The sequence below is a fragment of the Eleutherodactylus coqui genome, chromosome 3 (assembly GCF_035609145.1).
Source record: "Eleutherodactylus coqui strain aEleCoq1 chromosome 3, aEleCoq1.hap1, whole genome shotgun sequence".
Lineage (NCBI taxonomy): Eukaryota > Metazoa > Chordata > Amphibia > Anura > Eleutherodactylidae > Eleutherodactylus > Eleutherodactylus coqui.
The window spans coordinates 128,873,009-128,945,097 of record NC_089839.1 but is presented as its reverse complement, the minus strand read 5'-3'; the positions used below and the strand labels follow the sequence as shown (position 1 = coordinate 128,945,097).

At 46.3% G+C, this 72,089-nt stretch overlaps 1 protein-coding gene across 1 annotated transcript; it reads right to left on the bottom strand.

Moving 5' to 3' along the window:
- Positions 1-20,407: 20,407 nt before the first annotated feature.
- LOC136620168 (uncharacterized) lies at positions 20,408-53,752 on the bottom strand. Its single transcript, XM_066594877.1, has 4 exons — positions 53,604-53,752; positions 49,973-49,986; positions 21,642-24,352; positions 20,408-21,511 (listed from the first exon to the last, which is right to left on the bottom strand). The coding sequence occupies exons 1-4, from the start codon at positions 53,750-53,752 to the stop codon at positions 20,408-20,410; spliced, it is 3,978 nt and encodes a 1,325-aa protein (XP_066450974.1).
- Positions 53,753-72,089: the final 18,337 nt, after the last annotated feature.

Genomic DNA, 72,089 nt, shown 5'->3' with positions numbered 1-72,089 from the left:
TGTTTTTCTACTAAAACCCCTGCTGTTTGTTAAATTTCCTATTGGAATACCTTCCCCTTTTTAGAGGGGATCCCCGATCGTGCCTGTCAGGTCAGGCTGACTTAGTTCTCGCTTAGTTACTGAGTACTGCGTTGCTACACCTGGACGCAGTCCGTCCTCCATTTTTCTGAGTTTTTTTTTTTTTCTTTAAATCTTTTGATTCATATCTATGAGAGGCAACTCCTGTTGTGCTCTCAGTAAGCACCTAGGGGTGCTCCACACCTTACCCATAAGCCTTCCGTCCCCCGTCTTTCCCCCCCTCTTCCTTGTCCATACCCCCTTTTTCCCTGCTCTGGTAACTGTGTAAGCAAGGTAACGTCTATTACATTTTGTACTTATTCTTGTCTTATCTCTCGCTTCAAGTAGATACGATGAACGAGTTGAAGGTTACGTCATTCAACGTCCGGGGCCTCAACACGCCAGTCAAACGCCACAACACTGCTTGTATGATCAAGAAATACAGGACGAAAATTTTACTCCTACAAGAAACCCACTTCAAGGGGATCAGATGCTTCATGCTGCCTGGTAAGCAATTCCCACAACACTTCGACAGCACACACGCGATCTCCGCCTCCAGGGGAGTCTCAACTCTCTTCCACCATTCCGTTAATTTTATATGCGATTCGCAGTACACGGATGGTGAGGGAAGAGTTTTGCTCCTGAAGGGGAAGCTAGACAACACGCAGATCACCATCGCCAACTTGTATGCACCTAACACAGACCAGGTCCCATGGTTGGTAGCTCAATTGGACATATTAAAAAATTTCGCGGTAGGCCAAATTATGCTTGGGGGTGATCTGAATCTAACTCTTAATCCCCTGTTAGACTCCTCCACCGGACGCTCCCATATACCTCAATCGAAACTAAGAAAATTGAACATAAGCTTGCAGGAGCTGGGCCTGGTTGATGTATGGCGCCTCTTATTCCCTGTAGACAGGGACTATACGTTCCTTTCACAGGTCCATCTAACACATCAAAGACTAGATTACATTTTCGTCTCCCCGGGGCTGTTAAAAGCTCTTCAAGGGGCGCACATAGATGTGGTGACTGTCTCCGACCATGCGCCGGTACACGCAACGTTCCTTCCCTTCAGACAGCCGCCTAGAGAGTGGCGTTGGAGATTGAATGCCTCATTGCTAGACTCGCTGGAAAATGTCTCCGCCATATCCGCTCAATTGGAGGAATTCTTCCAGTTAAACTCTGAGGGAGGGGTGAGTGTGCCGACTGTGTGGGAAACCCACAAGGCATATGTTAGGGGCCTGTTGATTGCTATGGGCTCCAGGGCCAAGAAGATATCACAAAAATAAATAGACGAAAAATTAACCCAAATTGCCACCCTTGAACAAAAAGTAAAACTCTCCCAAGTGAAAACTGAGCTGGGAAAACTGACGGAATTAAGGAAAGATCTCCAACTCTGTCTTAACGCCAAATTCAATAAAAAACACCTGTTCTGGAAACATATAATCTATATACAGGGCAACAAAGGAAGTAAATTCACGTCCTCACTAATCAAAAAAGCAAAGGCCAAAAACACAATTAACGCCATTAAAACACACACTGGAAAAATATCTATGGACACTAACGAAATAGCTAAAGAGTTCCAACACTATTATTCAGGCCTCTATAATCTGAGTAAACAAACCTCCCCGGAAGAAGCTCTGTTAGCAAAAAATAGGATTGAATCTTTCCTCCGTCAGATTCCTATACCGAGATTGAGCGAAGTGGATGCTAATTCCTTGTTAACTCCGGTCACACAATCCGAGGTTAGGGAGTTATTAGCCTCCTCTCCTCCTAACAAAAGCCCTGGCCCGGACGGGCTTTCTTTGCCGTATTATAAGGCCTTCCAGGATACCCTGGTGTCCAAGCTGACGGATTTGTTCAACTCCTTGCTCGGTGGGGCCCCTCTTCCTAGACAGGCTCAAGAAGCCCACATTACGTTAATTCCCAAAGAGAAAAAAGATCCTGCTCTTTGTAGCAACTATAGACCTATTTCTCTTATTAACTTAGATGTCAAGCTTTGGGCCAAGCTGTTGGCCAAGAGACTCGACAAATTTATCCCCGACCTTATCAACGAGGAACAAGCGGGCTTCGTTAAAAGAAGGGAGGGCAAGGACAATTGTAGGAGACTCCTACATGCATTCCGATATGCGCAGTCACAGAACATTGCCCTGGTATTTGTTGGAACCGACGCTGAGAAAGCCTTTGACCGGGTCAATTGGCAGTATATGAAAACTACTCTACTAAATTACAACATCCCGGTCAGTTTTGTGGCAGCTATCTTTTCTCTGTACGCCGCTCCTCATGCCAGAATTAAGGTTAACGACACTCTGTCCCCCCCTTTCGAAATTAACAATAGCACGCGTCAAGGGTGCCCACTGTCGCCCTCTCTATTCATCTTGGCTCTGGAGCCCCTCTTAGTACAGATCAGACAGGATCCCAATATAGAAGGTCTAACTGTTGGAAACTCCCGTTTGTCCTCCGCGGCTTTTGCGGACGACATCGTCTTTATTATCACTAATCCCGAGGAGGGTCTCCGCAGACTGGTCGAAACGCTGAATGCCTATGGGGAATTATCAAATGTTAAAATGAACTTCGACAAGTCTACGGTCCTGAATGTCTCGGTCCCACACGCAGTCGGCAAAAACCTAGCTAGCTCCTCACCGTTTGTGTGGTCGGAGACAGTCATGGACTATTTGGGAGTCAAAATCCCACAAAAAATAGAGGATATCTATGCAACCAATTTCGTCCCACTGCTAGACCAAGTTAGAAAGCTTGTAAAAGACTACGATCTTCCCTGCATATCTTGGTTTGGTAGACGTAATATCCTTAAATCCTATATCCTTCCGATTATCCTTTACAAGATTAGAATGTTACCGATCTATTTGCCTCCCAGCTTTTTAAAAACAATTCGCACGGTCTTTGCTGCCTACGTGTGGAGGCGAAGGAGACCCAGGTTAGCATATAGCCTAATGATCAAAAGGAAGTCGGAGGGGGGTATAGGTCTCCCAAATATTCTGGACTATTATCGTGCAGCCCAGTTGAATTACTGGATGGACCTGACGTGCCCGGCAGGAGACAAGATTCTCCCTAGCCTGGCATTGGCCCACACCTACAGTGGTTCTCAGAGGGACCTATGGTTTCCAGAGAGGAAAAGATACCTTGCAAAGGGGTTCTCTCCTCTTCTGAAAGGCCCGTGTGAAGTGTGGAATAAATTGAAGGAGACGCTGACACCAGAGCCCTCCCCGGTGGCCCCACTAAATTTAATACACAATTACCTGAAGTTACCAGAGGATCCCGCCACCACCTCGGTCTGGAAAAAAATTATCCACCTTACGGTAGGGGACCTTCAGGCGCTGGCTCACCTGCCGGCCGTAGATATTCTACAAACACTCCAGTCGGATTGGTCCCCCTCCTTTTTGGTGAAAGCCACGGTAACAAAGGTTATGGAGGACTTTCTTGAGACCTATACATCTACCAGGCCCAAAACCCCGTTTGAACGCGCCTTAATTGATCCCAACCCCAGGGCAAGAAGAATCTCGCAGCTCTGCTGCCACTTTATCGTCCCCCACGCTATAGCCAAACCAGCATTTCTTACTTCATGGGAAAGGGAACTGGGCATTTCGTTGTCGCCATCTGACATCAAAATAATTTTGTCCACCTCCTGCGGCCTTTCTCCATGTATCCTTGCCCAAGAATCCCATTATAAATTACTCATACGCTGGTACAAAACACCACAGTGGTTGGCTGCATACAAGTTGGCACCACATAGCAGATGTTGGAGGTGTGACGCCGAAGTGGGGTCCTACCTGCACTTATGGTGGTCCTGCAAGGGACTTGAGACCTTCTGGAGGGGAGTGAGCGAGGTGTTGTGCAAAATTAAACAAAACTTTGTCCTAACGCCGGAGATGGTCTTCTTGTGGAAACCCTCCCAGGCGTTTCATCCGCGGAGAGACAGACTGGTGGCCCATCTGATAGATGCGGCCAAAGCCTTGATCCCGCTGTCTTGGAAGGCTAAAGCATCCCCCCTGCTTTCACACTGGAAAGAGAAGGTAGATTGGATCTACAATCTTGAAGAACTGGCGAGCTGGCAGAACAACACACATGACAAATTCATTATAACGTGGCATCCCTGGCGTGAGTTGAGGCTCCTGGACGTTTTCTCCCAATATTAGGTGCAGTTACCACAAACCCCCCCCCCCCTCTTCTCCCCTTCCCCGCCTTCCCGCCCCCGTTTCCCGCTAAGTGTTGTAAAACAGGTTCATGTGGTCCTCCGGTCCCCGGGGGCCCATATGGACCACTCGGGTAGTGGGAGCGCATTGTTCTCTAGTTCCCTGAACTCTCGTTATTGTCTGTATTTAATGCTGTCATTTCAGAGCCAGGGTTACTGGGGTAAAAAGACTGCTGTATTATCTTCATCCCATCTGTGTTGATGCATTCCCATACCTTGTATGTTCAAAAAAAGCTAATAAAAATTGATTTAACAAAAAAAGGAATAGCAGACAGTTTTATTTGTATGTAACCTTGTTTATTGAAAAACTAATAAAAATTGATTTGAAAAAAAAAAATATTTGAGAATTCTATGAAACTTTTTTTTTTACGTTTCCTTTTAGTCTTACTAAAGGACTTTTAATTCTAATGCTGCAATGCTTCTGTACGGTCTCTGTCAATGTCATTGTAATGATCTGGTTCAGGGTTGGAGTCTCTTGTTGCAACTGGGGTGGATCGGTAGCTTGGTCAGGCAAATCCAGAGGTCAGTACATAAGTAGGTATCAGTTTGCGGTACAGAGTAGCAGGCATGTAACGTAGTCAGGGAAGCCAGGGGCTGGTATATAGCTAGGTATCAATTTTCGGTACAGAGGAGTGACAGGTGAAAAAGCTTGACGATTGGCTGGGAGCACAATAATCTTGCAAGGAACTGGTGGAAGGGCCAGGCTTTTTATCGGAAATCCCATTAAGGATTAGTAGTAGCTCGTACTTGTAATGTTGATTCAACAATGTTGAATGACTGTTGTGAGTGAATCCTGTGTGTGTGCCCCTTTAACTGCGTGAGTGATGTGGTTGTAAATCTTGGGTAGATAGGGGGTGGAGGTTAGGAGAGAGGAAGATAAAAAGAGAGTTGAGAGAATGTAGTCGGAGAAGGTGGGCGTCCCAGCGTGAGGCTGAGGCGCAGAGTAACGGTTTTCCTGCTACCCTAAAAAGAAGAGTAATTTAAGGGGCCTGAGAAAAGAGAAGCTTGATTGAATACTTTTACTGTATCAGGAGTTCAAAGCTCCCGGATGGTCTATCAGATAACTGGGACTGAGGACATCTGGAGTACAGAGGGAAGAGTGTGTCTCCTAGAAAGCGTGTGAAACTGGAAAGTGCGAAAAAAGAAGGCAATCTTGTAAAGAAAATGTTAGACCTGAAGTGTACTATGCAAGTGATTTGTTAGAGAATCAAAGCTGGAAAAATGTGAGTTAAGTACAGCCATGCACCTCTGGTTGTTTTCTTAAAACTTCACTATTGGACTGCTGACTCTTTATTTCACACCGTGTGAATAGCAGCCTAGAAGAAGTGTTGGCGTCACGTGACATTTATGTTAGAAGCCAGTAACATCGTAAGTTTTGATGTCTCTGTGCACGTGACTGAGCTACGCCATGCTGACACCGCTGTCGAGAGAGATCATAGAGCCACCAGTGACCGCCATCATAGTTTGTGGTCTCCCCTGTGATGGTGGGCCTCCCACTCGGGCCACCACAGAGCCAAATCAGGAATCAGGAGTAGGAGCTAGGGTTAAGAACAAGGTTATGCCGGGGAGTACACCTAGAATATAGGAGCTCCTGAGTTCAAGTCCTGACAGTCATCATATGGCAGGACTTAATAGAAGTACTTAGATGGCAGACCTGAAGCCCTGGCTGTCTTGACAACCCATCAACATTGTGTAATTACGTCATGGGGGAATGGTTGGTATTGGAGCGGGCCCCCTCTCTCTGTCTAACCATGTTTGGTAATGATATGCTATTGATATGGAGCAGGTTCAGCTCTTGATCCTGTTTCATACACTCTACACAGTTATAGACACATTAAAATAATGATATTTATTAGGATCTACCACATCCAATGGATATCCTCTATCTAGGAATCTCCTCATCAACTTAATGCTTTCCTGCTGAAAAGTGGACTCCTCGGAACAATTTCGTCTTAGACTGAGAAATTGTCCCTTGAGAATACCTTCCTTAAGGGACTTAGGATGGTGGCTTTTCCAGTTTAATAGGCTGTTGGTAGCTGTGGATTTGCGGAATAGCGTTGAAGATAAAGAGCCATCAAGGTTTTTTTTTATGATCGTGATGACCAGGAAGTCTAGAGATTCTGTACTCATAGTAGATTTAAATCGGAGGTTCATAGAATTTGTGTTTAATTTATCCACGAAGGAGAGAAGAGATGTTTGATCTTCATTCCACAAAATGAGGATATCATCTATGAACCTTAACCATAGCAGAATCTTGTCAGACTAATCATGAAGCTCTTCAGAGAATACCACGCTTTCCTCCCACCAGCCCATCTACAGATTGGCATACAATGGGGCACATGGTATCCCCATTGCAGTCCCCCTGAGCTAGTGGAAGTACTTGGTGTCAAAAATGAAATAATTGTGATGTAAGACATACCTGAGAAGTTCAAGAACAAACTCATTGTGTGTGGCAAAATAGGCCATTTTCTGTTGGAGAAAGAACTTCACTATCTCTATGCCACCGGTATGTGGGATTGAGCTATATAAAGCCTCAACGTCAAATGAGGCGAACAGAGTGTCAGAGTTAATTGTGATCCCTACGAGCAAGCGTAACACATCCATCGTGTCACGAACATAAGATCTTAAAGATGTAACAAAGGATATCAGAATCTCATCTACATAAAGGCTCAAGTTTTGGGTCAGATTGTTCACACCCGAAACTATAGGTCACCCTTTAATGTTTTTTTAAGCCCCTTGTGTATTTTCAGCAAAGAATAAAATGTAGCCACAGTGGGGGTAGATGGGTACAAAAATTTAAACTCAGAATCACTCAGGAGCCTCAAATCTAGAGCCCTTAATAACAACTCTTTCAATGCCTTAAAAAACCCACAGTTGGATCACCACTCAGGACGACATATGATTCTTTGTCCCCGAGGAGTCCCATGCACATATTCACATATTGGGATCTATTCATGATAACTATGTTGCCCCCTTTATCTGCTGGTTTAATAACCAGTTAATCATTGGAATCAAGAGATTGTAATGATTTCCATTCAGTTTTAGAGAGATTAGAGCGTCTGTGGGTAAAGGAGTCAATGGTTTTGAGTTTTTTGATGACCATTTTTTCAAATATGTCCAATTCCGGACAACATGGTGTTACGAGACTTGAAGTTGGTAAAGGACCCAACTCAAGGGGGCTGGGCAGATTCTACCTCAAGATGCTCAAGATCACGAAGAGCGGGTGCATAATACATTACATAAGATATGTATAATCATATTGCGGTCGGCATTAACTTTATTTTCCCCTGAATGTATTCTTGTGGTATCTGAATTCTCCTGAACCTCGGGAGGTTCTCATATTTCCTCCTGTTGTAGTCTTTCATTGCTTGATTAGCCTAGTGAATATGTATCTTTATCACAAAGATTCATAGGCATTTCATTTCTATTTTTGGATCGTCATCAGGCTTTACCATGTGACCTGTCATGTGCTATGGCACATGACCAGTGCTTTAGCCTCATAATTGAGCCCGCAGCAAACATCCTCCAGCTGGCAATCCAGCTATAGTAAACAGCACGCCCATGTGACCTGTCATGTGCTATGACACATGACCTGTGCTTTAGCCATGCCCTCCCCTGCCTTTTAATTCATGGTATTGCTCTGTATGCTTTTTGCGCATGTTCGCTGTTATGTCAGCAGTGCATGCGTCATACTCCACCCTGGAATGGTTTCTGGGCTCTTAGTGATTTGAACCAGAAGTTGTTTAGGAGTTGAACTTAGAGATAGGGCCTTTCTAACATTCAGCATAGATGCTGGTTGCAGAACATCTCTATTTCTGCTAGAACAGAGGGTCTCTATTGTACCCTATAGTAGAACAGCAAGTCTCCTCCAAAATCATTTTTTAATTTATCATGGCTCTATTGTGACATTTTGGTACCTAGTCTGCATAATACAGCTAGGGCTTTTCATGAGGGTGCATGCTAAACCAGCTCTGTAGGTGCTAGTTATATATCACAATGTCAATTAGGAAACATTATAGTATAAGGTTCCTGATAAAACGTTGATATTTAACGTAGAAACGCGTCAAACCTTCCGAACCTCTTTTAAATTGCCACTTTATTTTTCAGGGGACTGTGCTTCTATTGTGTCATAGTACTCTGACCTTATTCAGTCATTAAGTGTTGCTCAATAATTGTACTTGCACGCATGATCTAGTAACACAGATAGTGTCAGCTAGTCCTCTTTCAGTCCAGTAGTAGAAATTGGACACTGCCATTTATGCATCTGAGCTATATGAATCACTAGCTGATATACCCGGATTTGCCCGAGTTAATTTGGTACTGGTGTTTATCTAGTGTTCACATGGAAAATCTTATGAACTAGTTGTTACTTTTGAGATACCGAGGAAAAACATATGTTAACCATTTTGCATAGTTCTCTGCGTTACCCAGGAAACACCACGTGGAGGTAACCATGCAACGTTTCCTTTATATAAAATGACATCGGGAAGTGAGAGAATTAGATTCCGTACGTAAAATTTGGACGCTAATTCTTTTGCACTTAGAATTGAATAATCAAGTTGGGACCCATTAACTTTTCCTATTTATGACATAATCAATGCCCGTGCCAAATTTCAAGTTTCTATGACATCGGGAAGTGAGAAAATTAGATTTTGTACGTAAAATGTGGACGCTAATTCTTTTGCGCATAGAATTGAATAATCGAGTCGGGACCCACTAACTTTTCCTATTTATGACATAATCAATGCCCGTTCCAAATTTCATGTTTCTATGACACCAAGAAGTGAGAGAATTAGATTCCGTACGTAAAATTTTGACGCTAGTCCTTTTGCGCTAGAATTGAATAATTGAGTTGGGACCCATTAATTTTTCCTATGTATGACATATTTAATGCTTATGGCAAATTTCATGTTTCTATGACATTGGGAAGTGAGAAATTTAGATTATGTACGTAAAATTTGGACACTAATTCTTTTGTGCATAGAATTGAACAATCGAGTTGGGACCCATTTGCTTTTCCTATTTATGACATAATCAATGCTCCTGCCAAATTTCACGTTTCTATGCCACCGGAAAGTGAGAAAGGAAGTGAGAGAATTAGATTCCGTACGTAAAATTTTGACGCTACTCCTTTTGCGCTAGAATTGAATAATTGAGTTGGGACCCATTAATTTTTCCTATTTATGACATATTTAATGCTTATGGCAAATTTCATGTTTCTATGACATTGGGAAGTGAGAGATTTAGATTATGTACGTAAAATTTGGACGCTAATTCTTTTGCGCATAGAATTGAATAATCGAGTTGGGACCCATTAGCTTTTCCTATTTATGACATAATCAATGCTCGTGCCAAATTTCACGTTTCTATGACACCGGAAAGTGAGAAAATTACATTCCATACGTAAAATTTGGACGTTAATTCTTTTGCACATAGAATTGAATAATCAAGTTGGGACCCATTAGCTTTTCCTATTTATGACATAACCAATGCTCGTGCCAAATTTCACGTTTCTATGACACCGGAAAGAGAGAAAAATACATTGCGTACGTAAAATTTGGATGCTAATTCTTTTGCGCATAGAATTGAATTATCACGTTGGGACCCATTAGCTTTTCCTATTTATGACATAATCAATGCTCCTGCCAAATTTCACGTTTCTATGACACTGGAAAGTGAGAAAAATACATTTCGTACGTAAAATTTGAACGCTAATTCTTTTGCGCATAGAATTGAATAATCGAGTTGAGACCCATTAACTTTTCCCATTTATGACATAGTCAATGCTCCTGCTAAATTTCACGTTTCTATGACACTGGAAAGTGAGAAAAATACATTCCGCACGTAAAATTTGGACGCTAATTCTTTTGCGCATAGAATTGAATAATCGAGTTGGGACCCATTAGCTTTTCCTATTTATGACATAATCAATGCTCCTGCCAAATTTCACGGTTCTATGACACTGGAAAGTGAGAAAGGAAGTGAGAGAATTAGATTCCGTACGTAAAATTTGGACGCTAATTCTTTTGCGCATAGAATTGAATAATCAAGTTGGGACCTATTAACTTTTCCTATTTATGACATATTCAATGCGCGTGCCAAATTTTAAGTTTCTATGACATTGGGAAGTGAGAAATTTAGATTATGTACGTTAAATTTCGATGCTAATTCTTTTGTGCTAGAATTGAATAATCGAGTTATGACCCAATTACTTTACCTATTTTGGAGATAATCCATGCTTGTGCCAAAATTCATGTTTCTACGACATCGGGAAGTTGGAGAACTTTTGGCAAGTCAGTCAGTCAGTGAGTCAGTCAGTCAGTGAATCAGTCAGTGAGTCAGTGAGGGCTTTCGTCTTTATTAGAAACTAGCTGATATACCCGGCTTCGCCCGAGTTAATTTGGCACTGGTGTTTATCTGGTGTTCACACGGAAAATCTTATAAAGTCGTGGTTACTTTAGAGATACTGAGGAAAAACATATGTTCACCATTTTGCATAGTTCTCTGCGTTACCCAGGAAACACCACGTGGAGGCAACCATGCAACGTTTCCTTTATATAAAACTAGCTGATATACCCGGCTTCGCCCGAGTTAATTTGGTACTGGTGTTTATCTGGTGTTCACATGGAAAATCTTATGAAGTCGTGGTTACTTTAGAGATACTGAGGAAAAAGATATGTTCACCATTTTGCATAGTTCTCTGCGTTACCCAGAAAACACCACGTGGAGATAACCATGCGACGCTTCCTTTATATAAAATGACATCAGGAAGTGAGAGAATTAGATTACATACATAAAATTTGGACGCTAATTCTTTTGCGCATAGAATTGAATAATCGAGTTGGGACCCATTAGCTTTTCCTATTTATGACATAATCAATGCTCCTGCCAAATTTCACGTTTCTATGACACCGGAAAGTGAAGAAATTACATTCCGCACGTAAAATTTGGACGCTAATTCTTTTGCGCATAGAATTGAATAATCGAGTTGGGACCCATTAGGTTTTCCTATTTATGACATAATCAATGCTCGTGCCAAATTTCACGTTTCTATGACACCGGAAAGTGAGAAAATTACATTGCGCACGTAAAATTTGGACGCTAATTCTTTTGCGCATAGAATTGAATAATGGAGTTGGGACCCATTAGCTTTTCCTATTTATGACATAATCAATGCTCGTGGCAACTTTACCGTTTCTATGACACCGGAAAGTGAAGAAATTACATTCCGCGCGTAAAATTTGGACGCTAATTCTTTTGCGCATAAAATTGAATAATGGAGTTGCGACCCATTAGCTTTTCCTATTTATGACAATCAATGCTCGTGGCAACTTTCCCATTTCTATGACACCGGAAAGTGAAAGAATTACATTCCGCACGTAAAATTTTGACGCCAATTCTTTTGCGCTAGAATTGAATAATCGAGTTGGGACTTATAAACTTTTCCTATTTATTACATAATCAATGCTCGTGCCAAATTTCACGTTTCTATGACACCGGAAAGAGATAAAAATACATTCCGTACGTAAAATTTGGACGCTAATTCTTTTGCGCATAGAATTGAATAATCGAGTTGGGACCTATTAACTTTTCCTATGTATGACATATTCAATGCGCGTGCCAAATTTGAAGTTTTTATGACATTGGGAACTGAGAGATTTAGATTATGTACGTTAAATTTCGACACCAATTCTTTTGCGCTAGAATTGAATAATCGAGTTGGGACCCAATTACTTTTCCTATTTTGGAGATAATCTATGCTTGCGCCAAAATTCATGTTTGTACGACATCGGGAAGTTGGAGAACTTTTGGCGAGTCAGTCAGTCAGTCAGTCAGTCAGTGAGGGCTTTCAGCTTTATATATATAGACTAGCTGATATACCCGGCTTCGCCCGAGTTAATTTGGTACTGGTGTTTATCTGGTGTTCACACGGAAAATCTTATGAAGTCGTCGTTACTTTAGAGATACCGAGGAAAAAATTATGTTCACCATTTTGCATGGTTCTTTGCGTTACCCAGGAAACACCACGTGGAGGTAACCATGCAACGTTTCCTTTATATAAAATAAAAAATAAAACTAAAAAGATTTGTGAATAACAAATAAAACAATTGAATTTAAAAAGGATATAATAATTCCTCGTTAAAACTAAAAAGGTAGTTTTTTGCTGTAAATAACAAATATGAATGTAAAATACTAAACTTAGGAATCTAACTCTCAACATAAGTAAGGTTAAAACTTTGCTTAAAAGAAACATTTAAAACTTCAGATTTTTCATAAATTTTACAAATAGAAAACAAATAATGGTATTAAGTAGAGATGAGTGAGCACCAAAATGCTCGGGTGCTCGTTACTCGAGACGAATTTTTCGCGATGCTCGAGGGTTCGTTTCGAGTAACGAACCCCATTGAAGTCAATGGGCGACTCGAGCACTTTTGTATATCGCCGATGCTCGCTAAGGTTTTCATTTGTGAAAATCGGGGCAATTCAAGAAAGTGATGGGAACGACACAGCAACGGATAGGGCAGGCGAGGGGCTACATGTTGGGCTGCATCTCAAGTTCCCAGGTCCCACTATTAAGCCACAATAGCAGCAAGAGTGCCCCCCCCCTCCCAACAACTTTTACATCTGAAAAGCCCTCATTAGCAATGCATACCTTAGCTAAGCACCACACTACCTCCAACAAAGCACAATCACTGCCTGCATGACACTCTGCTGCCACTTCTCCTGGGTTACATGCTGCCAAACCCCGCCTCCCCCACAACCCAGTGTCCACAGCGCACACCAAACTGTCCCTGCCCAGCCTTCAGCTGCCCTCATGCCACGCCACCCTCATGTCTATTTATAAGTGCGTCTGCCACAGGAAAAGCAGGCATACACTGCAGAGGGTTGGCACGGCTAGGCAGCGACCCTCTTTAAAAGGGGCGGGGCGATAGCCCACAATGCTGTACAGAAGCAATGAGAAATCCAATCCTGTGCCACCTCCATCTTGAGCTGCACACGTGGGCATAGCAATGGGGAACCTATGTGCCACACACTATTCATTCTATCAAGGTGTCTGCATGCCCCAGTCAGACTGCGTTTTTTTATATATAGTCACAGGCAGGTACAACTCCGCAATGGGAATTCCGTGTGCACCCACAGCATGGGTGGCTCCCTGGAACCCACCGGCGGTACATAAATATATCCCATTGCAGTGCCCATCACAGCTGATGTAATGTCGTGCTTAATGCAGGTGGGCTTCGGCCCACACTGCATGCCCCAGTCAGACTGGGGTTCTTTAGTAGTGGAAACAGATGCATTTACAACTCCCTGTGGACCCACAGCATGGGTGGGTGCCAGGAAGCCACCTGCAGTACATAAATATATCCCATTGCATTGCCCAACACAGCTGAGGTAGTAATGTCATGTTTAATGCAGGTGGGCTTCGGCCCACACTGCATGCCCCAGTCAGACTGGGGTTCTTTAGAAGTGGAAACAGATGCATTTACAACTCCCTGTGGACCCACAGCATGGGTGGGTGCCAGGAAGCCACCGGCGGTACATAAATATATCCCATTGCATTGCCCATCACAGCTGATGTTATGTCAGCTGTAATGCAGGTGGGCCAAAAATTTATTGGATTACACAGTAGGCGAGGGCCCACAAAAATTGGTGTACCAACAGTACTAATGTACCTGAGAAACATTGCCCATGCCCAACCGAGAGGGCAGGTGAAACCCATTAATGACTTTGGTTAATGTGGCTTAATTGGTAACTAGGCCTGGAGGCAGCCCAGTTAAAATAAAAATTGGTTGAGGTGAAAGTTTCAACGCTTTAATGAGCATTGAAACGTATAAAAATTGTTTACAAAAATTATATGACTGAGCCTTGTGGGCCTAAGAAAAATTGCACGTTCGGCGTGATTACGTGAGGTTTCAGGAGGAGGAGCAGGAGGAGGAGGATGAATATTATACACAGATTGATGAAGCAAAAAGGTCCCCGTTTTGGATGGTGATAGAGAACGATGCTTCCATCCGTGGGTGCAGCCTACGTATTGCTTAGGTATCGCTGCTGTCCGCTGGTGGAGAAGAGAAGTCTGGTGAAATCCAGGCTTTGTTCATCTTGATGAGTGTAAGCCTGTCGGCACTGTCGGTTGACAGGTGGGTACGCTTATCCGTGATGATTCCCCCAGCCACACTAAACACACTCTCTGACAAGATGCTAGCCGCAGGACAAGCAAGCACCTCCAGGGCATACAGCGCGAGTTCAGGCCACGTGTCCAGCTTCAACACCCAGTAGTTGTAGGGGGCAGAGGCGTCACCGAGGACGGTGCTGCAATCGGCTACGTACTCCCTCACCATCCTTTTACAGTGCTCCCGCCAACTCAGCCTTGACTGGGGACCGGTGACACAGTCTTGCTGGGGAGCCATAAAGCTGTCAAAGGCCTTAGAGAGTGTTCCCCTGCCTGCGCTGTACATGCTGCCTGATCTCTGCGCCTCCCCTGCTACCTGGGCCGCGGAACTGCGCCTTCGGCCACTAGGGCTGTCGGATGGGAAGTTTACCATCAGTTTGTCCACCAGCGCCCTGTGGTATAGCATCATTCTCGAACCCCTTTCCTCTTCGGGAATGAGAGTGCAAAGGCTCTCCTTATACCGTGGATCGAGCAGTGTGTACACCGAGTAATCCGTAGTGGCCAGAATGCGTGTAACGCGAGGGTCACGAGAAAAGGCATCCTAACATGAAGTCAGCCATGTGTGCCAGGGTACCTGTACGCAACACATGGCTGTCCTCACTCGGAAGATCACTTTCAGGATCCTCCTCCTCCTCCTCTGGCCATACACGCTGAAAGGATGACAGGCAAGCTGCATCTGTACCCTCAGCAGTGGGCCAAGCTGTCTCTTCCCCCTCCTCCTCATGCTCCTCCCCCTCCTCCTCCTCCTCCTCTGGCCATAGACGCTGAAAGGATGACAGGCAAGCAGCATCTGTCCCCTCAGCAGTGGGCCAAGCTGTCTCTTCCCCCTCCTCCTCATGTTCCTCCCCCTCCTCCTCAACGCGCTGAGATATAGACATGAGGTTGCTCTGACTATCCAGCGACATACTGTCTTCCCCCGCCTCCGTTTCTGATTCCAAAGCGTCTGCCTTTATGCTTTGCAGGGAACTTCTCAAGATGCATAGCAGAGGAATGGTGAAGCTAATCATTGCAGCATCCCCGCTCACCATCTGGGTAGACTCCTCAAATTTTCCATGGACCTGGCAGATGGCTGCCAACCAGGCCCACTCTTCTGTAAATAATTGAGGAGGCTGACTCCCACTGCGCCGCGCAAGTTGGAGTTGGTATTCCACTATAGCTCTACGCTGCTCATAGAGTCTGGCCAACATGTGGAGCGTAGAGTTCCACTGTGTGGGCACGTCGCACAGCAGTCGGTGCACTGGCAGATTAAACCGATGTTGCAGGGTCCGCAGGGTGGCAGCGTGCGTGTGGGATTTGCGGAAATGTGCGCAGAGCTGGCGCACCTTTCCGAGCAGGTATGACAAGTGGGGGTAGCTTTTCAGAAAGCGCTGAACCACCAAATTAAAGACATGGGCCAGGCATGGCACGTGCGTGAGGCTGCCGAGCTGCAGAGCCGCCACCAGGTTACGGCCGTTGTCACACACGACCATGCCCGGTTGGAGGCTCAGCGGCGAAAGCCAGCGGTCGGTCTGCTCTGTCAGACCCTGCAGCAGTTCGTGGGCCATGTGCCTCTTATCTCCTAAGCTGAGTAGTTTCAGCACGGCCTGCTGACGCTTGCCCACCGCTGTGCTGCCACGCCGCGTGACACCGACTGCTGGCGACGTGCTGCTGACACATCTTGATTGCGAGACAGAGGTTGCGTAGGAGGAGGAGGAGGGTGGTTTAGTGGAGGAAGCATATACCCCCGCAGATACCACCACCGAGCTGGGGCACGCAATTCGGGGGGTGGGTAGGACGTGAGCGGTCCCAGGCTCTGACTCTGTCCCAGCCTCCACTAAATTCACCCAATGTGCCGTCAGGGAGATATAGTGGCCCTGCCCGCCTGTGCTTGTCCACGTGTCTGTTGTTAAGTGGACCTTGGCAGTAACCGCGTTGGTGAGGGCGCGTACAATGTTGCGGGAGATGTGGTCGTACAGGCCTGGGACGGCACATCGGGAAAAGTAGTGGCGACTGGGAACCGAGTAGCGCGGGGCCGCCGCCGCCATCATGCTTTTGAAAGCCTCCGTTTCCACAAGCCTATACGGCAGCATCTCTAGGCTGATCAATTTTGCAATGTGCACGTTTAACGCTTGAGCGTGCGGGTGCGTGGCGTCGTACTTGCGCTTGCGCTCAAACTGTGGCGCTAGCGACGTCTGGACGCTACGCTGAGAGACATTGCTGGATGGGGCCGAGGACAGCGGAGGTGAGGGTGTGGGTGCAGGCCAGGAGACGGTACTGCCTGTGTCCTCAGAGGGGGGTTGGATCTCAGTGGCAGGTTGGGGCACAGGGGGAGAGGCAGTGGTGCAAACCGGAGGCGGTGAACGGGCATCGTCCCACCTTGTGGGGTGCTTGGCCATCATATGCCTGCGCATGCTGGTGGTGGTGCCTCCCCAGCTGATCTTGGCGCGACAAAGGTTGCACACCACTGTTCGTCGGTCGTCAGTCGTCTCTGTGAAAAACTGCCACACCGTAGAGCACCTTGACCTCTGCAGGGTGGCATGGCGCGAGGGGGCGCTTTGGGAAACAGTTGGTGGATTATTCGGTCTGGCCCTGCCTCTACCCCTGGCCACTGCACTGGCTCGGCCTGTGCCCACACCCTGACTTGGGCCTCCGCGTCCTCGCCCGCGTCCACGTCCTATAGGCCTACCCCTACCCCTCAGCATGGTGTATTAGCAGTAGTGCAGAAACAGAACGCTGTAATTAAATGTGCCGCTTATTGGCCTGTGGTTGGAGGCTGACTTCGTTTACGGAACCCCAGGAAATAATTTGGCGCAAGCCTGCTGTAACACTTAGCTGGCTGCGTATTTATTTGGAGAACTACTACCCCCAGCAGACACGGACCCAGAACACTGAGCACAGTGACAGGCAGGCCAGATAGATTTTTTTCCAATATTTTTTTCAAAAGGACCACTGCGTATATTCAATCTATAATATATGTCTTCTGGCCCTGCCTACACAATTCTGTCCCTGATGTGTGTGTCACGGAACTGCAGTGTTGCAGTGTTATTAACTACAACAGACCGGTGATTTCAGAGCCAGGAAATAATTTGGCGCAAGCCTGCTGTAAGACTTAGCTGGCTGCGTATTTATTTGGAGAAATACTACCCCCAGCAGACACGGACCCAGAACACTGAGCACAGTGACAGGCAGGCCAAATAGATTTTTTTCCAATATTTTTTTCAAAAGGACCACTGCGTATATTCAATCTATAATATATGTCTTCTGGCCCTGCCTACACAATTCTGTCCCTGATGTGTGTGTCACGGAACTCCAGTGTTGCAGTGTTATTAACTGCAACAGACCGGTGATTTCAGAGCCAGGAAATAATTTGGCGCAAGCCTGCTGTAACACTTAGCTGGCTGCGTATTTATTTGGAGAAATACTACCCCCAGCAGACACGGACCCAGAACACTGAGCACAGTGACAGGCAGGCCAAATAGATTTTTTTTCAATATTTTTTTGAAAAGGACCACTGCGTATATTCAATCTATAATATATGTCTTCTGGCCCTGCCTACACAATTCTGTCCCTGATGTGTGTGTCACGGAACTGCAGTGTTGCACTGTTATTAACTGCAACAGACCGGTGATTTCAGAGCCAGGAAATAATTTGGCGCAAGCCTGCTGTAACACTTAGCTGGCTGCGTATTTATTTGGAGAACTACTACCCCCAGCAGACACGGACCCGGAACACTGAGCACAGTGACAGGCAGGCCAAATAGATTTTTTTCCAATATTTTTTTGAAAAGGACCACTGCGTATATTCAATCTATAATATATGTCTTCTGGCCCTGCCTACACAATTCTGTCCCTGATGTGTGTGTCACGGAACTGCAGTGTTGCACTGTTATTAACTGCAACAGACCGGTGATTTCAGAACCAGGAAATAATTTGGCGCAAGCCTGCTGTAACACTTAGCTGGCTGCGTATTTATTTGGAGAACTACTACCCCCAGCAGACACGGACCCAGAACACTGAGCACAGTGACAGGCAGGCCAAATAGATTTTTTTCCAATATTTTTTTCAAAAGGACCACTGCGTATATTCAATCTATAATATATGTCTTCTGGCCCTGCCTACACAATTCTGTCCCTGATGTGTGTGTCACGGAACTGCAGTGTTGCAGTGTTATTAACTACAACAGACCGGTGATTTCAGAGCCAGGAAATAATTTGGCGCAAGCCTGCTGTAAGACTTAGCTGGCTGCGTATTTATTTGGAGAAATACTACCCCCAGCAGACACGGACCCAGAACACTGAGCACAGTGACAGGCAGGCCAAATAGATTTTTTTCCAATATTTTTTTCAAAAGGACCACTGCGTATATTCAATCTATAATATATGTCTTCTGGCCCTGCCTACACAATTCTGTCCCTGATGTGTGTGTCACGGAACTCCAGTGTTGCAGTGTTATTAACTGCAACAGACCGGTGATTTCAGAGCCAGGAAATAATTTGGCGCAAGCCTGCTGTAACACTTAGCTGGCTGCGTATTTATTTGGAGAAATACTACCCCCAGCAGACACGGACCAGAACACTGAGCACAGTGACAGGCAGGCCAAATAGATTTTTTTTCAATATTTTTTTGAAAAGGACCACTGCGTATATTCAATCTATAATATATGTCTTCTGGCCCTGCCTACACAATTCTGTCCCTGATGTGTGTGTCACGGAACTGCAGTGTTGCACTGTTATTAACTGCAACAGACCGGTGATTTCAGAGCCAGGAAATAATTTGGCGCAAGCCTGCTGTAACACTTAGCTGGCTGCGTATTTATTTGGAGAACTACTACCCCCAGCAGACACGGACCCGGAACACTGAGCACAGTGACAGGCAGGCCAAATAGATTTTTTTCCAATATTTTTTTGAAAAGGACCACTGCGTATATTCAATCTATAATATATGTCTTCTGGCCCTGCCTACACAATTCTGTCCCTGATGTGTGTGTCACGGAACTGCAGTGTTGCACTGTTATTAACTGCAACAGACCGGTGATTTCAGAACCAGGAAATAATTTGGCGCAAGCCTGCTGTAACACTTAGCTGGCTGCGTATTTATTTGGAGAACTACTACCCCCAGCAGACACGGACCCAGAACACTGAGCACAGTGACAGGCAGGCCAAATAGATTTTTTTTCAATATTTTTTTCAAAAGGACCACTGCGTATATTCAATCTATAATATATGTCTTCTGGCCCTGCCTACACAATTCTGTCCCTGGAGTATTACTGCAGGGCGCAATGCTCTGCACAGCCGATATACCAAAAAAAAAAAAATGTGCAACACTGCTAAAAGCAGCCTCCACAGGCGATTTTGAGAAAAAAAAATGCAGCACAGCTAACAGCAGCCAGCACAGTACTGCACACGGTTAGATGTGGCCCTAAGAAGGACCGTTGGGGTTCTTGAAGCCTACAATAACTCCTAACGCTCTCCCTGCCTCCACACTTCTGTCCCTGGACTATTACTGCAGGGCGCAATGCTCTGCACGGCCGATATACCAAAAAAAAAAAATGTGCAACACTGCAAAAAGCAGCCTCCACACTACTGCACACGGTTAGATGTGGCCCTAAGAAGGACCGTTGGGGTTCTTGAAGCCTACACTAACTCCTAACACTCTCCCTACAGCAGCTCCAACACGATACCACTGTCCCTCAGCTATCTCACAACGCATCTGAGGCGAGCCGCGGGAGGGGCCGATTTTTATACTCCGGTGACACCTGATCTCCCCAGCCACTCACTGCAGGGGGGTGGTATAGGGCTTGAACGTCGCAGGGGGAAGTTGTAATGCCTTCCCTGTCCTTCAATTGGCCAGAAAAGCGCGCTAACGTCTCAGAGATGAAAGTGAAAGTAACCCGAACATCGCGTGGTACTCGTTACGAGTAACGAGCATCTCGAACACGCTAATACTCGAACGAGTATCAAGCTCAGATGAGTACGTTCGCTCATCTCTAGTATTAAGTGGTGAGGGCCTCTTTGTATACTATGTTGGCAGTTTCACCCCCAGGAGCCAGTATGAACAGGTTACTTGGCTGGCCGACTCGGGAACACGCCACATAGAACTGTCCATGAGAGAAACAGCCCTGTCTCACATCTATACCTGCCTTTGTCAGTGACTGCCCCTGCGATTTGTTAATAGTCATGGCAAAACATAATTTAATGGGAAATTGAAGCCGCTTAAATTCAAAAATGTAATCTGAAGGGATTATAGGTATTCGTGGAATAAACACTGTTTCACCTTCACCACTGCCTGTGAACACAGTCGCCTCAATAACATTCGGCCGCAATGTCTTTATTTGCAGCCTTGTTCCATTACACAGTTTTGGAGGGTTCAAATTCCGTAACAACATTATGGGCGCTCCAACCTTGAGAGTAAGGCGGTGAGCTGGCATTCCTGGCGGCTCCAGTGTATTAAGAAACTCAACAGGATAGTTGACAGCATCATCACTGTTCAGAACTGAGTCAGTCGACTTGTAAACAGTCTCACTTCCACCAAGACGTTCCAACAAACAATGATTTAACTCAGAGGCAGAAGCGTTTGTAGGCGTTAACAATGCTCTTTCTCGTAGCCAAGAGGCAGGTTTCTGTCTGAGGTGTTTAATGTCAGGATATATTTCTGCTATAAGACTGTCTACAGAGTTGACAGTAGTACACAGGTTTGGTGGGATCTTAAGGATGCTATGGATGTTGTTAAGATCTCCATTGCCTATTTTTAACAGAAGATCAGCGAATTCGCCGGCATGGATGTCACCCCTCAGATGAACCCTCATATTTGTAGAAAGAGATAATTTTTCTACTTTTGGCCAAAGAAAGGAACTCTTGAGGCAAGCATTGACCTCATCAGCACGAGTACCTTGGGGCATGACAGGTAAAGTTTGCCTGAAGTCTCCTGAGAACAACACTGTGACTCCTCCCATACGTTTGTTGCTGTTACGAAGATCTCGAAGAGTGCGGTCAACTGCCTCTATTCCGGCTTTATGCAACATTGTACATTCATCCCACACTATAAGTTTACAGTCTTGGAGTACTCGTGCAAGGTCACTGCTTCGAAATACTGCAGACTGGGGCTTCAACTCGATTTAAATTTAATGGCAGCTTGAAGGTGGCGTGTGATGTTTTTCCTCCCTGTAATAGTGTAGCAGCAATGCCTGAGGATGCTACAGCGATTGCAATGTTTTTTGTGCTCCTTACTTTGGCCAACAACAAATTTATCAAATAGGTTTTTCCTGTTCCTCCTGATGCATCCAAAAAGAAGACTTTGTTTGAATTAGACTCAACACTTAGTAGTACTTTATGGTAGACAATCTTTTGGTCATCAGTAAGGCATGCTTCATGTTTTGTCACTGTGTCTTTCAGTATTGCAACATCGTAATTAATTTGCTTCAGATATTCTCGGTTTTCCAAAATGTCATCAGTTCGTATTGCTTCTGGTAAGTTATACTCTTGTAAGGTTCGACCTCCCAAAGACAGAATGATGTCTTCCAGCAAAATCAAGGTCTTGTTATAAATATGATCTTTATTTTGTATGTTTATTTCTTGATTATGTCTCTGCACTTGCCGCAAGATATCCTCAGAGAAATTGTCTTTGTGAGTCTCCCACAACAGCAATGGCTCAGACACCTGACAAAAGACTACCATGATGGCAAACAATTCTCTCAACCTAACTGCTGAATCAGACAAAGCTGCTTCTTCCAATGTTTTGTTCCAATGACTGTCATCCTCAAGTAAGCCGAGTGACTTACATGCTGACTGGAATGTTAGATGAAGCACACCATCAACAGTTTTTAGATGACTGAAAGATGTGGGGCCCCGAACCTCATGCAGTAGTAGTCGCAAATGGTAACATTCAGAGTTATTTGGATGCACTGTATAAACTCTACCAAGAACTGTGTCTTTTTTCACTCCTGGATATCCGATAACGCATGTTCCTTGTTTTCTTCGAACAAATCTATCTTTTTTCCATAAATAGAATGAAGGAACGTCGTGGTATAGGAGGGTTCTTGCAAAGCCATCAACCTTACACAGTTCAAAAAATCCTATAAGAGTAGTTTTTGAAGGGGTGTTAATTTTATCTATTGCATTATCTGCAGTGAAATAGACTCTTTGCCCATTTTCCAGATGAACCGCAAGGTGCATTACTAAAGGGAATCTTTCATGGATTTGAAAAGAAAAAATACGCCAAATGGCTTCAGAACTGCTAATATAGCGACCTGTCTGGTATATGTTTATTTCATCACATTCATTCTCCACTGCAAATGTGGCCTGATCACTACCTTTATTCACATACTTGCAAATATATTTAATGGATTTGACAGAATTGCAGTACTCAACATTGATGTGTGCATTAAAGGTGCAGAGAAGAACAGGATTAAAAGGAACTACCCAGCTGTTATCAAGTACCCAAGTCCCTTGAGCCTTCTCAATAGCTACTGTAAACCCACCCTCACTTGGCGATCTTCTTCTGTACTTCGGATACCCATCATCACCAGTCTGGGTCTCACTGAGAAATGGCTTGGGGTACCTCTTGGAACACTTGCCATCCTTTATGCACTGGGAATGTGTGTTGAAGTTTCCACATGGCCCATGTATCATATTACGTTTAACAATGTTGTACAGAGTAGGATCTTCTTTTGGATTTGGTATCTCTGCACAAATTATATTGTCAATCCGGTCTGGTGTGATTGCATTTTCAAGCCATAATAAAATATGAATGTGAGGGAGACCACGTTTCTGCCATTCGACAGAATACATGTAACATCTGGTCTTTCCAAAAAGACTCCCTTTGGTTAACAAACTCATGATCTTTTTAACTTTAAGATGGAAAACTCGGCTTGTGATGTCATGACGATGCTGGGGTTTCTGCCTGGGCAGTAGAGCTTCTGTAATTTCTGTCCATTTTGGGTTACACGTAAAGGTAATGAATAAGTCTGGACGGCCATAGTGACGCACATAGGTCATCGCATCCTGGGTACGTTCGTGCATGTACCGTGGTCCTCCTGTGAATGACGATGGCAAGATAACAGCCTGGCCCAACTGTCTCATGTCTGCATCATTTTTACCAATGGCGTCTTTGAGGTGAATGTAACTTTCTGCTCTCAATGTTTTCTGGTTATTTCGGATGAAATTTAACCTCTCTGTTTCTATTTTTGCATACATTTCCACCAAAAACTGGCTAAGCAAAGATCTACAGTGGAATATGTGATTTTGTTTATCCTGTCTTATCATTAGACGATACGCATAAAAATTCAAAGCTGAGATTGTTTTGTTAAGTGGCTGTTTCGTGGTAGGATGTACCTGAGGCAGCGATATGGAATAGCCATCTTCTCCATAGCAAAACATAATTGGGTACTGTAAAGCATCATATGATCGATGAATTTCGCTGATTCTATGAAGTTTGCTGTCTGTAGCTTGTAACACAATATCCCTTTTTTTAAATGTTTGGCCTACTATGATGACTGCAACTTCATTGACTGTAGGTTTGTTAAAACAGCCCTTATGAGCATTTACAGGATTTCTTTCAGCATGAATGACTATTTGAAACTGATCCTTGTCATCACTGGGTAGACTTTCCACTGCAGATTTAAAGTCTTTAATGTACGGGTTGCAGTCATGAAGCATTCTTTGAAGCTGTCGAATCAAATTATGATTGACAACAGATGCATTTTTACATCTTCTATTAATTTGTTCTTCTTCATCACCGACAAAATAAATTTGTAAAAACGTATGCTGATGTTCAGGAGATGGCAATAAACTACCTATTAAGTGGTAAACCTGTCCTTGAACTTTGAAGGTAGGCATGAAATGTCCTTCCACAACCTGCTTAGCTCCAAAAGAAGTCATTTGGAAAGCACTGTTGTATTTTCGGATTGAATTTAAAAAGTGTTCACTTTCAGGATGTTCACCTATGAAAAGGGAATTAAGAAGTATGGGTAGGTCTCTAAATGGAGGAAGTTGAACTTTACCACCACAACAGCACATTCCAGGAGTCTCATCTTTCCACTTTAGAGCTTCACAGAAAACACAAACAGTTTCCATACCTCCTATAGTGACAGATCGATCACTTTCATATAAAATATCAGGATCATATGTAAATCCAGAATTTTCCTTTTTACTCCAAACTTGCTTTTTACGCTGAAGTCGTTGTTCATTGTCTGGGTCATATCTGGAAACAGCGTCTCGATTAACATGTGGATGAGTCTGGACATATTTTGCTGCAGCATCTTGATGAACTTTAGGATTTGACCCAGTGTACTTTTTAACACAGGCTCTATTTACCTCAGGGTGTTGTTGACTATATTTAGTTACTGCCTTCACGTGTACATCAGGGTGTTGTTGGGTGTATTTAGCAACTGCCTTCACGTGTACATCAGGGTGTTGTTGGGTGGATTTAGCAACTGCCTTCACGTGTACATCAGGGTGTTGTTGGGTGTGTTTTGCAACTGCCTTCACGTGTACATCAGGGTGTTGTTGGGTGTATTTTGCAACTGCCTTCACGTGTACATCAGGGTGTTGTTGGGTGTATTTAGCAACTGCCTTCCTGTTTACATCAGGGTGTTGTTGGGTGTATTTAGCAACTGCCTTCACATGTACATCAGGGTGTTGTTGGGTGTATTTAGCAACTGCCTTCACGTGTACATCAGGGTGTTGTTGGGTGTATTTAGCTGCTGCGTCTCTATGAGCTTGTGGATGTTTTTCAGTGTACTTTGCTACAGATTTGTGATGGACTTCTGGGTGAGTTTTTGCATATTTTGATGCAGCGTCTCGTTGCTGTTTTTTCCTGGCAGCATCTGAAAATTTCCCTTTGTACCTTCGACGTTTTGGTTTAAGGGACCTGTCTTCATCTGAACTGTTTATCTCATATTTTTGTGTCTTAGCAGGTGTTGCCACACTTAGTGTGTGTTCTTTGACAGTTTCAGGTAAGGCTACAACTTCTTCATAAACGTCATAGTGACCATTGCTAAAATCCTCACCGCTGAATCGAAGTCTTTTGACAGGCCTCCCTTCTTGACCAAAAGCATGACACAGTTTGTTTTTATTGTAATAAATTTCAAAATAAAAAGGAAATATTTCTCCTGCTGCCACCAACTCGCAAGCACAACCATAGGTAGTGGGTTTTAACATTTCCTCCCTGTAATCCTCTTCTGTTAAATAATTACTACCTCTCCCATCATCCGTCCAGACTTTTAACCTCTGCCAACAGCACAGTACATGGTTGACAATAAGACAGCGGATGTAGTTGCTTCTAGTCAGATTTCCATAAAGTAAATAAGATAAAGAGTGGAAAAGACAGGAACTATCCGGAGGAATATATACCACTTTGTGTGGGGTAGCGTGTCCATCAACAGTAATGAATTCAATAGACATTTTGTTTACAAATAAATTCAGATAAGATAGATTTAATAGCTTAATGGGAAATAAATTAAATTTTTTCCAGATTCACAATTTTATTCTAAATTATCACGGATAGGCAATGAATTTCTCAAAAATGCCTGCCTATTACCTGAAGTTAAAGGCCTAAAAGTAGTGCGTGTGCCAAAAAGAACTTTCCTAGGCTTTATATATTTTTGAAAAAAACCCTCTCTCATAAATTGTATTTCTTGCTGATTTTCCGCACATAGGCAGATAGAAGAGAGATTTTTTCATTACATACAGGCCAGTTAGATTCCTCTCAGTGTATAGGCAGATAAAAGAGAGATTTATCTCAGAGTGTATGTGAAAATGTCACCCCACAAAATGTCCACCTGACACACGCTGTTTATTAAACACAGGTCAGTTAGATTTTTCTCAGCGTATAAGCAGAAAAGAGATTTTCCTCAGACTATATGTGAAAATTTCCCTCCACAAAATGTCCACCTGACACACGCTGTTTATTAAACACAGGTCAGTTAGATTTTTCTCAGTGTATAGGCAGAAAAGAGAGAGATTTTCCTCAGACTATATGTGAAAATGCCACTACACAGAATGTCCACCTCACACACGCTGTTTATTACACACAGGTCAGTTAGATTTTTCTCAGCGTATAGGGAGAAAAGAGAGAGATTTTCCTCAGACTATATGTGAAAATGCCACTACACAGAATGTCCACCTGACACACGCTGTTTATTACACACAGGTCAGTTAGATTTTTCTCAGTGTATAGGCAGAAAAGAGAGAGATTTTCCTCATACTATATGTGCAAATTTCCCTCCACAGAATGTCCACCTCACACACGCTGTTTATTACACACAGGTCAGTTAGATTTTTCTCAGCGTATAGGCAGATAAAAGAGAGATTTTCCTCAGACTATATGTGAAAATTTCCCTTCACAAAATGTCCACCTGACACACGCTGTTTATTACACACAGGTCAGTTAGATTTTTCTCAGTGTATAGGCAGAAAAGAGAGAGATTTTCCTCAGACTATATGTGAAAATGCCACTACACAGAATGTCCACCTCACACACGCTGTTTATTACACACAGGTCAGTTAGATTTTTCTCAGCGTATAGGGAGAAAAGAGAGAGATTTTCCTCAGACTATATGTGAAAATGCCACTACACAGAATGTCCACCTGACACACGCTGTTTATTACACACAGGTCAGTTAGATTTTTCTCAGCGTATAGGGAGAAAAGAGATAGATTTTCCACAGACTATATGTGAAAATGCCACCCCACAAAATGTCCACCTGACACACGCTGTTTATTACACACAGGTCAGTTAGATTTTTCTCAGCGTATAGGCAGAGAAGAGAGAGATTTTCCTTAGACTATATGTGAAAATTTCCCTCCACAAAATATCCACCTCACACACGCTGTTTATTACACACAGGTCAGTTAGATTTTTCTCAGCATATAGGCAGAAAAGAGATTTTCCTCAGACTATATGTGAAAATTTCCCTCCACAAAATGTCCACCTGACACACTCTGTTTATTACACACAGGTCAGTTAGATTTTTCTCAGCGTATAGGCAGAAAAGAGAGAGATTTTCCTCAGACTATATGTGAAAATGCCACCCCACAAAATGTCCACCTGACACACGCTGTTTATTACACACAGGTCAGTTAGATTTTTCTCAGCGTATAGGCAGATAAAAGAGAGATTTTCCTCAGACTATATGTAAAAATTTCCCTCCACAAAATGTCCACCTGACACATGCTGTTTATTACACACAGGTCAGTTAGATTTTTCTCAGCGCATAGGCAGAAAAGAGAGAGATTTTCCTCAGACTATATGTGAAAATGCCACTACACAGAATGTCCTCCTCTCACACGCTGCTCATTACACACAGGTCAGATAGATTCCTCTCAGTGTATAGGCAGATAGGAAAGAGATTTATCTCAGACTGCATGTGAAAATGTCACCGCACAGAATGTGCCTCCTCACACACTCTCCTCATTTTTACCCTGAAAGGTAACGCCCCTTTTTATTCAGATTTCCTACCCAGACTGAAGGTTGCAGCCCCTTTTTATACTTAAAGGCATACTCCATCCCAGCAGTCCATGTCCACTTCCTTTTGTACTTTACAGCCTTTCAATACATACGACAGTCAGTTTTATTCCTGTCAGTAAATACTCATATTTCTAAATGCATTTTGTTTTGCTGAGAAGATAACTGTCTCATATATTGCAGGGTACAGATATGTTATTAGTTACATAACATGGGAATGGTCATGCCAAATTTCAAGTTTGTGCAGTACAGATGTGTGTTATTAGTTACATTACATTGGGGGTCACTTACTTTTATGCAACCCTTTAAATTTCCAATATTTAGTACGCAAAGAATGGTCATGGCAAATTTCACATTTGTGCGGTAAAAATTTCTGTAATTATTTGTTGCATCAGGAAGTGAGAGAATTACATTCCGTACATAAAATTTGGACGCCAAATCTTTTGCACTTAGAATTGAATAATCATGTTGGGACCCATTAACCTTTCCTATTTATGACATGATAATCAATGCTCGTGCCAAATTTCAAGTGAGAAAATTACATTCAGTATGTAAAATATTGACGCTAATTCTTTTGCGCATAGAATTGAATAATCGAGTTGGGACCCATTAGCTTTTCCTATTTATGACATAATCAATGCTCGTGCCAAATTTCACATTTCTATGACACCGGAAAGTGAGAAAATTACATTCCGTATGTAAAATTTTGACTAGAGATGAGCGAACACCAAAATGCTCGGGTGTTCGTTATTCGAAACGAACTTCCCGCGATGTTCGAGGGTTCGTTTCGAATAACGAACCCCATTGAAGTCAATGGGCGACCCAAGCATTTTTGTATTTCGCCGATGCTCGCTAAGGTTTTTTATGTGTGAAAATCTGGGCAATTCAAGAAAGTGATGGGAACGACACAGCAACGGATAGGGCAGGCGAGGGGCTACATGTTGGGCTGCATCTCATTTCACAGGTCCCACTATTAAGCCACAATACCGGCAAGAGTGGGCCCCCCCCCCCTCCCAACAACTTTTACTTCTGAAAAGCCCTCATTAGCATGGCATACCTTAGCTAAGCACCACACTACCTCCAACAAAGCACAATCACTGCCTGCATGACATTCCGCTGCCACTTCTCCTGGGTTACATGCTGCCCAACCCCCCCCCGCACGACCCAGTGTCCACAGCGCACACCAAGTTGTCCCTGCGCAGCCTTCAGCTGCCCTCATGCCACGCCACACTCATGTCTATTTATAAGTGCGTCTGCCATGAGGAGGAACCGCAGGCACACACTGCAGAGGGTTGGCACGGCTAGGCAGCGACCCTCTTTAAAAGGGGCCGGGCGATAGCCCACAATGCTGTACAGAAGCAATGAGAAATAGAATCCTGTGCCACCGCCATCAGGAGCTGCACACGTGGGCATAGCAATGGGGAACCTATGTGCCACACACTATTCATTCTGTCAAGGTGTCTGCATGCCCCAGTCAGACCGGGCTTTTTAATTCATAGACACAGGCAGGTACAACCCCCTATTGTGAAGTCCCTGTGGACCGACAGCATGGGTGGCTCCCTGGAACCCACCGGCGGTACATAAAAATATCCCATTGCATTGCCCAACACAGCTGAGGTAGTAATGTCGTGCGTAATACAGGTGGGCTTCGGCCCACACTGCATGCCCCAGTCAGACTGGGGTTCTTTACAAGTGGAAACAGATGCATTTATAATTCCCTGTGGACCCACTGCCTGGGTGGGTGCCAGGAAGCCACCGGCGGTACATAACTATATCCCATTGCATTGCCCAACACAGCTGAGGTAACGTCAGCTGTAATGCAGGTGGGCTAAAAATTAATTTGATTACACTGTAGGTGAGGGCCCACAAAAATTGCTGTATCAACAGTACAAATGTACATCAGAAAAATTGGCCATGGCCAGCCAAGAGGGCAGGTGAAACCCATTAATCGCTTTGGTTAATGTGGCTTAAGTGGTAACTAGGCCTGGAGGCAGCCCAGTGTAACGAAAAATTGGTTCAAGTTAAAGTTCCAACGCTTTTAAGCGCATTGAAACTTTTAAAAATTGTTCAGAAAAATTATTTGAGTGAGCCTTGTGGCCCTAAGAAAAATTGCCCGTTCAGCGTGATTACGTGAGGTTTCAGGAGGAGGAGCAGGAGGAGGAGGAGGAATATTAGACACAGATTGATGAAGCAGAAATGTCCCCGTTTTGGATGGTGAGAGAGAACGTAGCTTCCATCCGCGGGTGCAGCCTACGTATTGCTTACGTATCCTTGCTGTCCGCTGGTGGAGAAGAGAAGTCTGGGGAAATCCAGGCTTTGTTCATCTTGATGAGTGTTAGCCTGTCGGCACTGTCGGTTGACAAGCGGGTACGCTTATCTGTGATGATTCCCCCAGCCGCACTAAACACCCTCTCCGACAAGACGCTAGCCGCAGGACAAGCAAGCACCTCCAGGGCATACAGCGCTAGTTCAGGCCACGTGTCCAGCTTCGACACCCAGTAGTTGTAGGTGGCAGAGGCGTCACGGAGGACGGTCGTGCGATCCGCTACGTACTCCCTCACCATCCTTTTACAGTGCTCCCGCCGACTCAGCCTTGACTGGGGAGCGGTGACACAGTCTTGGTGGGGAGCCATAAAGCTGTCCAGGCCCTTAAAGACTGTTGCACTGCCTGGGATGTACATGCTGCTCGATCTCCGCACCTCCCCTGCTACCTTGCCCTCGGTACTGCGCCTTCTGCCACTAGCGCTGTCGGCTGGGAATTTTACCATCAGCTTGTCCGCAAGGGTCCTGTGGTATAGCAACACTCTCGAACCACTTTCCTCTTCGGGAATGAGAGTGGGCAGGTTCTCCTTATAGCGTGGGTCGAGCAGTGTGTACACCCAGTAATCCGTTGTGGCCAGAATGCGTGCAACGCGAGGGTCACGAGAAAGGCATCCTAACATGAAGTCAGCCATGTGTGCCAGGGTACCTGTACGCAACACATGGCTGTCTTCACTAGGAAGATCACTTTCAGGATCCTCCTCCTCCTCCTCCTCCTCCTCCTCCTCCTCCTCCTCCTCAGGCCATACACGCTGAAAGGATGACAGGCAATCAGCCGGTGTACCGTCAGCAGCGGGCCAAGCTGTCTCTTCCCCCTCCTCCTCATCCTCCTCATGCTCTTCCTCCTCCTCCTGTACGCGCTGAGAAATAGACAGGAGGGTGCCCTGACTATCCAGCGGCATACTGTCTTCCACCGCCCCCGTTTCCGAGCGCAAAGCAGCTGCCTTTATGCTTTGCAGGGAATTTCTCAAGATGCATAGCAGAGGAATGGTGATGCTAATGATTGCAGCATCGCCGCTCACCACCTGGGTAGACTCCTCAAAATTACCAAGGACATGGCAGATGTCTGCCAACCAGGCCCACTCTTCTGAAAAGAATTGAGGAGGCTGACTCCCACTGCGCCGCCCATGTTGGAGTTGGTATTCGACTATAGCTCTACGCTGTTCATAGAGCCTGGCCAACATGTGGAGCGTAGAGTTCCACCGTGTGGGCACGTCGCACAGCAGTCGGTGCACTGGCAGCTTAAAGCGATGTTGCAGGGTGCGCAGGGTGGCAGCGTCCGTGTGGGACTTGCGGAAATGTGCGCAGAGCCGGCGCGCCTTTACGAGCAGGTCTGACAAGCGTGGGTAGCTTTTCAGAAACCGCTGAACCACCAAATTAAAGACGTGGGCCAGGCATGGCACGTGCGTGAGGCTGCCGAGCTGCCGAGTCGCCACCAGGTTACGGCCGTTGTCGCACACGACCATGCCCGGTTGGAGGCTCAGCGGCGCAAGCCAGCGGTCGGTCTGCTGTGTCAGACCCTGCAGCAGTTCGTGGGCCGTGTGCCTCTTATCTCCTAAGCTGAGTAGTTTCAGCACGGCCTGTTGACGCTTGCCCACCGCTGTGCTGCCACACCGCGCGACACCGACTGCTGGCGACATGCTGCTGCTAACACATCTTGATTGCGAGACAGAGGTTGCGGAGGAGGAGGAGGAGGAGGGTGCTTTAGTGGAGGAAGCATACACCTCCGCAGATACCACCACCGAGCTGTGGCCCGCAATTCTGGGGGTGGGTAGGACGTGAGCGGTCCCAGGCTCTGACTCTGTCCCAGCCTCCACTAAATTCACCCAATGTGCCGTCAGGGAGATGTAGTGGCCCTGCCCGCCTGTGCTTGTCCACGTGTCCGTTGTTAAGTGGACCTTGCCACTAACCGCGTTGGTGAGGGCGCGTACAATGTTGCGGGAGACGTGGTCGTGCAGGGCTGGGACGGCACATCGGGAAAAGTAGTGGCGACTGGGAACTGAGTAGCGCGGGGCCGCCGCCTCCATGATACTTTTGAAGGACTCCGTTTCCACAACCCTATACGGCAGCATCTCAAGGCTGATGAATTTTGCTATGCGGACGGTTAACGTTTGAGCGTGCGGGTGCGTGGCGGCGTACTTGCACTTGCGCTCCAACAGTTGCGCAAGCGACGGCTGGACGGTGCGCTGAACTACACTGGTGGATGGGGCCGAGGACAGCGGAGGTGAGGGTGTGGGTGCAGGCCATGAGGCGATAGTGCCCGTGTCCTGAGAGGGGGGTTGGATCTCAGTGGCAGGTTGGGGCACAGGGGGAGAGGCAGGGGTGCAAACCGGAGGCGGTGAACGGCCTTCGTCCCACCTTGTGGGGTGCTTGGCCATCATATGTCTGCGCATGCTGGTGGTGGTGAGGCTGTTGGTGTTGGCTCCCCGGCTGAGCTTTGCGCGACAAAGGTTGCACACCACTGTTCGTCGGTCGTCAGGCGTCTCTGTGAAAAACTGCCAGACCTTAGAGCACCTCGGCCTCTGCAGGGTGGCATGGCGCGAGGGGGCGCTTTGGGAAACAGTTGGTGGATTATTCGGTCTGGCCCTGCCTCTACCCCTGGCCACCGCTCTGCCTCTTGCAACCTGCCCTGCTACTGCCCGTGCCTCCCCCTCTGAAGACCTGTCCTGTGTAGGTGTTGCACACCAGGTGCGGTCAGTCACCTCATCGTCCTGCTGCTCTTCCTCCGAATCCTCTGTGCGCTGCTCCCTCGGACTTACTGCCCTTACTACTACCTCACTGCAAGACAACTGTGTCTCATCGTCATCGTCCTCCTCACACACAGAAAGTTCTTGAGACAGTTGGCGGAAGTCCCCAGCCTCTTCCCCCGGACCCCGGGAACTTTCGAATGGTTGGGCATCAGTAACGATAAACTCCTCTGGTGGGAGAGGAACCACTGCTGCCCAATCTGAGCAGGGGCCCGAGGACAGTTCCTGGGAGTGTTCCTGCTCCTGAGCATGTGTCATTGTAGTGGAGTGAGGAGGCTGGGAGGAAGGAGGAGCAGCAGAAAGAGGATTCGGATTTGCAGCAGTGGACGGCGCAAAACTGTGGGTGGACGATAGGTTGCTCGAAGCACTTTCTGCCATCCACGACAGGACCTGCTCACACTGCTCATTTTCTAATAACCGTCTCCCGCGTGGACCCATGAATTGTGCAATGACTGTCGGGACGCCAGAAACGTGCCTGTCTACTAATCGCGCAGCAGACGGCTGCGATACACCTAGAACAGGAGTTCGGCCTGTGCCCACACCCTGACTTGGCCCTCCGCGTCCTCGGCCACGTCCTCTAGGCCTACCCCTACCCCTCAGCATGCTGTATTACCAGTGATTTGATTTCACAGGCAGGAAATAAATTGGCGCAAGACTGCAGGCCAAATATAATTTTTTCCCTTTTTTGAAAACAAAACGCCCCACTGCCTCTAGTGAATGAATAATCTAAGTTTAATAACTGTGCTGTGGCCCTGCTAATGTGTCACAGAACTTGAGAGTAGCAGAGTTATTAACTCTGGCAGAGCAGGTATTTTTTTCCCAATTAAGGAAAGCAAATGGCAAAGCCAGCAGTAAACCGTAGCTGGGTGCGTCTGATTTTTTAACGTTGTACACACAGCTCACACGTGTCCACAGCCCTTAGGACCGACAGAGGCAGGACAAATAGATTTCTTTTCCCTTTTTTTACACCAAAAGGACCCACTGCGTATATTCAATGAATAATAACTGTGTTGTGGCCCTGCCTACACAATTCTTTCCCTGTAGTATCAATGGAGGGTGCAATGCTCTGCAGAGGCGATTTTGAGAAAAAAAATGCAGCACAGCTAACAGCAGCCAGCACAGTACTGCACACGGTTAAATATGGCCCTAGAAAGGACCGTTGAGGTTCTTGAAGGCTACACTCACTCCTAACACTCTCCCTGCCTATCCAACACTTCTGTCCCTAATGCCGGGTGCAACGCTCTGCAGAGGCGATTTTGAGAAAAGAAAAAAAAAGTCACTGCTAACAGCAGCCAACACACAGGTATTACTGGCCCTAATAAGGACCTTTGGGGTTCTTGAAGCCTACACTAACTGCTATTTCTCTCCCTACAGCAGCTCCAGGACCAGCAGCACTGTCCCTCATCTAACTCACAAGGCATCTGAGGCGAGCCGCGGGAGGGGCCGACTTTTATATTCGGGTGACATCTGATCTTCCCAGCCACTCACAGCAGGGGGGTGGTATAGGGCTTGAACGTCACAGGGGGAAGTTGTAATGCCTTCCCTGTCTTTCAATTGGCCAGAAAAGCGCGCTAACGTCTCAGGGAAGGAAGTGAAAGTAACCCGAATACCGCATGGTGTTCGTTACGAATAACGAACATCCCGAACACCCTAATATTCGCACGAATATCAAGCTCGGACGAATACGTTCGCTCATCTCTAATTTTGACGCAAATTATTTTGCGCATAGAATTCAAAAATGGAGTTGGGACCCATTAGCTTTTCCTATTTATGACATAGTCAATGCTTGTGCCAAATTTCACGTTTCTATGACATTGAAAAGTGAGAAAATTACATTCCGTACGTAAAATTTGGACGCTAATTCTTTTGCGCATAGAATTGAATAATCGAGTTGGGACCCATTAGCTTTTCCTATTTATGACATAATCAATGCCCGTGCCAAATTTTAATTTTCTATGGCATTGGGAAGTGACAGATTTAGATTATGTACGTAAAATTTCGACGCCAATTCTTTTGCGCTAGAATTGAATAATCGAGTTGGGACCCAATTACTTTTCCTATTTTGGAGATAATCCATGCTTGTGCCAAATTTCATGTTTCTACGACATCGGGAAGTTGAAGAACTTTTGGCGAGTCAGTGAGTCAGTCAGTGAGTCAGTCAGTGAGTCAGTCAGTGAGTCAGTCAGTGAGTCAGTCAGTGAGGGCTTTCGTCTTTATATATATATATGACATCAGGAAGTGAGAGAATTAGATTACGTACATAAAATTTGGACACTAATTCTTTTGCGCTTAGAATTGAATAATCGAGTTGGGACCCATTAACTTTTCATATTTATGACATAATCAATGCTCGTGCCAAATTTCATGTTTCTATGACATCAGGAAGTGAGAGATTTAGATTATGTACGTAAAATTTGGACGCTAATTATTTTGCGCATAGAATTGAATAATGGAGTTGGGACGCATTAGCTTTTCCTATTTATGACATAATCAATGCTCATGCCAAATTTCACGTTTCTATGACGCCGGAAAGTGAGAAAATTACATTCCGCACGTAAAATTTCGACGCCAATTCTTTTACGCTAGAATTGAATAATCGAGTTGGGTCCTATGAACTTTTCCTATTTATGACATAATCAATGCTCATGCCAAATTTCACGTTTCTATGACACCGGAAAGTGAGAAAATTACATTCCGTACATAAAATTTGGATGCTAATTCTTTTATGCATAGAATTGAATAATCGAGTTGGGACCCATTATTTTTTCATATTTATGACACAATCAATGCTCTTGCCAAATTTCATGTTTCTATGACATTGGGAAGTGAGAGATTTAGATTATGTACGTAAAATTTGGACGCTAAATCTTTTGTGCATAGAATTCAATAATCGAGTTGGGACCCATTAGCTTTTCCTATTTATGACATAATCAATGCTCGTGCCAAATTTCCCGTTTCTATGACGCCGGAAAGTGAGGAAATTACATTCCGCACGTAAAATTTGGACGCTAATTCTTTTGCGCATAGAATTGAATAATAAAGTTGGGACCCATTAGCTTTCCTATTTATGACATAATCAATGCTCGTGCCAAATTTCCCGTTTCTATAACACCGGAAAGTGAAATAATGACATTCCGCACGTAAAATTTCGACGCCAATTCTTTTACGCTAGAATTGAATAATCGAGTTGGGTCCTATGAACTTTTCCTATTTATGACATAATCAATGCTCGTGCCAAATTTCACGTTTCTATGACACCGGAAAGTGAGAAAATTACATTCCGCACAGAAAATTTGGACGCTAATTCTTTTGCGCATAGAATTGAATAATGAAGTTGGGACTCATTAGCTTTTCCTATTTATGACATAATGAATGCTCGTGCCAAATTTCCCGTTTCTATGACATCGGAAAGTGAGAAAATTACATTCCGTACGTAAAATTTGGATGCTAATTCTTTTGCGCATAGAATTGAATAATCGAGTTGGGACCCATTAACTTTTCCTATTTATGACATAATCAATGCTCGTGCCAAATTTCACGTCTCTATGACACCGGAAAGTGAAAAAATTACATTCCGCACATAAAATTTCGACGCCAATTCTTTTACGCTAGAATTGAATAATCGAGTTGGGACCTATGAACTTTTCCTATTTATGACATAATCAATGCTCGTGCCAAATTTCACGTTTCTATGACACCGGAAAGTGAGAAAATTAGATTCTGTCCGTAAAATTTGGACGCTAATTCTTTTGCACATAGAATTGAAAAATCGAGTTGGGACCCATTACTTTTTCATATTTATGACATAATCAATGCTCGTGCCAAATTTCATGTTTCGATTACATTGGAAAGTCAGAAAATTACATTCCGCACGTAAAATTTGTACGCTAATTCTTTTGCACATAGAATTGAATAATGGAGTTGGGACCCATTAGCTTTTCCTATTTATGACATAATCAATGCTCGTGCCAAATTTCCCGCTTCTATGACACCGGAAAGTGAGAAAATTACATTCCGTACGTAAAATTTGGACGCTAATTCTTTTGCACATAGAATTGAATAATGGAGTTGGGACCCATTAGCTTTTCCTATTTATGACATAATCAATGCTCGTGCCAAATTTCCCGTTTCTGTGACACCGGAAAGTGAGAAAATTACATTCCGCACGTAAAAGTTGGACGCTAATTCTTTTGCGCATAGAATTGAATAATGGAGTTGGGACCCATTAGCTTTTCCTATTTATGACATAGAAACGGGAAATTTGGCACGAGCATTGATTATGTCATAAATAGGAACAGCTAATGGGTCCCAACTCGATTATTCAATTCTATGCACAAAAGATTTAGCGTCCAAATTTTACGTACATAATCTAAATCTCTCACTTCCCAATGTCATAGAAACATGAAATTTGGCAAGAGCATTGATTATGTCATAAATAGGAAAAGCTAATGGGTCCCAACTCGATTATTCAATTCTATGCGCAAAAGAATTAGCATTCAAATTTTACGTACGGAATGTAATTTTCTCACTTTCCGGTGTCATAGAAACGTGAAATTTGGCACGAGCATTGATTATATCATAAATAGAAAAAGTTCATAGGTCCCAACTCGATTATTCAATTCTAGCGTAAAAGAATTGGTGTCGAAATTTTACGTGCGGAATGTCATTATTTCACTTTCCGGTGTCATAGAAAAGGGAAATTTGGCACGAGCATTGTTTATGACACCGGAAAGTGAAATAATGACATTCCGCACGTAAAATGTCGACGCCAATTCTTCTACGCTAGAATTTAATATTCGAGTTGGGACCTATGAACTTTTCCTATTTATGACATAATCAATGCTCGTGCCAAATTTCCTGTTTCTATGACACCAGAAAGTGAGAAAATTAGATTCTGTACGTAAAATTTGGACGCTAATTCTTCTGCGCATAGAATTGAATAATGGAGTTGGGACCCATTAGCTTTTACTATTTATGACATAAATCAATACTCGTGCCAAATTTCCTGTTTCTATGACACCGGAAAGTGAAGAAATTACATTACGCACGTAAAATTTGGACGCTAATTCTATTGCGCATAGAATTGAATAATCAAGTTGGGACCCATTAGCTTTTCCTACTCATGACATAATCAATGCTCGTGCCAAATTTCACGTTTCTATGACACCAGAAAGTGAGAAAATTACATTCTGTACGTAAAATTTGGACGCTAATTCTTTTGCGCATAGAATTGAATAATGGAGTTGGGACCCATACACTTTTCCTATTTATGACATAATCAATGCTTGTGCCAAATTTCACGTTTCTATGACTCCGGAAAGTGAGAAAATTACATTCCGCACGTAAAATTTGGACGTTAATTCTTTTGCGCATAGAATTGAATAATCGAGTTGGGACCCATTAACTTTTCCTATTTATGACATAATCAATGCTTTTGCCAAATTTCCCGTTTCTATGACATTGAGGAGTGAGAGATTTAGATTACGTACGTTAAATTTCGATGCCAATTCTTTTGCGCTAGAATTGAATAATCGAGTTGGGACCCAATTACTTTTCCTATTTTGGAGATAATCTATGCTTCTGCCAAATTTCATGTTTCTACGACATCGGGAAGTTGGAGAACTTTTTGCGAGTCAGTGAGTGAGTGAGTGAGTGAGTGCTTTCGGCTTTATATATATAGATGAGCGAGTGCACTCTTCCGAGCTTGATGCTCGTTCGAGTATTAGGGTGTTCGAGATGCTTGTTTCTCGAGGCGAGCACCACGCGGCACTCGACTCCATTACATTTCCTTCCCTGAGAAATTTGTGCCCTTTTCTGGTTAATAGAAACACAGGGAAGCCATTAAAACTTCCTCTTGTGACGTTCCAGCCCTATCCTACCCCCCTGCAGTGAGTAGCTGGCGAGATCAAGTGACCCACGAGTATTTAAATCTGCCCCGCCTGCGGCTCGCCACAGACACACTCTAAGGCCTCGGTCACACGGGCGATTTTCCGCGCGATCTGCGCATGCGACGTGCGATTTTATAAAACCATTGCTTTGCAATGGTATCGGACACATGAGCGCTTTTTATGTGCTCGTCCGATAAATTATAGAACAGAAATCGCAGATCGCACCTATCTGCGATCTGCGATTCCTGTTCTCTTCTCTATATGTGCTCAATGGGGCTGGCGGCAGCGCCAACCACATTGAGAACATATACTAGAGAAATCATTCTCCTCTGCCACAGCTGTAACAGCTGTGGCAGAGCAGAATGATGTTTGCCCATTGAATTCAATGGAGCCGGAAATATAGCCGGCTCCATTGAAAGCAATGGGCTGCAGGCGATCTCAGGATGAATTTTCGGGAAGGGCTTAAAAATATAAGCCCTTCCCTGAAATTCATCCAGAAATGTGTAAAAAGTAAAAAAAAAAATATACTCACCTTGTCCCGGCAGACAGAGTTCAGCCGCGGCCGGCAGTTCTCCTGAACTGCTCTGAGTAGTATTCAGCAGCCGGGGATTTGAAATCCCCGCCTGCTGAATGAGCTGCCTCTGATTGGTCACAGCGCTGCACTGCTCCGGCCCGTTTCTAATGAAACGCGGCTAGGAGCAGATTTTTCGGGCGATTTTTCGGCCCCGGTCACGCGATTTGGGATGCGCATCCGTCATATGATCCGCAAATCGCGGGAAAAAACGCCCGTGTGACCGAGGCCGAAGAGAGATCAGGGAACGTGCTGCTGCTGCTGCTATAGGGACAGTGTTAGCGTCTTCAAGAACCACAACAGTCCTTCTTAGGGCCACAGCTCACCTAGTGCATTACTGTTGTGGCTGCTGTGAGCAGTTTTGCACAATTTTTTTTTTTTATGTATATCGGGCGTGCAGGCTGTAGCGTTCTCAGGCTGCAGTCTGTACTTGAGTATAGGGGCAGTATTGGTCAGGCAGGGACAGTGGTAGTGTAGAATCCTGTCTACAAGAACCCCAACGGTTCTTCTTAGGGCAACCTGTGACCATGTGCATTTAACTCCGTGGTTGCTGGGAGTTGTAGTACCTCTGTATTGCACAGCAGAGCCTGCGTGCAGCCTTCATTTAAACATATTTCTGTCCGCACTTTGCGTTGCCTCACTGCAGTCTGCCTCTAAGTGTACGCCAAGAAACCACACATTTTCTACAACGCTCTGTGTTATACGTGTGCTGTCTCAGAAGTTCACAGTCTGCCCGACGCCCATAGATTGAAAGTGCAATACACACTGCATAGCCTCAGCCTGCATTGCATAGTAAAATAAGGAGATTTAAAAAATTATTCCTTTTTAACGGCTACCGGAGACCCAGTGCATTTGCCTGCGTGGCATGTGGGACTTCACGCCCATCCAAACTGCATAGTTCACAGCAAGGCCTATGTGCAGCCTTCCTTATAATTTATCTTTGGCTTCATTTAGCGTTATATTACCACTGGCAACCACCAACTGCGCGGCAATAATTCACTCCATGAAAATGACACATTCTGAGGAGCAGGCAGACTCCCAGGAACTGTTCTCGGGCCCCTACCCAGATTGGGCAAAAATGGTTCCTCACCCACCGGAGGAGTTTGTCGTGACCGATGTCCAACCTTTGGAAAGTTCCCGGGGTTCGGGGGATGAGGCTGGGGACTTCCGGCAACTGTCTCAAGAGCTTTCAGTGGGTGAGGAGGACGATGACGATGAGACACAGTTGTCTATCAGTGAGGTAGTAGGGAGGGCAGTACGTCCGAGGGAGGAGCGCACAGAGGATTTGGAGGAATCACCGCTGGACGATGAGGTGACTGACCCCACCTGGTGTGATAAGCCAACTGAGGACAGGTCTTCAGAGGGGGAGGCAATTGCAGCCGCAGAACAGGCTGGAAGAGGCAGTGGGGTGGCCAGGGGTAGAGGCAGGGCAGGAGCAAATAATCCACCAGCTGTTTCCCAAAGCACCCCCTCGTGCCAAGCCACCGTGCAGAGGCCAAGGTGCTCTAAGGTGTGGCAGTTTTTCACTGAGATGGCGGACGACCGACGAACAGTGGTGTGCAACCTTTGTCGCGCCAAGATCAGCCGGGGAGCCACCACCAGCAGCCTCACCACCACCATTATGCGCAGGCATATGATGGCCAAGCACCCCACAAGGTGGGACGAAGGTCGTTCACCGCCTCCAGCTTGCGCCACTGCCTCTCCCCCTGGGCCCCAACCTGCCACTGAGATCCAACCCACCTTTCACGACACAGGCACGACCGTCTCCTGGCCTGGACTCACACCCTCACCTCCGCTGTCTCCGGCCCCATCCAGCAATGTCTCTCAGCGCAGCGTCCAGCTGTCGCTAAGAGAATCGTTGGAGGGAAAGCGCAAATACACCACCACGCACCTGCACGCTCAAGCTTTAAATGTCCACATAGCCAAATTGATCAGCCTGGAGATGCTCCCCTACAGGCTGGTGGAAACTGAGGCGTTCAAAAGTATGATGGCGGTGGCAGCCCCGCGCTACTCTGTCCCCAGTTGCCACTATTTTTCACGGTGTGCCGTCCCAGCCCTGCACGACCACGTCTCACGCAACATCGTACGCGTCCTCACCAACTCGGTTGCGGGCCCAAGATCGGTGCTGGTATCTGCGGCGGTGTATGCCACCTCCACTAAACCTTCCTTCTCCTCCTCCTCCTCCTCCAACGCAACCTCTACCTCGCAATCAAGACTTGTCAGCAGCAGCACATCACCAGCAGTTGGTGTCGCGCGGCGCGGCAGCACAGCGGTGGGCAAGCGTCAGCAGGCTGTGCTGAAACTACTCAGCTTAGGAGAGAAGAGGCACACAGCCCACGAACTGTTGCATGGTCTGACAGAGCAGACCGGCCGCTGGCTTTCGCCACTGAGCCTCCAACTGGGCATGGTCGTGTGTGACAACGGCCGTAACCTGGTGGCGGCTCTGCAGCTCGGCAGCCTCACGCACGTGCCATGCCTGGCCCACGTCTTTAATTTGGTGGTTCAGCGGTTTCTGAAAGGCTACCCACACTTCTCAGACCTCCTCGGCAAGGTGCGCCGGGTCAGCGCACATTTCCGCAAGTCCAACACGGACGCTGCCACCCTGCAACATTGGTTTAATCTGCCAGTGCACCGACTGCTTTGCGACGTGCCCACGTGGTGGAAATCTACGCTTCACATGTTGTCCCGGCTGTATGAGCAGCGTAGAGCTATAGTAGAATACCAACTCCAACATGGGCAGCGAAGTGGCAGTCAGCCTCCTCAATTCTTTACAGAGGAGTGGGCCTGGATGGCAGATATCTGCCAGGTCCTTGGAAACTTTGAGGAGTCCACCCTGATGGTGAGCGGCGATGCTGCAATCATTAACGTCACCATTCCCCTGCTATGCCTGTTGAGAAGTTCCCTGCAAAGCATAAAGGCTGATGCTTTGCGGGCAGAAATGGAGGCGGGGGAAGACAGTATGTCGCTGGATAGTCAGAGCACCCTCATGTCTATATCTCAGCGCATGGAGGAGGAGGGGGAGCAGCCTGAGGAGGAAGAGATAGCTGGGCCGACTGCAGAGGGTACCCATGCTGCTTGCCTCTCATCCATTCAGCGTGTATGGCCTGAGGAGGAGGAGGAGGAGGAGAATACTCAAAGTGATCTTCCTAGTGAGGACAGCCATATGTTGCGTACAGGTACCCTGGCACACATGGCTGACTTTATGTTAGCATGCCTTTCTTGAGACCCTCGTGTTAGACGCATTCTGGCCACTACGGATTACTGGGTGTACACACTGCTTGACCCACGGTATAAGGAGAACCTTTCCACTCTCATTCCCGAAGAGGAAAGGGGTTTGAAAGGGATGCAATACCACATGGCCCTGGTGGACAAACTGATGGTAAACTTCCCATCTGACAGCGCTAGTGGCAGAAGGTGCAGTTCCGAGGGCAACGTAGAAGGGGAGAAGCGGAGATCAGGCAGCATGTTCAGCGCATGCAGGGGAACACTCTCCAAGGCCTTTGCCAGCTTTATGGCTCCCCAGCAAGACTGTCTCTCACCTCCCCAGTCCAGGCTGAGTCGGGGGGAGCACTGTAAGAAGATGGTGAGGGAGTACGCAGCCGATCGTACCACCGTCCTCCGTGACGCCTCTGCTCCGTACAACTACTGGGTGTCAAAGCTGGACACATGGCCCGAACTCGTGCTGTATGCCCTGGAGGTGTTGGCGTGCCATGCAGCTAGTGTCTTGTCAGAGAGGGTGTTTAGTGCAGCTGGGGGAATCATCACGGACAAGCGTACCAGCCTGTCAACTGACAGCGCCGACAGGCTTACACTCATAAAGATGAACAAAGCCTGGATTTCCCCAGACTTATCTTCTCCACCAGCGGACAGCAGCGCTACCTAAAGAACTTTGTCAATCTCTGTATGGTATTCGTCCTCCTCCTCCGGCTCCTCCTCCTGAAACCTCTCGTAATCACCGCGAATGGGCAATTTTTCTGTGGGCCAAAAGGCTCATATAACTTTTCTAAATAATATTTATCTGTTTCAATTCTCATTAAAGCATTGAAACTTCCACCTGAACCAATTGTTTTTTAGACTGGGCTGCCTCCAGGCCTAGTTAGAAATTAAGCCACAGTACGCTAAGCGATTAATGGGTTTCACCTGCCCTCTGGGTTGGGCATGGACAATTTTTCTTGGGTACATTTGTACTGTCGGTACAACAATTTTTCGGGCCCTCGCCTACAATGTAATCCAAGTAATTGTTGTGGGCTTCGCCTGCACTCATGGTACACCACTGTGTCTGGGGTTGGCCTACACTTTTGCTACAGAAATGTAACTCTGTTCTGCCTACCTATACTTCTGCCACAGTAATGCTACAGGGGTCTGACTATACTTCAGCAACAGAAATGTTACTTCGGTCTGCCGATACTTCTGCTCCTGAAATGTTACCTTGGTTGGTGTATACTGTTACTACTGTAATTTTACTAATACTGGGCTCTGCCCAAAATGCTTCAACGGAAATGTTACTGGGGCAGGTCTATACTGCTATAACAGAAATGTAACTAATAGTGGGCTTTGCCCATACTGCTTCTACGTTACTGTTACTGGGGCCTGTCTATACTCCTACTACTGAAATCTTACCAATACTACGCTCTCCCTACACTACTGCCAAGGAAATGTGAATCTGCTGCTTTGTCCCTACTGCTTCTACGCTACTGTTGCTGGGGCCTGTCTATACTCCTACTACTGAATTCTTACCAATACTATGCTCTCCCTACACTGCTGCCAGGGAAATGTGAATCTGCTGCTTTGTCCCTACTGCTTCTACGTTACTGTTGCTGGGGCCTGTCTATACTCCTACTACTGAAATCTTACCAATACTATGCTCTCCCTACACTGCTGCTAAGGAAATGTGAATCTGCTGCTTTGTCCCTACTGCTTCTACGTTACTGTTGCTGGGCCCTGACTATACTCCCACCACTGAAATCTTACTAATACTATGCTCTCCCTACACTGCTGCCAGGGAAATGTGAATCTGCTGCTTTGTCCCTACTGCTTCTATGTTACTGTTGCTGGGGCCTGACTATACTCCTACTACTGAAATCTTACCAATACTATGCTCTCCCTACACTGCTGCCAGGGAAATGTGAATCTGCTGCTTTGTCCCTACTGCTTCTACGTTACTGTTGCTGGGGTCTGTCTATACTGATACTACTGAAATGTTACTGGGGGTCTGTGTATACTGCTGCAAATGAAATGTTAGTGGGGTCTGTCCTCACTGCTGCCAATGAAATGTTACAGGGGTTTGTGCATACTCTTACCGCTAAAATGTTACTAATTCTCGGCTCTGCCTATACTGCTGCTACTGCAATGTTACAGGGTAGTGGAAACGGAGCCTTCTCAAAGACATGATGGTGGCGAGGCCACGCTACTAGGTTCCACAGGCGCAACAACTTTTCAGCGACGTGGTCACTGGGAAGGTGCATATAACCAAGGACACGGGGACAGGACATGTACTGCCTCAAATACTTTCCCGTCCTCCTCCTCCAACAATGAAAACATTCTTGGCCGAAGCCCACCTGCATTTAATCTGATGTTAACTCTGCTGTCCAGGGCACTGCAATGGGATATATTTATGTACCGCCGGTGGCTTCCTGGGACCCACCCATGCTGTCGGTCCACACGGAGTTGTAACTGCATGTGTCTACTTATAAAGAACCCCAGTCTGACTGGGGCTGGCAGTGTGGATTGAGCTATGCGACACCTTGACAGAATGAATAGTGTGTGGCACATGGATTCCCCATTGCTGTGCCCACGTTTGCAGCTCCTGACGGAGGTGGCACAGGATTGGATGTCTCATTGCTTCTGTACAGCATTGTGGACTATCACCCCGCCCCTTTTAGGGAGGGTCGCTGCCTGGCCCTGCCAACTCTCTGCAGTGTGTGCCTCCGGTTCCTCCTCATGGCTGACGCACTTATAAATAGACATGAGGGTAGTCTGGCTGTGAGGCCAGCGTGTGGCATGAGGGCAGCTGAGGGCTGCGCAGGGACACTTTAGTGTCCGCTGTGGACACTGGGTCGTGCGGGGGGGGGGGGGGGAAGGGGGTTGGGCAGCATGTAAATCAGGAGAAGAGGCAGGGGTGTGTCCCGCAGGCAGTGCTTGTGCTTAGTTGGAGGTAGTGTGGTGCTTAGCTAAGGTGTGGCTTACTAATGAGGGTTTGTCCAAAGTAAAAATTGTTAGGGGGGGAGGGGTGGGGGCACTCTTGCCGCTATTGTAACTGAATAGTATAGTGGGACCTGGGAACCTGAAATGCAGCCCAGCATGTTGCCTCTCGCCTGCCCTATCTGTTTCTGTGTTGTTTCCATCACTTTCTTGGGTTTTGCAGATTTTCACCAATGAAAACTTTAGCGGAGCATGGCTAATATACAAAAATGCTCGAGTCACCCATTGACTTCAATGGGGTTCGTTACTCGAAACGAACCCTCGAGCAACGCGGAAAGTTCGACTCGAGCAACGAGCACCCGAGCATTTTGGTGCTCACTCATCTCTAATTCTTATACATTATTTGTGTCATTGTTCAGCACCATTGCCGCCACTGTTGGGAGAGATTGCAGAGCCACCCGTGAAAACCATCTTGAAATCCCTGTGGTCTCCCCCACTTTGGCCCGCTCTGCTTGGCCGTTGCACTGCAATACCCTTTTCTTTTGCAGTACCTTTTTATTTGGAACCATGTACTTGTTTAGTTTGTATTGGCTGAACTTAGAGCTCAGAGCTACTTTTTCCTGTTATACATTTACATATAATAAATTCCATATTTGAAGTAATGACACTTGTTGTGATGGAAGAATGCAATACATGAAAAAAATTGTATCAATATATACGTATATAAACAAAATGTGGCTTAGTATATTGCACTAAAGTAAACTATTGTCTTTTATGCAGGACATCAAAATACGATTGTGTGTTTTCATATGCGGTTGCATTCTAAACAGCCACATATTTTTAAAATATAGAAGAAAGCTTCTTTCAAAGTGAGTGCTGGCTGCGGCTTCAAACACTTCTTCATTCACCTTACATTAATATGTAGAATGTTTTTTTTATTCTAACTAACATAATAAATGTTGCTGTCAGCTTAGATAACAGCCCATGCTGGATAGGATAACAATATCTCTCGCCAGAGTAAATGCAATCTTAACTCTAGTTTATTAATATTTTATCACTGACATGGAACAAAATTTCCATACCTGAAAAAACTCTTCAACTAAATACTGCCATCTGCTGTAGTTTCTCTATCAGTTTAGACCTTAGGTGAGATTGCAATATTGTTTGAGCATTACATACTTGTCAGTGGATACCTCCAATCTGTCAGCGATTTAGGGGGTCAGTCTGTGAGGGCAACTAGCAGACCCTTTACTGAGAACTAGCATTGGGAAAAACATGAATCCAATGGTATGTGCATTAATTCAGAATCAGGAGTCATACCGTGGCTATGGCTGCCTCTGGTCAAAAGTGCAAAAACTCATAACAAAGTACAGAGCTGATAGTAAGCAGCAGCTCCCACTGTGGCAGATTTGGTTTATCTGAGTACTACAAAGCAGTTGCATGAGTAAGTACATTTTTTGTCTGTAGCAACTGCTGTAAGGCTACATCCACATATGGTGGAATTTCCGCAGCAGATTTTGGTATGGAATCACATAAAAATAGGTATGAAAATCTATTCGTTTAAAGCTCCTTTTGCACAGGATGACTTATCAGCCACAGATGGCCAACAGGTCGTCCCAGCGATATTCGTTCCTGTCCTTTTACCCAGGAAAGATCATCACTAAGTGAATGGATGTGGAGAGGGCTGGAGAGCATTCCAGACACCTCGATGCATAGCAAACTGGCAGTTGTTTATAAGTGAATGACTGCCTGTTTACAAGGACCGATCTGTCATTCCGTTTTCTGCATGCAGAAACTGAAAGACGAATAAGAAGCTAGTTACTTCTCTTTCGTCATTCTGTCGGGCCATGCATTTACAATGATCAAGAATCATTCAGATTCTCACTGGAACATGGGAATCCGAATGATTAGCCCATGTAAAAGGCCAGTAAAAAAAACCTTTTGTTCTTAAATGTCATGGATGTGATGTAAAAACTGACCAGTACTATACAGGAGTTTTAACACACACCACAAGTTCTCTTTCTTCACTGCTGGGATCTGCATACAAACAGATGGTTTGCTAGCACACTTTGGGGGGATAGTCATGGTAGAATAGTTAATTAGTATTAGAGATGTGCGAGCACCAAAATGCTCAGGTGCTTGTTACTCGAGTTGAACTTTTCGTAATGCTCGAACTTTTCGATTAACGAACCCCATTGAAGTCCATGGCAGACTCAAGCATTTTTCAAGGTGACCCATGCTCAGATTGTGTGAATCACCTGAAAACATCAGAAAGTCATGGAAACACCACAGACACGGATAGGGAATAGCAGGGGCGGAATGCATGGATGCATCTGAGGCTCCCAGGTCGCACTATTAAGCCAAGTTGTGGGCAAGAGCCTGGTGGTCATCCCCTAACTATGTGGTTGGGACAGACCATAATCAGCAAGGCACACGCGCTGGCATATCTTAGCTAAGCACCACACTAGGTGCAACGAAGGCCAATCACTGCCTGCGGGTGACACCACTGCCTCTTCTCCTGGGTTACATGCTGGCATTGCTGTCCAATCCCCCCCAGGATGCAGGAGGTTACCCCCTAGGTCTGCTAAGGCCCATTTGGTACCTGGTCCTGATCCAAGGTCTGGTCCGGATGATGAGGGTGTGTGCATTAGGGATACAAGTGTGAATGGGAATACTCCTGGTTCAGCCTGGGTTTCTGATGCTGTTAAGAGCTCAGAGACCCGGGCAGCTCTTGGCGCTCCTAATATGGGGGCACCTGCTGCACAAGCAGGTACTGTATCTATAGGTGGTCAGGAGGGGTTGCAGGTTCCTCCTTGTCTCCCGGCTCTAGGCAGGGCAATTTGCAGCAGCGCCTCCTGGGGGCTTTGCGGAGGGGGAGAGTTCAATTACAGTTGGAGGAAGAAAGGTGGACCTATCTCTCTGGATAGAGAGACATGGCTTAGGGGCCTTCCGAGAGCAAAGCGAGGAAACTGTATGGTCCCTACCGATACCCGGGCAGGACGTAGCTCGTAGGAATGTGGTCTGTCTTTGGTGGAGAGGCAATGATGCATGTCCCCCGAGGGGGAAGGTAGTGGAGCTTCTACTGAAGATGGGCTTCAGGGTGGTGACATCTTTGCCATGATCCATCCCTATGGCACGTCAGAGTTTGACATCAGTTTCGTTCGCTAGAGGGTCTTGTGGGGAACCTATGAGCTGATGAAAAATGAGCCCAGCTGGCAAGACTTTGGCATCCAGGTGGTATCTCGCCAGAATGAGGTCAAGAAGGTGACCATTTTGACCCCTAACGAGTCCCTTTCTTGCTATGACATTATGACATGGCTCAGTCGGTACGGTGAAGTGACATACATACCCAAGAAGAACAGGGATGAGCAAAGCATATTGTCCGGGGCCTGGGCGTTTATGGTCAAGCTAAAGCGTTCAGGGAACTCAGTGGCTCAAATACCATCTGCAGCCTTCCTCAATAGAGATTGTATCCTGGGCTTTTACCAGGGGCAGCTGAAACTCTGCCACAGGTGCGGCGACCCCTCACACTTGAGCGCCGATTGTAAGACCGTGAAGTGCGCTCCGTGTGGGGGTCTGGGTCATCTCGCTGCCTCTTGTGCGGAGATTAGGTGTAACCTGTGGGGTGACCTTGGTCACCCATTTAGCCACTGTCTGCGCTCCTTTGCCAATGCGGTCACAGCTTCTACGAATGTGACCTTCGGGGGAGAGGGGACCAGCAGACGTGAGGGGGCTCAAGTACTGGAAGGAGAAGACTGCTCACCTCCGGTTGGACAAATTGTGGGCAAGAGCCTGGTGCTTACCCCCCCTAACAATTTAGTTGGGCCAGACCATAATCAGCAAGGCACATGCGCTGGCACATCCTAGCTAGGTGGAACGAAGGCCAATCACCGCCTGCGGGTGACACCACTGCCTCTTCTCCTGTGTTACATGCTGGCATTGCTGTCCAATCCCCCCAGGATGCAGGCACGCTACTGCGTCCACAGCGTACTGAAATTTTTCCCAGCGCAGCATCCAGCTGTGCCCATTCCAGACAGGGTAAGGCGCACCCCCTAGCCTCCTTCGCCAGCAGGAGCTCCGCGACACCATAGGCCGGTCCTTCCGGCTCCTAACGTCCGATGGACTGATGCTGTCCACGCGCGGAGTGGCGTGCAAAAGAGGAGCGTCCCTCTCCTCTCATCCCAGGGGTTCGTGTCACCCCGACTTTGTCCAGGAGTACTGACGGAGAGCTGGTGGTCTTTGGCCTATTTTCTCAAGGCACTGAGAAGAACAGAGAACTGCCAGTGCCTCAAAAAGCTGCTTTGACGTGAAATATCCCAACTTGGTGAATTCTCATAAATTGAGACTTTCTCTGTCAACTCACATCGACCCTATTAGGGCTTAAAGGGGTTGTCTCGTGGCGAAAGCGAAAACATTTTTTTTTCACTTACCCTCGCATTCTGCCCTGTTAAAAAGAAAGCATAGGTTAGTTTTTAAAAAGCACATTGCACTTACCTGCATCAGCGTTCTGCAGCTTCTTCTATTCTTCTTTTAAAGATGGCGCCGCTGGTCTTCTCCCACGATGGACCGCGGGTCTTCTCCCATGGTGCACCGTGGATTTTCTTCTCCTTCCTTGCGTTCCATTGCCGATTCCAGCCTCCTGATTGGCTGGAATCGGCACACGTGACGGGGCGGAGCTACGATGACGACGCGGTGAGCAGTTCTCCGGCACGAGCGGCCCCATTCACCAGGCAGAAGACCGCACAGCGCAAGCGCTTCTAAAAAAGCAAGAAGCCAGCGAAATTAGACGGAGCCATGGAGACGGGGACGCCAGCGCAGGGAAGGTAAGTGAATAACTTCTGTATGGCTCATATTTAATGCACGATGTATATTACAAAGTGCATTAATATGGCCATACAGAAGTGTATAACCCCACTTGCTTTCGCGAGACAACCCCTTTAATTTGTCTGTCCATCTGACTTAGGCTAATTGTATCAAGGTAGAAATTGCCTCTGTCAGTGCACTAACTGGATACGAAGAAAACTGGGATAGCGTGTGGAATATATCACACCAAATTATAAATTATCAAACATCCTAGACTCACGTCAAACCAGCTTTTTGAGGCACTGGCAGTTCTCTGTTCTTTACTCTTCTACCCATACATTCCTTTAAACGGGATGATCATATGGTATGACAATTATACCAGAGACTAAAGAAGTAAAAGTCTGCCTCTGAACTCCCCTCTTTTATCACACTGTGACGTCTATGAACACATGTGTTTTTGTTTATTTGGGTCTTCTGTTGTGTTATCACGGCTTAGTGATTGTTTCTGGCCCAACGCTTTTTAACAGAATTTAAATAAAGCATTATTATTAGGGATGAGCGAACGTGTCCGTTACGGACACATCCGCACCCGGACACCGGCTTTGCCGAACACTGCAGTGTTCGCGCGTAAGTGTCCGGGTGCCGCCGGGGGGCGGGGAGATGCGCGGCGGCGCGGGCGGCAGTAGCGGGGAACAGGGGGGAGCCCTCTCTCTCTCCCTCTCCCCCCCACTCCCCGCCGCACCCCCCCCCGCGCTGCCACGGCGGCCCCCGAACTTTTTCGCCCGAACACTGAAGTGTTCGCAAAGTTCGGTGTTCGGGCGAAAAAGGGGCGGAGCCGAATGTGTTCGCTCATCTCTAATTATTATATTAGGGATCTTCTGTGAATTGCACCCCAAAATGGATACCCCTGTTTGTCCTGTGCTCAGAAACATACCCATTGTGGCCCTAATATTACGTCTGTATGCACAATAGGCCCAAAATGAAAGGAGCAACCGGAAGGAGCTTGAAGGAGATTTAGGCCCTATTGCACACTTGTAGAGCCCTTGAGTGACCAAAACGACGGAGAACCCCCACAAATGACCTCATTTTGAAAACTAGACTCCTTAACGAATTTATCTTGGGGTATGATGACTTTTTTGACTTCACAGTTTTTGAATGAATCTAAGCAAAGCAGAAGGAAAAAATTACGATTTTCATTTTTTTGGTAATTCTGTAATTTTAAAAACTGGTTTTTTTGTACAGCACATATATGAATAAAGACTTGCACCCCAAAATGGGTACCCTTGTTTATCCTCTGTTCAGAAACATACCCATTGTAGCCCCAATCTTCTTAGAGGACGCATGGATAGGCCTATAATGGAGGGAGCACCCGTTTAATTTCAGGGTGCAACTGAATAAATTCCAGGCCCCATTGCACGCTAGTAGAGACAATAAACTGCCAAAATAATAGAACGCCCCTCACAAGTTACCCAATTTTAAAATCAAGACCCCTTAGCTAATTTATCTAGGGGTATACTGAGCATTCTGACGCCACTTTTTTTTATTTTTTTTAATTATTAATGCGAGTGAAATATAAATGCAATTTCATTTTTTTCACCAAATTTTTCAATTTTAGGACCGTTCTCTTTGTTTCAAGCAGGAAAAACTGGAGAGACGCACAAATAAAAATAAAATTGACTGCCTAAAAAGACCCCCCCTACCCACACCCCCTTTTGGCGTTTCTTGTATATGAAATAAAATTAATAATGTAAAACGTTATGGTATGTTTCAAAGCAGGGGTAATTACAAAGGCTTGGGTGGGATGGACACATGGGGCAAAAAAATCATGTATCCCTCCTCATCCCTTGTTTTGTGCAGACGCGACACTTTTTTGGGGGTATTTTTTGCCCGCAATCTCAGGAATGGGACGCAGAAAATGGCGCTCTGTGAGCCTTCGCACCTCATCGAACTGTAATGCATCCTGGGGTGCGGCGGTCTCAAATAAAAGGTGCTCTACAAGCTCCTCCTGAAGCTAGAGGAAGCTCAGCGTGCCCCCGGATGATTTAAAAATGACGTGAGCATTATATGTAGCGATCTGTATTAGGTAGATCGCTACCTTCTTATACCAGGCTCTCGTTTTACGCTTGACAAGATATGGCTGTAGAGCCTGGTCGGACAAATCGACGCCCCCGCATAAATTTATTATAGTCTGTGACACAGACCGGTTTAGTTTTCTCCGCTGCAGCCCCCCTCTCCCTTACTGCAACGGAGATGTCTGCATGCATAGTGGACAGCATAAAAACGTCCTTTATGTCACGCCATTTTACGGAAAGCAAGGGGTCATAGGTTAAACGCTCCTCTGTCTACGCACCTGGAAACCAGGGGTTGTGGGAACCCTACCCTTTTTTTTGCAGACAGTTCCGCAGGCCCCTATATCTGCGGCGTGTAATGTTTTATAGAGGGGGATGCTGGTATAATAATTATCAGTATAAATTGGGTATCCTTTATTTAAAAATGGGCCCACGAGCTCCCACACAATTTTTCCGTTAACGCCAATATTTTCGGGACAGCTGGGGGGGGGGTTTAGTTGTCGATCCCTGCCCTCATTAGAAAGAAAAAAACCCCCACATATAACCTGTCGCACTCTCACAAATTTTATATAGCTTTACGCCATACTAACGCGTTTCGAAGGAATGAATTGGCAAAATGATAAACGTCCTTTAAAACTCATGAGCGACTTGTCCACAGCCAAATATTTTTTTTGGGTATAAATGTTTTTAAAGGCATCTTTTAGTAGCGATATAAGGGGCCTTAATTTGCACAGTCTATCATATGCCGGGTCATTTCTGGGGGGGATTTGGGCATTATAAGTGAAATGAAAAAAAACCCAGATATTTTCATATCTGCGTCGGAGCATTATTGATGCAAATACGGGTGTCGCATTAACGGCGCTCGTGGACGAATAGGACCGTATTGATGACTTTTTTACAAGGCCCATTAGCAGGACAAGTCCCCAAAAATTTTTTAAATCAGGGACATCTATGGCGGTCCACATTGCTGAATATACCGACGTGGGGTGCTCAGTAACGTATTGTTCAGTGTAGGTATTAGTGTGATGGACAATTATCTCCAGGACACCGTCGGTAATGAATAAATTAAAAAAGTTAAATGAGGTAAAATTTGCGACGTCCAGATTGACGCCTGGATTCGCTGTAAATTCTGGGATGCGGGGCAAAAATAAATTTGCGGAACTCCACACAGTGGCGGACCCCACGTTACTTTGCCCCAACTGCTTCCTCAACCTCCATGACGCTAGAGGCAGAGTCGTCACTCTCAAAAGAAACCTCCTCTTCCAACTCACTGTTGGCATCGCTACCAGAATTTGAAGCGAAGAGCAGCGCATACGCTTGCTCAGCGCTGTAGCGCATACGCTCCATTTTATTTAAAAAATTATTAATGGAGGTAGACAAACCCCCCCCCCACAAAAAAAAAGTGGACAGGGATATAATGGGGTAATTGGGGTATGAGGGACGGTGATGGCGGGGTGATGACGGGTAATAGCAGGGTTTTTTTTTCTGTTTATGACTTTCTATATGGCACACGTTTTTTCTCAGCTATCTTTCTCCTGTCACAAATCTCTATAAGTGACAGAAGAGAGATACGCCAGACTAATTGTGTGCCATATTTATTAAACAAATGACATGGGTGGCTGTGATAGGTGTATAACAGCCACCCATGTCAGCGGGGACCAATCACTTTGGTCCCTGCAAGTTACTATGCCAAATGCCACATTGGCTTTTGCTTCTACTGCACCTGCACCGCCATTTTTTCTGGCGCATGTGCAGATCAGGGTAATGCCCTGTATTTTAGGGGGTCTTTGGGGATCCTTAGGGGAGCATTTTCGTCTCCCCTCGTTACCCCTGTAACATTTCTGTAGCAAAATTGTAGGCGGACACCAGTAACATTTCTGTATCAAGAGTATAGGCGAACCCCTCAAACCATTCAGTAGAAAAGGTATAGGCAAACCCCAGTAACATGTCAGTAGCCAAAGTATAGTCAGACCCCAGTAACATTTAAGTAGCTAAAGTATAGGTGACCCCCTCAAACCATTCAGTTGAAACTGCATAGGCGGACCCCAGTAACATTTCTGTAGGAAAAAGTATAGGCAGACCCCTGTAACATTTCTGTAGCAAGAGTGCAGACGAATCCCTGAAATATTGGTTTACCAAGAGTATAGACGGACCCCTGTAACATTTCTGTAGCGAACGTATAGGTGAACCCCTCAAACCATTCAGTAGTGTCAGGGTAATATATTCTAAGTACAGCACCAATAAGGCCCACCCCACTTGCCCCGCTGCCGGCGATAAGAAGAAAACACCACACGGAGGTCTGGTATAGTTTCTGACACGGGACATGGCTCTCCTTTATTACAGATTACATGAGATCTTATACCCTTTGTCCCATCACCAGCAAGAGGTGATGGGCTCATAACCATATATGGGAAGTCCGGATTTCCGGCCTGAGACAGTGAAAATTATGTACATAGTGGAACATCTTGATATCTTGCTTCTGGGAAAACGGCCAAGTACACGCGTCCTTCGTCCGATTCTTCATTGCTGTACATTTTAAGATACATTTTGTTCAAGACACATTTTGTCTTCGCCTCGCAAGGCCTCTTGGCATATCTGATGTAAGGCGACATATAAGTTTTTTTCTCATTTGGAATTGAATAGAACTTGCATATAGGTATAAAGCATAAAAAACATATGGCAATATATATATATATATATATATATATATATATATATATATATCCTCACAAACCCCCCTAAAAAACTTAATATGGAGATCAAGTACCAGGCCTTGCACTCTTCCTCGGTCGTCTCTCCCTTGCGTCAGGGTTTCTCCACTGCCCGTAAGTCCCTACTTCTAAAAGGGAGGGATCCCTACCTCACCTCAGAAGGAGGCCATGGATTCCCTGGGCTTATTTCCGGGCATCCACACCCTCTATCTGTACGAGTTAACACCCCACAGGGTGTGCCCTCGCCGGAACCTAAGGTCTTCTGCACTATCCCTAGGCAAATGGGAATTCCACTGACAGTCCATCTTATGAGACCGGGGCAGTGCAGTACTAGTCTATCTCTCCATTCTTCTGGTAACGTATCTGGTTGGCATTATCGGAACTGGCTCTTCATCTTTTTCAAAGAAGGGAAATGTTGGTGTCACATTATCCAGTCCCTTACTCATACTCTTTTTGATCAAAGGGATAATACACATACAGGAAATTACATACCCCACCTCTTTCTGCTAAAATCATATCCAGGGCCACTCTATTTTGGATCGCCATGGATGCAATGGGCCCTAACTGGTCAGCTAACCCTTGCAACGCATCCCTGGTGTAGTTTACAAACCTCTGCTGATTGTAAAAGATATAATTCATCTAATCTACATTATTATTAACAGTGACAAAAGCAAATAAGGACTCAAAACCTGCTTTAACCTGATCTCTAGAATTAAATTAGTCTGGCATCCCCCTTGGCACTCCTATTGTATCTATGTATACATGTGGATCAAAATTACCACCTGGAGCGTCAACTTCTCTCTTAGCACGATGCGGTGTTGGATTCTCACCCTCAGTGTAGTCTTCATATTGCACATTTGATTATATTAATTTGTTCTGAAACAGGGGGCTAGTGTACAGTAGTCAAAGGTGTGTGTTAGAGGAATTGTACCACATTATAGCATGTAAAGGATATGCAGGATCATTAGTTTTTGCAGTGCGAAGTGTGGATCCAAGTGGGCTTTCCTTCGAGCTTGACTGCAGTTGGGGTGGTAAGCAACATCTGGTAAGGACCTTTAAACCGGGTTTCTCGCTCAAACTTTTTCACATAGACCCTGTCACCTGGTTTTAGTTTGTGACACTCATCTGTAGGACCTGGGAGAAAAGCAGAGACTTCAGAATACATTATTGACAATTCCTTGGAGAGGCCTATGACAAAATTAACAAGAAAATCATTTCCCAAATTCAGCTACTGTGGCATGTATCCTCCGGAGAAAAAGAAAAACTAATAGAAGACACTCAATTCAAAATTTACCCATTTTCTCCATTGTCTTTTGTATCTACTTTCCCACTACTCCGTGGATGGTAGGGTGTGTGAAAAGCCTGGAATATACCCCAAAACAGACATGATGTATTGCATTATTTCACCTGTGAAGTGTGTACCTTTGTTTGACTCAATCACTTCCGGTACCCCGTATCTGCGGATTACCTCATTCATGAGCTTCTGTGCAATTACCTGGAAATTACTTTGGTAACAGAGTAGGTCTCCAACCTGAAAAACATCAACAACAACAAGCACATATTCATGCTTCCCAACAAGTAGGAGCTGAGTGTAGCCAAATTTGCAATCCCTGAAATGGGTAGAGTGGTCTAGGCAAGTGTGATGTGGCAAATTTACTTCTGCCCTGTTGCTTACGGCAAAGATCATGCAAAATTGGACAAATGATGCAGCAGCTACAGAAAACCAAGGAGCAACTCGTCCTCGTTCAAGCGTTGACATCATTACTGCTTTGAGAGGTGCATCTTTCCGTGCGTCAGCTGGGCCATCATGGGGCACAGGGACCGTGGTAGGCAAGTGCTGTTGACTGTTCACCATATGCCGTCCCTTTTTAGTCCATTTTTCCTTTTCTTCCTTGCTGGCTTGTAACTGTAAAGTCATTAGCATATCAAAGTCCAAGTTTTTGTCAAAGTCCAAGTTTTTGTCAAAGTCCAAAGTTATTGTTAAATTCTTCTTTTCTTCTTTTCTTCTACGGCTTGAGGGCCGCTGCTTTTGCTGTTTGGTCTGTGATGACGTTGCCTCTTGCTTCTTTGGTGTAGGAATTGGTGTGAGCTTTCCACCTTGTTAGGTAGAAGTAGGGCCTCCATGAGACCGCTGCATCATTCTTAATTGGCTGTCCTGCTGTGGTAAAAAACTGTCTGGCCTTCCATGTTGGGCCGTAATCATGAGCTATGCCAAATGCATACCGGGAGTCAGTGTAAATGTTTGCCGTCTTACCTGTGGCCACTCCACACGCCCCAGCGAGGGCTTTTAGTTCCGCTTCTTGTACTGCAACATGCGGAGACATTCTGCTTTTAGGACATCTTGTTGTGTAACCACTGTATATCCAGTGTGGAGTCGTCAATCACCCTGGGTACCATCTATAAAAAACAACTCAAAATATGCATTATTAACAAGGGCTTTCAGTAACTTTTTAAAACTTAAATTTTCTTGTTGCATCAATGCTAGACAATCAGGCTGGTATTATATTTCAAAAAGATCAGAACCTTGTTGCAAAAAATTTAAAAATTTAAAAATGGCTTGCAAAAAATTTAAAAATGGCTGACTTGTAATACCTAGATCACCTATGCCTTCTCCTCCCCCCCTTTGAAACAGGGTACTCAATTGGAAGAATAGTACCCGGTTTCAAGGTAGTACAACATTGTAAAAAGATTTGATGGATGCAGATAAGGCCTGTAAGATGTTAGCACCTATAACAGAAACATGAGTTACATCGGGGCAGAATAATCTACAAAACATCTACTAATATTGGAAATGTGAGATCCCTTTAAGTGAATTCATTATTAGTCTGTTCCTGCCTGCAATGTCTTATCAAATCTGAGACAGGAGAAAAAACAAAACAAAAACTTTTACTAGCTGCTCAAGCTCCTCACCCCTCCCTTGTGCAAGAGGGATGAAACATTACGTACTTTTACATCATCTAGCTCCACCCCTTCGATATTGGCTCCTTGCATCTTTCTTCTCAGCTTAATTTCAGCTTAACAGTCTACACATCCACATCTCAACCAAGCAAAGTCCCATGCATGGGGAGGACTTTTATCCCCAGTCATTACCTGCATCACACATTCCACACAGCCCGAACACGGGTCACTAACTCTCATCCATCCATGCTCTCAAGTCTGCTCCGTCACCCCCTATTGAAGGTGTCCCAGTACATGCTGATGCACGGACAAAAAAAGTTTGACAAACATACATACATCAGCTGAAAAACACCGAGGTAAGTGTTATAATTTTATAAAGTACATGATTCTATTGAGATGAGATTGTGAATGAGCGCTATCTTTGACAAATTATGTGAAAAAGTTTGCTGAGTGACTGAGGCATTCTATCTTTCTTATCTACTGAAGCTATTATATGCTGTATTAAACGCTGAAGTGTTTTAGAATACGTGGGCATTTTTCAGCCCCCCTTGTGACCCTGAGCTTAGAGTGAATCTGAAAGTCCCCACCTTTGTAAAACAAACTGTTATCTCTCTACGAATATGAAACACAGACTGAATTGTTTTAGCTTAAACTATTGCCTGCATTTGAACTCATAATTAACACATATGCTGGGACCTTGCAACATTCATTTTCAACCCCTGTATAAGTAAGAATATACCTTAGAAATTGCTATATTTCCTGCCTACTAAGACGGTATAATTAATTAAATTCATTTCAATTCATTTTAAGCAAGCAGAGACATTCTCCAGGGTCAGCACTTCATTCTCTCTCGCTGTTATCTTCCAACCTTGAAAACTAAACACAAGCTCGCAGCTACATGTCAACAAACCCTTCTCTTCTAAAAGCAAGCTCAGTTAACTATTTGCACATACAGTATATACATATATACACACATATATATCCATTATCTATCTTGTATTATACACATTTTCCTCTCTCTCTCTGCCAACAAATCACATGCATTGTACCTTTCTTCTCGACTTGCTTGTTCCTCATACTTCTCTCCCCTACCTAACTGCCAATATAACCTTCAATAGACACTCTCCTGACGCCCTCTTGATCACTTACTGTACTTTTCAACATTTCACTTACGGATACTTTCTTAATACGTGTACATACTTAACTTTCTCTGACTGTCTCTCTGCTTCTAGCAAACCTTGGTCTTTCAAGGCACCTCTCGGTCCTAAAGACCTCCCTCCCAGACACCATTTTTTGTAATCTACCGTGCGGGTCGATGTCACACATTTTCATAAGTTTTCTTACATTCTACAAATTCATCCACACGGCGGCAGCCCTTGAGGGGCTCTGTCTTCTTTAATAAGGTCTTACGCATATTACAACAACAACAACAATAAAAATAACACGCTCCATAGAGTGCATCCTTCTGACCCGAATTGTCAGCCCCTTATATATGGCAAAACAACCGAAGGCATCTTTTTCCATGGAACCAGTCCCAAAGAGTGCATCCCTCTCAGCTAAACCATCAACAACTAAACTAAACTAAAACGGAGGGTTCCTTCGTCTATGGGACCTGTCTCACAGAGTGCTTCCCTCTCAGCTAAACCATTAACGACTAAATAAACTCAAACGGAGGGTTCCTTCGTCTGTGAGACCAAATGAAAAGTAAGAGAAAGAAAAAAAAAATTCTGCAGATACAACAAACAATCAAACAATCTCCACTATTATTAAAACTTCAAAGTACAAATAGACTACAGACTAGTTTCTGGGTGACCGATTGGTGCGCATATCACGGTCAGTGGTCCATGACGGCAAACCCGGAGCCCACACGAGTTACCGTGTAGAACTCTTAACCCAACCCGTCCGGTCACAAACCACAGATAGTCAGTCCCGCTGCAAGACTCTCAGCGTAAAACACAACATAAATATATGCCGCTCTTACCTGGAGTTCTGAGTTGATCAGGCTCGGTTTGCAGCAGGACGGCTTCTCAGTGGCGTGGATCCGGGTGGAATGCGTTGTAGGCTCTGGCTTTTGTCGCCCCACGTTGGGCGCCATTTGTCAGGGTAATATATTCTAAGTACAGCACCAATCAGGCCCACCCCACTTGCCCCGCTGCCGGCGATAAGAAGAAAACACCACACGGAGGTCTGGTATACTTTCTCACACGGGACATGGCTCTCCTTTATTACAGATTACATGAGATCTTATACCCTTTGTCCCATCACCAGCAAGGGGTGATGGGCTCATAACCATATATGGGAAGTCCGGATTTCCGGCCTGAGACAGTGAAAATTATGTACATAGTGGAACATCTTGATATCTTGCTTCTGGGAAAACGGCCAAGTACACGCGTCCTTCGTCCGATTCTTCATTGCTGTACATTTTAAGATACATTTTGTTCAAGACACATTTTGTCTTCACCTCGCAAGGCCTCTTGGCATATCTGATGTAAGGCGACATATAAGTTTTTTTCTCATTTGGAATTGAATAGAACTTGCATATAGGTATAAAGCATAAAAACATATGGCAATATATATATATATATATATATATATATATATATATATATATATATATATATCCTCACAGTAGAAACTGCATAGGCGGACACCAGTAACATGTCAGTAGCCAAAGTTTAGTCAGACCTCAGTAACATTTCAGTAGCCAAAGTATAGGCAGAACCCAGTAACATTTCTGTAGCTAAAGTATAGGTGACCCCCTCAAACCATTCAGTTGAAACTGCATAGGCGGACCCCAGTAACATTTCTGTAGCAAAAGTATAGGCAGACCCCTGTAGCATTTCTGGAGCGAGAGTGTAGGCGAACCCCTGAAACATTGGTGTACCAAGAGAATAGGCGGACCCCTGTAACATTTCTATAGCGAACGTATAGGTGAACCCCTCAAACCATTCAGTAGAAACTGTATAGGCGGACACCAGTAACATGTCAGTAGCCAAAGTATAGTCAGACCTCAGTAACATTTCAGTAGCCAAAGTATAGGCAGAACCCAGTAACATTTCTGTAGCTAAAGTATAGGTGACCCCCTCAAACCATTCAGTTGAAACTGCATAGGCGGACCCCAGTAACATTTCTGTAGCAAAAGTATAGGTAGACCCCTGTAACATTTCTGTAGCGAGAGTGTAGGTGAACCCCTGAAACATTGGTGTACCAGAGCCTTTTATGCCGGAAAAATTGGCAGATCAGCGTGATGACATGCTGTTTTAGGAGGAGGAGTAGGGGGAGGAGGAGTAATAATATCCGAGAGTGATTGACAAAGCTAATTCCCCCTTTTTTTGTGGTGATAAAGGAAGCATTTTTCTCCTGTAGCAGCGAAAAGAATCATTAGGTTCTGCCGCTTTCCGCTGGTGGAGAAGAGACGTCTGCGGAAATACAGCCTTTGTTCATCTTTATGAGTGTAAGCATGTCGGTACTGGCAGTTGGCAGGCGGGTACTCTTATCCGTGATGATTCCCCCAGCAGCACTAAACACCCTCTCTGATAAGACACTAGCAGCAGGGCAGGCCAGTACCTTCAGGGTGTACAGCGCAAGTTCGTGCCACGTGTCCAGCTTTGACACCCAATAGTTGTATGGAGCAAAGGCATCACGGAGGACGGTTGTACGATCGGCTACATACGCCCTTCACCATCTTTTTACAGTGCTCCCTATGACTCAGCCTTCACTCGGGAGTGGTGACACAGTCTTGCTTGGGAGAGTTGGCAAAGGCCTTGGAGATTGTCCGCCTGCCTGTGCTGGACATGCTGCCTTATCCCCGCGCCTCCCTTGCTACTTGGCCTACTGAACTGCGTCTTCTGCCACTAGCGGTGTCAGATGGGAACTTTAGCATCACTTTTTCCACCAGGGCCCTGTGGTATTGGATCACTCTCGTACCCCTTTCCTCTTCGGAATGAGAGTGGAAAGGTTCTCCTCTTACCATGGGTCGAGAACGGTGTACACCCAGTAATCTGTGTTGGCCAGAATGTGACTAACGCGAGGGTCACGGGAAAGGCAGCCTAACATGAAGTCAGCCATGTGGTCAGGGTACTACTACGCAACACATCACTGTCCTTACTAGGAAGATGACTTTCAGGATCCTCCTCCTCCTTTTAAGCCCATACACGCTGAACAGATAAGAGGCAGACAACATGGGTACCCTCTGCAGTGTGGCCAGCTGTCTCTTCCCCCTCCTCCTCCTGCTCTTCCCCTTCCCCCTCCTCCTCCAAAGCGCGCTGAGATATAGACATGAAGGTGAGCTGGCTATCAAGCGACATACTGTCATCCCCCGTCTCATGTTCCAACCGCAAAGCGTCTGCCTTTATGCTTAGCAGCAAACTTCTCAGCAGGCAAAGCAGTGGGGTGGTAATGCTAATGATTGCCGCATCACCGCTCACCATCTGGGTAGACTCCTCAGTAAAGAATTGTGGAGGCTGACTACCACTCCGCCGCCCATGTTGCAGCTGGTATTCAACTATTGCTCTACGCTGCTCGTACAGCCTGGCCAACATGTGCAGCGTAGAATTCCAGCGTGTGGGCATGTCGTACAGCAGTCGGTGCTCTGGCAGCTGAAACCGACGTTGCAGGGTCCTCAGGGTGGCAGCGTCCATGGTGGACTTGCGGAAATGTGTGCAGACGCGGCGCACCTTCCCGAGCAGGTCAGACTAGTGGGGGTAGTTTTTAAGAAACAGCTGAACCACCAGATTGAAGATGTGGGCCAGGCATGGCACGTGTGTAAGACTGCCGAGCTGAAGAGCCACCACCAGGTTACGGCCATTGTCACACACGACCATGCCCGGTTGGAGGCTCAGCAGCGAAAGCCAAAGGTCGGTCTGCTCTGTTAGACACTGCAGCAACTCGGAGGCCTTGTGCCTCTTGTCACCTAAGCTGATTAGTTTCAGCACAGCTTGCTGACGCTTGCCCACTGCTATGCTGCCGCTCCAGGCGCTGCTGAATGCTGGCGACGTGCTCACACTTCTTAATTGAGAGGTAGAGGTGGCAGAGGAGGAAGAGGGGGAGGGTTTGCAGGAGGTGGCATAAAACGCCGCAGATACCAGCACTGAGGTAGGACCCACTATTCTGTGTGTGGGTAGGACGTGAGCAGTCCAGGGCTCTGACTCGGTCCCAGCCTCCACCAAGTTCACCCAATGTGCTGTTAGGGAGATAGAGTGGCCCTGCCCACCAGTACTTCTCCATGTGTCCGTGGTTTAGTGGACCTTCCCAGTAACTGTGTTGGTGAGAGCACGATTTATGTTGCGGGAGACGTGCTGGTGTAGGGCTGGGACAGCACACCGGGAAAAATAGAGGCGACTGGGGACTGAGTGGCGCGGGACCGCCGCCACCATCATGTTTTTGATAGCCTCCGTTTCCACAAGCCTGTATGGCAGCATGGACGTAACATAATGATCAGCCTTTTATTTATGTTCACCCTGAGGGCTTATTCAGACGACCGTATATCGGCCGCGTATTCGGCGTCTCTCTGCAGGGGGAGGAGGCTGGAAGAGCCTGGAACAGTGCTCTGAGCTCCCGCCCCCTCTCCGCCCCCTCTCCACCCCCTCTCCGCCCCTCTGCAGAGAGGAGGCAGAGAGGGGGCGGGAGCTCAGAGCACTGCTCCTGGCTCTTCCAGCCGCCTCCCCGTGCAGAGAGAGATGCCGTATATTAGCCGGCGTGAATACGCGGCCGATGTACGGTCATCTGAATAAGCCCTGAGAAACACAAGAAAAGAGAATAACAACATACAAACTGAACAGGACCACATTGCTGGTCACCTCCAACAGACACTGAACACGTCGCTGTTCACACCAATAAGCAGACAAGGCAATCCTACCCAGAACCTTATGCATGCAAGCAACCACAGGTCCCAGGGGCATAGGGGGATAGCGTGACTAATTGCCATTGGAATTGGCCTTTGGTTGTGCTCAGTCCACAAATAAGCGCCCTGTGAGTGCAAAGAGTACAGTAAATTATGCTGATATGTGCACCAAAAAGACAAGTTTATAGTTCAAACTAGCTGATATACCCAGCTTCGCCCGAGTTAATTTGGTACTGGTGTTTATCTGGTGTTGACACGGAAAATCTTATGAAGTCATGGATAGTTTAGAGATACCGGAAAAACATATGTTCACAATTTTGCATAGTTCTCTGCGTTACCCAGGAAACAGCATGTGGAGGTAACCATGCAACATTTCCTTTATATAAAATGACATCAGGAAGTGAGAGAATTAGATTTCATACGTAAAATTTGGACGCTAATTCTTTTGCACTTAGAATTGAATAATCGAGTTGGGACCCATTAATTTTTCCTACTTATGACATAATCAATGCTCGTGCCAAATTTCAAGCTTCTATGACATCGGGAAGTGAGAGAATTAGATTCTGTACGTAAAATTGGGACGCTAGTTCTTTTGCGCTAGAATTGAATAATGGAGTTGGCACCCATTAACTTTTCCTATTTATGACATTTTCAATGCTTATGGCAAATTTCATGTTTCTATGACTTTGGGAAGTGAGAGATTTAGACTATGTACGTAAAATTTCGACGCTAATTCTTTTGCACATAGAATTGAATAATCGAGTTGGGACCCATTTGCTTTTCCTATTTATGACATAATCAATGCTCTTGCCAAATTTCACGTTTCTCTGACACCAGAAATTGAGAAAATTACATTCCGTACGTAAAATTTGGACGCTAATTATTTTGCGCAAAGGATTGAATAATCGAGTTGGGACCCATTAGCTTTTCCTATTTATGATATAATCAATGCTTGTGCCAAATTTCACCTCTCTATGACACCGGAAAGTGAGAAAATTACATTCCGTACGTAAAATTTGGACGCTAATTCTTTTGCGCATAGAAATGAACAATCGAGTTGGGACCCATTAGCTTTTCCTATTTATGACATAATCAATGCTCGTGCCAAATTTCACGTTTCTATGACACCGGCAAGTTAGAAAATGACATTCCGTACGTAAAATTGGACGCTAATTCTTTGGCACTTAGAATTGAATAATCGAGTTGGGACCCATTAGTAGAGATGAGCGAGCACCAAAATGCTCGGGTGCTCGTTACTCGAGTCGAACTTCCCGCGATGCTCGAGGGTTCCTTTTGAGTAATGAACCCCATTGAAGTCAATGGGCGACTAGAGCATTTTTGTATATCGCCAATGCTCGCTAAGGTTTTCTTTTGTGAAAATCTGGGAAATTCAAGAAAGTGATGGGAACGACACAGAAACGGATAGGGCAGGCGAGGGGCTACATGTTGGGCTGCATCTCAAGTTCCCAGGTCCCACTATTAAGCCACAATAGCGGCAGGAGTGCCCCCCCCCCAACAATTTTTACTGAAAAACGCTCATTAGCAAGGCATACCTTAGCTAAGCACCACGCTACCTCCAACAAAGCACAATCACTGCCTGCATGACACTCCGCTGCCACTTCTCCTGGGTTACATGCTGCCCAACCCCCCCCCCCGCATGACCCAGTGTCCACAGCGCACACCAAAGTGTCCCTGCGCAGCCTTCAGCTGCCCTCATGCCACACGCTGGCCTCATAGCCATGTCAGGGAAATTTCTGCGTATAGCACCAATCAGGCCCACCCCAATGCCCCGCTGTCGGCGGTAAAGAAGAGACACCACACACGGAGGTCTGGTATAGTTCCTCACATGGGGACATGACTGCGCACTTTATTACAGATTACAAAGGGTCTTATACCCTTTGGTCTCATCACTAGGAATGGGTAATGGTCTCATTGCCTCAAATTCACCGCATAACCATATATGTAAAGTCTGGATTTCCGCCTGAGACAGTGAAAATCATATACGTAGTTGAACAGTCGTTATCTACATACGGCGCTTCTGGGAAAACAGCCAAGCACACGGCCTTCGTATCCGGTTCTTCCTTGCGGTGTTTAAGATACATTTTCTCTTCGCCTTGCAAGGCCTTTGGAATATCTGATGTAAGGCGACAGATTAAGTTTTTCTCATTTTAGTATTGAATAGAACTTGCATACAGGTATAAAAGCATAAAAACATATGGCAATATATACATATACCCTCACAGCCACACCACCCTCATGTCTATTTATAAGTGCGTCTGCCATGAGGAGGAACCGGAGGCACACACTGCAGAGGGTTGGCAGGGCCAGGCAGCGACTCTCTTTAAAAGGGGCGGGGCGATAGCCCACAATGCTGTACAGAAGCAATGAGAACTCCAATCCTGTGCCAGCTCTGTCAGGAGCTGCAAACGTGGGCATAGCAATGGGGAATCCATGTGCCACACAGTATTCATTCTGTCAAGGTGTCGCATAGCTCAATCCACACTGCAAGGGGAAAGCCGTCAGCGCTCTGCCCCCTACCCAAGTCAGTCAGTGCCTTTGTGCCAGACAGGTCAAACACCGCAAACTAAGTTTGCACCAACAGCATAGGTGGGTCCTAGGAAACCCAAGACATGAATAAAAAATTGATCTGACCGGCCAAACATGGCAGACTTGCACTGCGCCCACGGCATAGGCCTCGGCCCACAGATTCAGCAATCCTAGGCTGGAAGCAGACTTTCACTGCACCCAGGACATAGGCCTCTGCACAAACCCTCAGCAATCGCGTGCCTACAGCGGACTCCAATGCTAGCGTAGCTGTGCATGTCTCATTAGCGCTGTATTGCTCCTGTAGTTTGTCCCAATGCAGTGCCCCGGATAGTAGAGCTAACGTCAGATTAAATACAGGTGGGCTTCGGCCCACACTGCATGCCCCAGTCAGACTGGGGTTCTTTATAAGTAGACACAGGCAAGTACAACTCCGTGTGGACCGACAGCATGGGTGGGTCCCAGAAAGCCACCGGCGTTACATAAATAAATCCCATTGCATTGCCCAGCACAGCTGAGGTAACGTCAGATTAAATGCAGGTGGGCTTCGGCCCACACTGCATGCCCCAGTCTGACCGGGGTTTTTAATACATAGACACAGGCAGGTACAAATCCCTAATGTGAAGTCCGTGTGGACCCAAAGCATGGGTGGCTCCCTAGAACCCACCGGCGGTATATAAACAAATCCCATTGCAGTGCCCTGGACAGCAGAGCTAACGTCAGATTAAATACAGGTGGGCTTCGGCCCACACTGCATGCCCCAGTCAGACTGGGGTTCTTTATAAGTAGACACAGGCAGGTACAACTCCGTGTGGACCGACAGCATGGGTGGGTCCCAGGAAAACACGGCGTTACATAAATAAATCCCATTGCATTGCCCAGCACAGCTGAGGTAACGTCAGATTAAATGCAGGTGGGCTTTGGCCCACACTGCATGCCCCAGTCTGACCGGGGTTTTTAATACATAGACACAGGCAGGTACAAATCCCTAATGTGAAGTCCGTGTGGACCCAAAGCATGGGTGGCTCCCTGGAACCCACTGGCGGTACATAAATGTATCCCATTGCAGTGCCCTGCTCAGCAGAGCTAACGTCAGATACAATACAGGTGGGCTTCAGCCCACAGTGCATGCTCCAGTCAGACTGGTAATATGTACCTTAACAGTAACCGCGTTGGTGGGAATGTGGTCGCGACTGCGGACCTAGTAGCGCGGTTTTATTTAGTTGGTTCTCGGAATGTGGCCATGATTAAGTGGGCCGTGGCGGGGGGATGGTGGGGGGGCTCTCTTGTTGCGTCGGTAAGGCCTTAGTCAGACGGGCGTTTTTTCGCGCGATTTGCGGATCGCATGACGGATGCGCATCCGCAAATCACGTGACCGGTGCCCAAAAATCGCCCGAAAATCTGCTCCTAGCCGCGTTTCATTAGAAACGGGCCGGAGCTGTCCAGCGCATTGCATTCAATGGAGCGGCAATACAGCCCGCTCCATTGAAAGCAATGCGCTGCGGGCGAGTGTGGGATGAATTGTCGGGAAGGGCTTAAATATATAAGCCCTTCCCTGCAATTCATCCAGAAAAGTGTTAAAATAAAGAATATATATATATATACTTACCTGCTCCTGGCAGCCTGAGTTCTGCGCGGCCGGCCTGCAGTGGGTGTGAAGGGGGTGTGAGTCAGACCTGCCCCCTGATTGGCTCAGCGCTGAGCCAATCAGGGGACAGGTCTGACTCACACCCCCTTCACACCCACTGCAGTACGGCCGCACGGAACTCCGGCTGCCGGGAGCAGGTGAGTATGTATATATTTTTTATTTTAACACTTTTCTGGATGAATTGCAGGGAAGGGCTTATATATTTAAGCCCTTCCCGACAATTCATCCTGCGCTCGCCGGCAGCCCATTGCTTTCAATGGAGGCGGCTGTATTGCCGGCTCCATTGAATTCAATGGGCAAACATCGTTCTTCTCTGCCACAGCTGTTACAGCTGTGGCAGAGAAGAATGATTTTTCTTCTATATGTTCTCAATAGGGTCGGCGCTGCTGCCGCCGGCCCCATTGAGCGCATATAGAGAAGAGCACAGGAATCGCAGATCGCAGATTGGTGCGATCTGCGATTTCTGTTCTATAATTTATCGGACGAGCGCATAAAAAGCGCTCATGTGTCCGATACTATTGCAAAGCAAAGGTTTTATAAAATCGCCGGACGCATGCGCATGCGCAAATCGCGGCAAAAAACGCCCGTCTGACTAAGGCCTAAAGGTGAAATTCTTGGACTGCCACCAGACGGACCAATGCAAAGGTATTTGCCAAGAATGTTTTCATTGTTGGAGGAAGATGTTTGAGGCACTACTTGTCCTCTCCACGTGTCCGTGGTTATATGCACCTTAACAGTAACCGCGTTGGTGGGAAATGGCCTCGCCGCCATCAATTTCAGTAATAGTAGCAGTCAAGACAGGCCCCAGTAACATATCACTAGCAGCAGTATAGGGGGAGCACAGTATTAGTTCCATTTCAGTAGTAGTAGCAGTCTGGACAGGCCCCAGTAACATATCACTAGCAGCAGTATAGGGGGAGCACAGTATTAGTTCCATTTCAGTAGTAGTAGCAGTCAAGACAGGCCCCAGTAACATTCCCGTTGCAGCAGTTTAGGGAGATAACAGTCTCTTTCACATTTCAGTAGTTGCAGTATAGACAAGGCCCCAGTTACATTTATGTAGCAAAAGTGTAGGCCAACCCCACACACCTTGCTGTACCATGAGTGCAGGTGAAGCCCATAAAAATTACTAGGATTACTGTAGGCGAGGGCCCCAAAAAATTGGTGTACCAACAGTACTAATGTACCTCAGAAAAATTGCCCATGCCCAACCAAGAGGGCAGGTGAAACCCATTAATCGCTTTGGTTACTGTGGCTTAATTTGTAACTAGGCCTGGAGGCAGCCCAGTTAAAATAAAAATTGGTTCAGGTGCAAGTTTCAACGCTTTAATGAGAATTGAAACGTAAAAACATTGTTTACTAAAGTAATATGACTGAGCCTTGTGGGCCGAAGAAAAATTGCCCGTTCGGCGTGATTACGTGAGGTTTCAGGAGGAGGAGCAGGAGGAGGAGGATGAATATAATACACAGATTGATGAAGCTAAAAGGTCCCCGTTTTTTATGGTTATAGAGAACGATGCTTCCATCCGCGGGTGCAGCCTACGTATTGTTTAAGTACCGCTGCTGTCCGCTGGTGGAGAAGAGAAGTCTGGGGAAATCCAGGCTTTGTTCATCTTTATGAGTGTAAGCCTGTCGGCACTGATAGTTGACAGGCGGTTACGCTTATCCATGAGGATTCCCCCAGCCGCACTAAACACCCTCTCTGACAAGACGCTAGCCGCAGGGCAAGCAAGCACCTCCGGGGCATACAGCGCGAGTTCAGGCCACGTGTCCAGCTTCGACACCCAGTAGTTGTACGGAGCAGAGGCGTCACGGAGGACGGTCGTGCGATCGGCTACATACTCCCTCACCATCCTTTTACAGTGCTCCCGCCGACTCAGCCTTGACTAAGGAGAGGTGACACAGTCTTGCTGGGGAGCCAGAAAGCTGGCAAAGGCCTTGGAGAGTGTTCCCCTGCCTGAGCTGTACATGCTGCCTGATCTCCGCGCCTCCCCTGCTACCTGGCCCTCGGAACTGCGCCTTCTGCCACTAGCGCTGTCGGATGGGAATTTTACCATCAGTTTGACCACCAGGGTCCAGTGGTATAGCATCACTCTTGAACCCCTTTCCTCTTCGGGTATGAGAGTGGAAAGGTTCTCCTTATACCGTGGGTCGAGCAGTGTGTACACCCAGTAATCCGTAGTGGCCAGAATGCGTGTAACGCGAGGGTCATGAGAAAGGCATCCTAACATGAAGTCAATCATGTGTGCCAGGGTACCTGTACGCAACACATGGCTGTCCTCACTAGGAAGATCACTTTCAGGATCCTCCTCCTCCTCCTCAGGCCATACACACTGAAAGGATGACAGGCAAGCAGCATGGGTACCCTCAGCAGTGGGCCAAGCTGTCTCTTCCCCCCCTCCTCATGCTCCTCCCCCTCCTCTTCCAAAACGCGCTGAGATCTAGACATGAGGGTGCTCTGACTATCCAGCGACATACTGTCTTCCCACGCCTCCGTTTCCGAGTGCAAAGCGTCTGCCTTTATGCTTTGCAGGGAACTTCTCAAGAGGCATAGCAGAGGAATGGTGACGCTAATGATTGCAGCATCACCGCTCACCATCTGGGTAGACTCCTCAAAGTTTCCAAGGACCTGGCAGAGGTCTGCCAAGCAGGCCCACTCTTCTGTAAAGAATTGAGGAGGCTGACTCCGACTACGCCGCCCATGTTGGAGTTGGTATTCCACTATAGCTCTACGCTCATAGAGCCTGGCCAACATGTGGAGCGTAGAGTTACACCATGTGGGTACGTCGCACAGCAGTCGGTGCACTGGCAGATTAAACCGATGTTGCAGGGTCCGCAGGGTGGCAGCGTCCGTGTTGGACTTGCGGAAATGTGCGCTGACCCGGCGCACCTTTCCGAGCAGGTCTGACAAGTGTGGGTAGCTTTTCAGAAACCGCTGAACCACCAAATTAAAGGCGTGGGCCAGGCATGGCACGTGCGTAAGGCTGCCGAGCTGCACAGCCGCCGCCAGGTTACGGCCGTTTGTCACACACGACCATGCCCGATTGGAGGCTCAGCGGCGAAAGCCAGCTGTTGGTCTGCTCTGTCAGACCCTGCAGCAGTTCGTGGGCCGTGTGCCTCTTCTCTCCTAAGCTGAGTAGTTTCAGCACGGCCTGCTGACGCTTGCCCACCGCTGTGCTGCCACGCTGCGCGACACCGACTGCTGGCGACGTGCTGCTGCTGCTGACACATCTTGATTGCGAGACAGAGGTTGCGTAGGAGGAGCAGGATGAGGGTGGTTTAGTGGAGGAAGCATACACCGCCGCAGATACCAGCACCGAGCTGGGGCCCGCAATTCTGGGGGTGGGTAGGACGTGAGCGGTCCCAGGCTCTGACTCTGTCCCAGCCTCCACTAAATTCACCCAATGTGCCGTCAGGGAGATATAGTGGCCCTGCCCGCCTGTGCTTGTCCACGTGTCCGTTGTTAAGTGGACCTTGGCAGTAACCGCGTTGGTGAGGGCGCGTACAATGTTGCAGGAGACGTGGTCGTGCAGGGCTGGGACGGCACATCGGGAAAAGTAGTTGCGACTGGGAACCGAGTAGCGCGGGGCTGCCGCCGCCATCATGTTTTTGAAAGCCTCCGTTTCCACAAGCCTATAAGACAGCATCTCCAGGCTGATCAATTTGGCTATGTGCACGTTTAACGCTTGAGCGTGCGGGTGCGTGGCGGCGTACTTGCGCTCAAACAGTTGCGCTAGCGATGGCTGGACGGTGCGCTGAGAGACATTGCTGGATGGGGCCGAGGGCAGCGGACGTGAGCGTGTGGGTGCAGGCCAGGAGACGGTTGTGCCTGTGTCCTGAGAGGTGGGTTGGATCTCAGTGAGGCGGTGAACGGCCTGCGTCCCACCTTGTGGGGTGCTTGGCCATCATATGCCTGCGCATGCTGGTGGTGGTGAGGCTGGTGGTTGTGGCTCCCCGGCTGATCTTGGCGTGATAAACCTTGCACACCACAGTTCTTCAGTCATCTGCACTCTCAGTGAAAAACTGCCACAC

Excerpts from the sequence above, each read along its gene's own strand:
- LOC136620168 (XM_066594877.1), bottom strand. The coding sequence starts at position 53,752 with ATGCGCTACAGCGCTGAGCAAGCGTATGCGCTGCTCTTCGCTTCAAAT. Across the intron at positions 21,512-21,641 it reads TAAATTTGTTGTTGGCCAAA|TCTGCAGTATTTCGAAGCAG; the intron begins GTAAGGAGCACA and ends TTGAAGCCCCAG.